Source organism: Diadema setosum, chromosome 3 (assembly GCF_964275005.1).
Source record: "Diadema setosum chromosome 3, eeDiaSeto1, whole genome shotgun sequence".
In the NCBI taxonomy this organism is placed as follows: Eukaryota; Metazoa; Echinodermata; class Echinoidea; order Diadematoida; family Diadematidae; genus Diadema; species Diadema setosum.
The window spans coordinates 21,452,458-21,524,546 of NC_092687.1; the positions used below are offsets into that span (position 1 = coordinate 21,452,458).

At 37.5% G+C, this 72,089-nt stretch overlaps 2 protein-coding genes across 2 annotated transcripts; both read right to left on the reverse strand.

Annotated features, from left to right (window-relative positions):
* Positions 1–3,418: 3,418 nt before the first annotated feature.
* LOC140226262 (serine/threonine-protein kinase greatwall-like) lies at positions 3,419–22,133 on the reverse strand. Its single transcript, XM_072306752.1, has 13 exons — positions 21,913–22,133; positions 16,899–16,963; positions 15,452–15,641; positions 14,634–14,773; positions 14,023–14,111; positions 12,624–12,736; positions 10,563–12,326; positions 9,712–9,829; positions 9,260–9,418; positions 8,671–8,784; positions 7,843–7,944; positions 6,855–6,965; positions 3,419–4,619 (listed from the first exon to the last, which is right to left on the reverse strand). Exons 1-13 carry the CDS (start codon positions 22,027–22,029, stop codon positions 4,567–4,569), a joined length of 3,135 nt encoding a protein of 1,044 aa, XP_072162853.1. The 5' UTR covers positions 22,030–22,133; the 3' UTR covers positions 3,419–4,566.
* A 1,668-nt stretch (positions 22,134–23,801) lies between these two features.
* On the reverse strand, positions 23,802–47,773 carry LOC140226553 (RUN domain-containing protein 1-like). Its single transcript, XM_072307003.1, has 14 exons — positions 47,617–47,773; positions 46,432–46,576; positions 41,792–41,884; positions 39,913–40,020; positions 38,932–39,084; positions 37,241–37,396; positions 35,873–35,995; positions 35,302–35,444; positions 34,690–34,798; positions 31,852–31,947; positions 31,107–31,220; positions 30,451–30,641; positions 27,971–28,065; positions 23,802–27,067 (listed from the first exon to the last, which is right to left on the reverse strand). Exons 1-14 carry the CDS (start codon positions 47,736–47,738, stop codon positions 26,961–26,963), a joined length of 1,755 nt encoding a protein of 584 aa, XP_072163104.1. The 5' UTR covers positions 47,739–47,773; the 3' UTR covers positions 23,802–26,960.
* Positions 47,774–72,089: the final 24,316 nt, after the last annotated feature.

Here is a 72,089-nt window from a genome sequence, read left to right on the forward strand (position 1 = left end):
GCTACAGCTATACCTATATCAAAAAAGTTTAATAAAACCATGAAAACATTCAAAACAGTGCAGAATCAGCAGAAGTTGAGGGGTGGACCAGACTGAAACATAGAATCTGTTCAAGCTAAGTACAAATTCCAGTTGTTTATTGAGAACTACTGAACCAATTAAATTTTGCAAAAATGTCATTCAAACATTGCCATAACAATTCATTCTGACCTACATAGTCTCAATCACTGTAGCAAACATTATAATAAAAGACACTTCATTTAGCTGTAATCACAGCAAACTCTTTGGGACCAGCAGCATCACTTCATCGTTTCGAAATCTTGACAGATCACATTGTCAAATGCCATTATATATTAGTGTTCTGGAAAACAAATGTCGACTATCAATACACCTGCCTTGAAACAGAAATGTTTGTACATTGTCTGTATATATAACATACTGTTACTATCAAACAGCATTTTTAACATTTGTGCATGAGGACTTAGTCTAGCAAATCAAGCAAATGGTTAAACATCAAAGTTTTGCAGTGACACAGAATGTAGCATCAAATCATGGAAGCAGCCACATGGTCTGTGTCATAATGAAAAGTTCTTCACTCAAACTGGATGGTGATAGTAGCAGGTGGGCTGGAGAAATACCATAAATCAGCCAGTATACATTTAATACTGATACAGTGGATCCTCGGAACCAGCAATTTTCTTTCATACTATCGAGAATTTGTTATAACCACACAAACAAAGCAACAACAAATATAGAGTGGATAATGTCGTGGTCTGAATTTCTACTTTGTTGTATGCAGAATTTTGTTATAACTGTGTTTGTTATAATGGGAATGCACTGTATAACTACAGGGACATTCTATTACCTGGTATATATATCACATATGTCTTGTGCATAGGCAATAACTTGTGTAAAATACACATAAATATATAAAGTTTGCTGAAAGTTTGAGCTTAATTTCTAAGTTCACACAACATTGTTACCAACAGAGGGTAGCAGTAATCACCGATCATTGCAAATATACCTTAGATTCAAATATGACTTCATTAACCACAATCAAGAAGGATAATGTCTACACAATGAATGGTCTCCTACCATAGTCTTATGTGTACTGCTAATACGTATTTATCATATGATCTTACCACACTTTAGTCCAAGAGAGAGATTTTGGTAATAACTATAAGTATATCTATACCACATATACAGTATATGTACATGTATGTCCATGTAAAATGGGGGAAAACAATCACACCATTGAACCAAGTGAAACAATTTTTTGATGCAGTATGCCCATTCTTGATATGTCATAGCAATTGGTGAATCTGCAAACTCTGTGATACTTCAAAAGGTTGAATAAAGTTTATACATGTATTCCACCACCTATGTCAAATTATGGTACAGCAGTATTCCTGATTTAATATCATTCCAAACAAGGAATTACAGTGATATTACACTTTAGAGGTAAAGGGACATGAAACATACACCATCTGACATAAGTCTCAAGTACTTAGTGAAAAAGGGGGCTATATCTAATAACCACATCTAACTTCAATATTACATTTTCTTTTGACAGGATCCTTATTTTAAAGGCAAAAATATCAATCTGAGTATACAAGAAGTGGCCATGATAATGACATATGAAAAGTGACAAAATTACTAATACCCACCCCCATCATTAACATCATATCCCATGAGATGAACATATACCAGTTATCCCATGTGAATGTAAAACACTATACAGCTATGTATACTCTTACAATATTTTTCCCTTTCAGTCTTGTTGAGATTTTGCAAACACTAAATCACCACCGCTATGTACCATTTTGGATGTAGAATACAAAACACATACTTTGCCCACCATCCTTCTTTTTTTTTTTTTTTTTTTGGGGGGGGGGGATGGATTATGAGCACTCTCATATTATCCTTCTTCTGGGAATGCTTGCATTTATCACCCAGTAAATCTCATAGAATTATGTGTAAATTGTACACACTTGATCACAGCATGATGCACCATTACTATTTGGGTTAGATTTTTTTTTTTCAAACACCAGCAGCTCAAATATGGCTTGGATGAAATTCCAAAGGGATAATTCTGCAGTAGTCTCAGTCTCAGACTTTGCATACTATATCAGTTTATCACACTTTATACATGGTACACACATGCATTCATACTTCTTTTGCTTGCGAATAACCAAGATATATACTCATACACTAAGGTTATGATAGATGTTCCCTCCTGCAAAGTACCCCCTCTCCCCCCCCCCCCCCCCGCCAGAAAAAAAAAAATCATAAAAGAGTGGAGCAGTCTGCAAGTAGTTGAGTTTGTATCTCTAATCTCAAGCCAGCCAAGAGCTGCTATAGAGTTCTTTCTGTGTACACAAGGCCCCATTAATTTGGCATTGTTCCAGCTGCCCTGCCAAGGAAGACAACTAGTACTGAACACTTGAACAATTTGTCAAGAAAATCTTCAATTAGAAGTTCTGCCAACATAGAGCCAGGAGAATTTTTGTTGTAATTCTTTAAACTAGGCATCCACACATCAGTTACATTCAAAATGAGCACAGGCTAGGTAGCCAGAGCTGTTTTTTTTTTTTGTTTTTTTTTTTAATTGGAATAAAAAGATGAAATGCAACTTGGATGTACAGTTGATTTTTTTTCTTGCATCATATTTGGTGTAGTCGGCAGGATATTCCTCACAACCCACATCCTGGCTGCAGGTGAGCTATGTGTGACCCCTAACTTCTCCCTATGAGTCAGCTCTCAACAGGCACTCGTATCCCTATGCATCACAGCAGAGTCAACCTATATTTTGCAAAATTCACAACTCGCAAAAAAAAAAAAAAAAAAAAAAAGTAGTGCCTCCTGTCACACAAATACATTGAAAATTGTCTCTACGATGGAAACCCTATTCTTTTTTTGTCAATAATTGATAACACTTCTTTTTCATTCTGTCTGCCAAGTTTTCAATCACAGATTCAGCCACTCACAAGATTGTTGTACAAGTCCTAATTTGCAAACTATCACACTTGAAAAATATACAGCAAATACAGTCAATATCATAGTCTATTATATTAAATCTATGTAAAGGTACACATTAACACTATTGCACTCCCAGTAACCTTAGTTAGATTATGACAATGATGTAGGTGTAAAACCCAATTCCAATAACATTTGTCATCGTAACGCACAACATCTCACAACTTCATACGATTAATGCCCTAGTTCTTTTCATCTAACATCATAAATTAGTAGCATACTCTCCTATTTCATGAAACAGGAAGATTCTTAATTTCTGAATGTCTGCCAAGCAGCAGGTATTTCTCCAAGCAAATTGCATGTAAGCACACAATGTGCATGTAGCAAGACACACTTGTTACATCGCATTCACACTTTTACACACACACACACACACACACACACACACACACACACACATATGATCTTTGTATTTTCAGTTTGTTGAGCAAAAATTAGAGTTGTACACACTGTTCAGCCATTGCAGTACTAGAGAGAATCGATGAACAAGGATGATTAGCTGACATGACAGCCATGACTGGCCTCAGTAGAAGAATGCAATGCATTCAGACACAAAGGAGAGTACTTGCAGTGAGAAGATCTAGGAGCTAAAGTGAGTTACACTACACTTCCACTACAGGGGAACCTCATTATAATGAGGACCCAAAAAAAACCATGGATAACAATTACCTTGTTATATCAGGTTTCTCACTACATATCAAGGGTACAAAAAACAAAGAAATGTAAAGAGTTGGGACCTGTAAAATCACCTCGTTACAAGGTATCATTAAATCCAACCTTTGTATAACAAGGTTGTAATGTACTAATGTACTTCGTGTTCAAGATGGCTTTATAATTTGAAGTATGAAATTTAACAGACAAAACAGTACAAAATTCAATAAAATCAGATATAGAATAACATAGAGTGCTAGAGTTGTGCTTTCACAAAAACAATGATAACAGTTGCAACCATGAATGGAACTCGAGATGATGATCTATGATAACCATCCATTACTTCACAAGTCTACCATTGACCTGTAAACAAGTCTTCACTAAATTTTGCTTTTTTGATGTGAAATCACTGAGAGCAACTGCATTATTAGCATTTAACCATTGCTGTGTTGTAGTAATCAATGATGACTTTTAATAAGGAATGATGACTTGTAAGGAGATAAATGCGGTTGTAGTTGCTTAAATCGTCTTTTTAAAAAATATATGAATATATATGTTTTGGGTTTATTGTTCTTGTACAAACAAATAATAGAACTGAGACGTGATGACCCTACCTTATCTGCTTTTGATGTAATACAGATCATAATAACTTTTCTGTGAAGATTTGCAAATATATATGTAAATAAACAACTTTTGAATGTCTATTTAAGATCATTTACCCATTCTCTTCATTGGATTTGACTCTGTTTACTGAAGTGACAAGCAGCATGGTGTGTAAAATGGCTGCACTTGACATGTTCCATTCCTGGAATTGACCACTTCTGATATTCTCTCTCCCTGGCCTCCAACACCAGCTGTAGCCAGAAGAAATCAGTGTACTCAGGTGGTGAATGACTCTGAGTTCAAATCAAGGTTACAAGCTTGGTTCCGAGCTGCAGGATGTCAAAAGGAAACACAAGAGTTTATAAGCAATTAAACTTGTCACACAGTTATAGACAAGTTCTGAAAATGTGTTACCACAATGAAAGAATTTTTTTTTTCAAGAGTCAGACATCAAAAAAGAAAAATCAAATGTTACCATGGACAACACTGAAAAATATATGTCAGAGCATACCCATCACACATAATATACAAAATATACTACAAGTTTACTGTGTGTATTTGAAATATGTTTCCTGATGTTGTTCTGCCTCACTCATTTTCTTCTGTTCTGTTCATTTGACCACTGGTTATAAAAATAAGATCTATCAAATGTAAACCAACTCCTGACTGTGGAGCCTTTGAGACGAAAATATTTCATATATGACCTTCTAATCTAAATCATAACATTCATGAGTATCAATAAATCTATGGCTCATGGTCAACATCCAACTGCTTACTAAATGGAATCACTAAAAGAACATCATCCCGTATTTTTCTGTGCACAATGAGAAGCTGGAACTTAAGATTTTGTAAATCAGACTAAGTGTTGCCTTGATTGAGATCAACAAGACAAAGACCACAAAAAATAATATGTTCATATGTAGCCAATTCCAATTCCAAGCAGAAATTTTCTTTCTTGAGCAAGTAGAAAGCATTATGGCATGACAAACACTGGGAAGTCTTCTTAAGTTAGGTTTCATTGACATTATAATTAATCCTAGAGCTGGAGTCTCTACCAACATTAGTCTTTACAATTTTATCTGAACAATTTGTTTCAAGATTAAATTAATATCAGTTCTTGGATATCTACTTAATGTTCACTTATATTTTGTTTTTATACAATAAACTGGAATTTCAAAAAGTAAAACAAACATCAATGATAATCAGCTTTGAGAGAAGACAATAAGACAATTACCCCATTCATACTAAACAAAAGTCTATTTCTGAAGCCTCCTTGAGTAACCTTGAGCAGCCTTTTAGCTCAGTATAAACACACAGAATATGGTGAAATATATCTGATCTGATCAGATGCTGAAACCACCTACAGGGGATGGTTTCACAGCCTCCTATCACACACATTTATAGCAGCCTCAAAGAGGCTAACCTGCGGTATAAATGCTCCAGGTTTTGAAAAATCGCTACTTGCTGGCCTGGCAGTTAAAGGGATAGTACAGTATTGGTGGAGATGAGAATCGGGCTTTTAACTCTTTGCGAGATACCAAGAAAACACTTATGAAATACTACAGAGCATACCATTTTAAGAGGAATTCAAAGTTTATTTAATGAAAATCGGGTTTGGAATGACTGGAACATCCAAAAACAAAGTAAAACAAAGCAATCGTAATAAAGTGTGGGTCCCACACTTATTGGAATTGCTCTGTTTTGAATATATCAGCCATTTCAAAACCGATTTTCATCAAATCGAAGCCAGCGTATAGCTATATTTTTACAAACGACTTAAGTAATCTATATTTAATATAAATGCTGTAAGAAAATAATAAAACAAACTTGAATGATATACTGCTTACTCATCAATTATCTAGGGATCCACGTCCTACAAGCTTAGCTTTTTTGTGGATCGCTATTTTCCAAAATTGAAGTTATTTTCTGAAAGCTCGCGAAGTATACATGTATACGCATCGTTCCTTCTGATTATTGTACATATGTTGATGTATATAATTTATTTCGTATATTACATGAACCTTTTGTAAAAGTGTAGACAATATCATTTTATGATATGTATACTTTGCATTACGTTTTGATTTTCTTTGATTGGAAATAAACTATGATTGAACTTGAACTTGAAATAAACGATGAATTCCTCATGGAATTACATGCTCTTTCATATTTCATAAGAGGTTTCTCATTATCTCACAAAAAAAAGTTAGAAACCTGAAATTAGGTCTCAACCAAAACTATACAATCCCTTTAATCACTGCAGATCGCATCTTCCCCCCCCCCCCCAACACCAACCACCACTAATGTAACAAGTCAGCAGCTGTGACTGACCATGAATGAATGCAGCTCACTTTTCCCAGCAAATTTGGTATTCAAAGTGTGTTCCATTTATTGGACGGGAATTTGTTTACCATGAGAAAGGAACCAGTTTGGGCCTGCTGAGGCAAAATCTGAGCAGGCGGCTCAGAAAGTATAAACAAACAATCATTTTCTCACAAGGGCCTTTGAAATGGTTTGAAGAGGCTCCAAATTTGGCTGCAGTATAAATGGGGTAAGAGTCAACTCACCATCAAAGTACGTAGTGTCAGTCTCATCATCCGGGGCAGGGAGAAATGGGGGCTTCATCTCTCGCACCTTGTCCCACTCAATGTCTCCAAAGAAGGCATGAGATTTCACACCTATGCACACAGGGACAGAATAAATCTGTTAACATGACTGATTGTTGCTAATGCTCTCTTCTCTAGAGACTATTGGGATTACAATACAGTGGAGTAACACCACACTACCTTTCATCTCAATGGTTCTCCAATACGATTGTTCAGCAATGAGAGGAGATGTCTTATCAATGTCTGAGTACTCACAGCAATATACCTGTACACTCTTTTTCATCTAAAATGTGGGGTCCCATTTTAATACACTGCAGTTTAATGATTTAAATAAGTTTGCTGTGTAAGGAATGTGGTTGTGTATTCACCTTTTATTTTCAATGTAAAGCATTTAATTTGTAGAGTATTTTGATATCATGAGAATAGAATACAGCTTCTTACTATACACTTGATACTGTGGCAGGCCTCAACTACAATGACATTCAAACGACCTAATAACTACCTTGACATTTTTTGTGTGGTTTGGTAATTACACAAAATAGTTCTTAAGTAATGACTGCAAATAAGTTTCTATGCACAATCTTTTAATATAATTACTTGGTAACTTGCCTCTTCCAGTGGTTGTGAGGTAATGACTATCAGGGCTGGACATTCGCAGTAAACCGATGGCCCCAGGGCCACTAAGAATTAATGTTAGGCCACCAAATTCTTAAAAGGGCTATCTTTTGATGGCTGATCGGGCACGTAAGAATCAAATTTAATTTGTATGTTTCAGTTTATTTTGGGACACTACATTTCCTTTTGGGGGCATGAAAATTTCAGACTAAAGATCATAGTGGCATGAAGGGGCTATCACAGTTGAGTCCTGGATTATGTAATGTTATCTAATGACAGCTCAAGGTTTCTCTTTTGCTGAGCATATGCACTCAGAGAAAGTATTGACTCTGACCTTCTGTTGCAGGCCGCTGATCTGGAGAAAGTGTCAGCAGACGTTCTATCAGGTCCTGTGCAGTGACTGAAATAGCCTCCTCTCCTTCTGGCCAGGATAAGTCTGAAATAGGCACAATCATCATTAGCATGTTAGGCACTGTACACATAGATTTACTGTGCACTTTTTATGACAGTGTAAAAATGAAAGTAAAAATTCCATCAATTTAGTGTCAAGATAAAATACCTCTGAACACCTCCACATTGCAAGATATGACAGGAACTTCAAATTACCATTTGGCACTCAGACACCATATTCCACAAGAATATGGTGCTCAACGATTAATTGAGAACTGATGAAGTACCAAGAACTATTCTTCAAGGTCAAATATCCCTTTTGCAAACTTCACAAAATTTTGCATGGTAAAAGAATAATGTCCCCTAACATAAGTTATGAAATGCTACTATAATACACCTAAGAGCTTTTGAAAAAGAAATGAAAAACTAACCTCATGTTACACAAGAATACACTCTCCTTTTTGACTGAGAACAACAGTTGGCATTTTTTTTTTGGGGGGGGGGGAGGGGATCCAAATGAATTCACTGGAAACCTATAGTATTTATTCCCCCTCTATCTCAAAGAAGTTTCCAATTTTATCATTCTGCGGAAAAGTCTGAAGGAACTACCTCTGCAATATATCAGCTTATGAAAGGAATCTACTTTTCAGAGCTGCAAATGAGACACACAGACTTTAACTCTTTAGCAGCCATCATGACGTAACCCTTTAAAAATCACAGTGCTAATTATTTATGCAAGACCCTGGCAGTGGCAGCCCTGAAACCTACTCACCTCTGCTGAGAATGTTCTGGAAGACAAGATCAGGTGACTGGTCACAGAAGGGAGGGAGACCAATCAGGAATTCGTAGAGACACACACCCAGGGCCCACCAGTCTACTCCTACACCTGCAGGTGAAGACACATACACAGAGGGTGTGTTAGTTCCATCACTATTTCATTGCTCTTTTGGGTACATAAAGGGAAAATTCACTGATTTTTATTAGACAAGAAAAAAATCATACAAATAGAATGGTCACAGTTTAAAAAAAATAAAAATAAAAAATAGACCCATCCAAATCAAGAAAAGTTGTGGGATATGAAAGTTTCACTGGGCTGCCTACATTCATCTATCATGGCTAAAGAATGAGGATTCCTGGAATTTTTGCATCATTCATGTTTGTCGTCAGGAAATCAACTCTTTCAAAATTTCTTAGATGCTAAAACCCTTTAGAAAAGCACTACATGTTTGTGCTGTAGTAATTTCATTGCTTAAGCTTCAAAGATGGTTAGCTAATACTGCAGATTGATGTGCATTTAACTTTTCTTCTTTTCTTTTCTTTTTTAATGAATGGTAAATTTGCTGTGCAGAGGACCTACTGACCATGGTGTTCTTGCAGTAGTAACTCTGGGGCAAGATAGTCAGGAGTTCCCAGAATTCTCTCCACTTCCTGTTCTCCACCTCCTGCCTGGCGAGGGCGCCGTTTACAACTCTTGGGTGTCTTGAGTGGGTTTGGTCTAGGAGTGAACAGACTGTCACGCCCTGGAGTTTGTATAAAGGACAGGTTAATGATAAGCACCGTGATCAAAAGGATGTTAATTGCTCCTCAATATGAGAGAACACATTCTTTGCTTTGACAGAATAATTTGAAAATCACTTGGGCTTCAGATGGTGCACAAATGTCATGGAGTATTATATGATTAAGTCATTAATTACTGGTAGATTTAATCAATTGTGGCAGCGAGTTTTCTAAACAAATTATGTACAAATATTCATCACTTGAAAAGTAAGGTGAAGGTATCACAGCAATATAGAGAATAGTATTTCTAGAATACCTGGAGTCTTGTAACGGACTCTTGCTGGTGTCACATAAGGCAGCTGCCCTGGGGTACGACATGGGATGCGTGGAGGGTTGTGGCGTGTTCCCTGGGGGCCTGGAGTCGACGCATTTCTCTGCAATCACAGCATGATACACAAACCACCACCAAGCAAAAAATGTTGTTTAGGAAGCAAGCAATTGATGCAAATCAATTCTTAAGTCAGGTGAGACTAAATGCATTTTATGCAGATCAAATTAGATTACACTGTAAGTTGGATCAGAAAGAAGCATACATAAAAATGCATTACAGCTTCAGCATTTGATTACTGACAGAACACGTCAATTTAATGCAAAAAGTGGTATCATGGTATATCATACTGTAAGGCCACTTAATATTTAAGGTGACTTTACCCCCCCCCAAAAAAAAAAAAAAAACAAAACAAAACAAAATTAAGAAAGAGGATAGCAGAATTCTCATTACAATAGAATAAGCACAGAAATTGGAAGAGGTAATCTTGGAAACATGCATACATTCAAATTAGAGAAGACAGTAACATGTATGTTATTACAAAACAAGCCAGCAAGGATGAATGACATGAATTATCACAATGTTGCAATTCAGTCAGGTAAGATGAATTTCTTATTTTTCTTGTTCCAAGGAATCATAATATAGAATAGTATTAGACACAACAGCCAAAGAAATACATGTGTAAAAATTTCCACATCACAAAAATGTCCACTTTTACTTTACTCCAGTTAGATAAAAAGCATATAGATAAGATGGTATATATTGCAAGAAATTGAAAGTAGTGCCAAGTTGTGTTATTACAGTAGTATGCAAAGTTTGCATTCTCTATGTTTACTCACAGGTTTGAGTTTAGTCACTGGAGGAAGATCTGTGGAGGAGGCAGGAGACACGTTGGTCAGATCACTAAGCGCTGTTCGCTCCTTCTGATCACATGACATCAGGCTACACTCTGATTGGCTAACTCCAGACCAATCACTCCTGCTACTGAAGCTGACCTCACAGTGACCTTCAGTAGTATCAGTCTGGTGGTGATGGTCACTCTCAGTCTTAGATTCCTCAGCTGCCATGTCAGAGCAGGAGTCCAAGGAGGCTCTCTTCTCTCGCTCGATGCTTACATCCCAGTCAAAGCTGACATTTTTCCTTCTGTCTTTCATATCTAAGATCACAGCTGGGGGAGACTTAAGCACAGATTTGACATCATCTTCTACAACTAGCTCTGAATCAGTCTTGACATTAGTGTGGAGATTTGGTGACAACATAGAGTTTGAGTCTTCTGTAAAACTCATACCAGCTTCATGGCTTAGGCTTTGGTTTTCTTTGCTGCAATCAGTGGCATCTACATCTGTAACATCATGAGGAAGTGCAGTTTTTGGGCATGACTCAAAATGAACAGGATCTGGGAGCATGGAGTCACTGCTTGATTCAGCTCCACAATTACAATGTTGATCAGACCCTCCTGAGGTTTGAATACCTCTTTGGCTGTATACAGCTGCTTTGCTGATACCGGAAGCATCCATTTTGTTGTCTTCTGCATCCACAAATGTGTCGTCGCCAGCTGCCACAAAGAGCTTTAGACTGAGTGCTTTGATTTCAGACGTCAGCCCGCTGTGAAAGCCCGAGTCGTACATGACCAGGCGGCCTTGTCTCCCTGGCAATGATGCTGGGCTCATCTCCACCTCAGAGAGGGCTCGCTTTCGTCCCCTCCTACCCGTGGCTGTGGAGTCCTCAAGCTCAGGGCTAGAGGGAAGACTTGATGTAGACAGACACCTCTGGTGGAGGGAGCGGAATTCACAGCTCAATGGGGAGGAGGCCCTGTCTAGGGAGTGACCCTCCTCAGCAGAGATACCTGCTTCATCATGATCCAGTGACTCCTTTGCATAATGACTCTCATCTCCACATGAAGATGGTTCCTCACAGTTTTCAGAATGTGGGATCCTTACAGGTAAAAGGGAGTTGGAGTCTCTACCAGACGGGGGCAAGGAATCTGTAGTATCATTGCACTCCAAGGGATGTCGTTCCTCTCTGCTCACAGATTCAATGTTGGTCTCCAAGTTGGGTACATGGTGTTGTAAGTTGGACACCCTCCCTTCTCTGCCCCTCTCTGTGTCCAGCTGGTTCCTGCCTGGACAGATGTCCACCTGTCCTGCCTCTGAAGTTCCTTTTTGTTTGTGAATGCTGACCACATCTGACTCTGGAGAGGCACCAAGTCCCTTGGGAGTGTAAGAGAGCTGAATGGCAGGACGAGATATTGGTGCACGTCCAACTGGGGTTTGAAATGTGATGTCCCTTCTTAAATCAAACTGGTTGCTGCTGTCGGCCAGAGAAGTCTTTTTAGGCCTCTGCAAAGCTGGAGTCCCATCAAAACTTTTCAGGTGGGGACCACTAAGGAGTGTGCTTGATTTGACATCAGTGAAAGTCACCTTGACGTGGTCTCTGCCTGGATGAGGGACGCCGTGATCACTTGAGGCATGAGGGTGAGTGTCAGGGGTCAGGGAAGGTTGGTGTGAGTCCCGCCATGACTTGTTACTGGTGGGTAACATTGGAGAGGATTGTGGTGCATGGCTAAAACTCTGCTTTACCTTGGCTAAAGAGTCTGGTGTGTCCTGTATGAACGAAAGAGAAAATAAGGATTGGGGATTGTGTGATGGCAAACTAACACACAGCCACCATCAAAGTAACAACCCTCATTTTATTGATACGTTTTAGTAATTCTACATACATGCTAATGTTTCCTGGATAGTTAACTGCTCACATGTTTAAATTACTAGCACATTCTTATCTGATTGTACAACGTATGTGGCAAAATTTCAAGTTTCATAATTACTTCACAAACTACAACCAGCACAGATTAATGAAATGATATTAAAAATCAAATTATTTACATGGCATGTCATACTTACAAATGTGAGGTTGGTGGTGAGAGACAGAACTTGTCCTGGTGTGCGATAGAAGACGTCACTCTTTGTTGGTCTGCTAATAGAGGGCGTGCTAATGATGTCAGATATGTTGATTTCTACAAGAAATAATGAGACATTGATCTATAAAATGCAAAAACCATCTGCTATGAAAGAGTGGGGAAACAAAATGTTAAATGAACGAAAGAATATTATTCAGAGGGGTGAAGGTTCAGGTGCGAGTTTCTTCACTTTGTTTCCCTCTACAAATTAAATTTGTTAAGATCGCAACTGCTGACCTGTAAGATCATGTAAATTGACAAACATTAACAAACATTTCTGACATGTTTGCTAATTTACAGATCAGCAGTTGCGATCTTAACAAATTTAATTTGTAGAGGGAGACAAAGTGAAGAAACTCGCACCTGAAACAAAATGTTCATTGCAATTTTTCAAAGAATTGAATAAGAGAGTATTGTGAAAACTTTTTGGACAATATCAGTTGACCTTTCACCTCTAACAAAATCTTTCAGGGCAGAAGCAAAAAAAAAAAAAAATCAACGTAAACCATAATAAAACAATGCAAACTATAGACATGATATGATAAAGTAATATGTGCCATGCAGTCACGGGGAAGCTGTTCTTTGCACTATGCAAAATGCTCAATAGCATACCACGCAGATCCATAATTTCAATGGCCTTATTGATGGTACAAAATCTGAGCAACACAGAGAGCATGAAAAGATGTGGCTAGTGATGGAACAAGGATACACCTCAGGGGCGGATCCAGGGAGGACCGCAACCGGTGCACGCCCCCCCTTTATTTTTTTGTTGAAACAAAAGAAATAAAAAGAAAAAAATGGGGGGAGGGGTGCCTGTGCCCCCCCCTTTAATTTTGTAAACACGCCCCCTCTTTACAGAATTCCTGAATCCGCCCCTGCACCTTATAGTTAGCAAGCTTCCTAACAGTGACTTGAAAGAAAAATTCACATGTGGTAAAACTCTCAGTTAAGAAAGAATGACATGACAGATTAAGAAATAAACACTACTCCTTTTCAAGAAGCAGAGTTTGTGATTTTCTAACTTGGCGGGGACATAGAGTACATATGTACCTGGCACTTGTGTTATGAGAGTGAATACTTAAGAACAATGTTGGTTTCTAACACATCAGTCAATACAACAAATCCACCAAAATAGAACCCCTGAACTGAAAGGTGTATACATTGGTCTACTGGATGTTTCGGACGTGATGTATGGCAGAGATTAAAAGGTATAAATGCAATGAGGCACAGAAGTATACTATATAGATGCACTGCCATTACTTTGTAGCATATGGACATGAAGAAACTGGATATTTTAATGGTCGAATTGAGAAACAGAGGTATGGGAGGGAGAGTAGACTTACTATGATCCATGGATATCTTGGAAAGTCCAAAGTCTGTCAGTTTAATGTGGCCTTCATTAGAAATCAGCATATTATCTGGCTTCAGGTCCCTGGGGGAAAAATATGAACAATACATCACATTTAATCAGTATCACGAGGTATAAAATTGCTTGATATCAGCTATATGCGATAGGGAAAATTTGTTTCAGAAGTACATGTGTATTATGCTCATTCTTAAAGTATAATAGTCCTGAATTTACATGTACATGTACTTTGCAATTTTCTCTTCATAGAAATTCAAACATGATTGATGTTTGTTATGTATGTTTATATATCGGTATTCAACTATTTGTTATGCAGCAAGATTTAAAGCACTTACAAACCGTTCTGGTTCTCAACTGACATGTGTTTCCACATAGAATTTATCCAGACTAGAAAAAATGCCATAAAATTGAGACACCGCTTCAGGGCAGCTAGATTCAGCAGACAAAATAACTTGGTATTAAAAACAAAATTTGAAATATATGTATGTACATATTATTTTAAATGAAAATCTTGTATTAGTTAAAACATACAAAGCACACAAAATAGGACAAACTAGATCTACCAAGATTGGCATCTCTGAAGCCTACCTGTGGATAATGCCATGCTTGTGTAGATACTCCAGAGCCAAGACAACTTCTGCTGTGTATATGAGGGCAGTGTTCTCATCAAAGTAGCCACAAACATGGAGCAGTGACTTGACATCCCCTCCTATCAAGTACTCCATCACCTATCATAAATCATTTCATAGACAACGAGCATTAGTCCACATTCACACATACAATACCTGTATTAACATTAACTTTAGTCAAGTATTTTATGCGGAAAATTTGCATACATCAATTCATGATGTAAAAACAAAGAAATCAGTTGCCTCCTGATCATATTTCCATACATTTTCTAAAATATCTAGTCCAAAGTGTTTTGATGAATTAAGCTTTACAACAATAAAATCATTCTTTTCATTGCATTATGAAATAGACAAGACAATTGATCTAGATGTGATTTTACTTTCATTATTATCACTTCTAAACCTCTGCAGAACCTCTGAAAGAGGCAGGAAATGCTTTGTTGCTTATGATGATGATACAAGTTCAAGTCTAGTGACTTGATTTGTTTGCATATATGAAGTAAAAACTTAATTTGAGTAATCAAAGTAATAAATTAATGAATCTCCTTGGAGTAACTTGTGTGTAACATTAGAAAGCCACTGTTACCAAGCAGGGCTTCTTGGGTATTGAAAATAACATACTGGCAAGCCAAGAATGTGACAAAGTCAAATGGTGGACTGACAACAATTCAATTTCTTGTCAGCATGCATGATAAATTAAAGTTGGCTTTGTACATTGTCTATATTACATTACAAGAACTTTGTGCACAATGAGCAAAGATGGTGTTTTTGTCTCACCAGGTAGATATACTGAGCTGTCTGGATGGAGTAGTAGAGATGCACAATGAACGGACTCTTGGAGAGAGCGAGGGCGTCCCGTTCTGTGGTCACCTGGTCAGCCATGTTCTTATTCACCATCTCAGATTTCTTCATGGCTTTGATGGCATACAGCTTGTCTCTCCCTACTCTCTGTGCCAGGTAGACTTTCCTGCAATACACATAGTTATACAGTAGAATACCAAAGTGTGATGTCATGGCCACTTATTGCCACAGAAACTGGTTCAAAACAAACCTCACTTAGTCCAAACATCTGTGAACATTATTGTTGCTAATCATGCTCATACCTGGTTTTAACCCAAGCTATAACATAACACTGTGACATCATCACTTCGGTACTTTATAATACATTGTAGATTTACATGTATTACCAGCCTCCTACATGTACATTGTAATTTTCATCTTCACACCAAGGTACAAGTTGCAATACAGGGGAACTTCATTATAATAAGGTACTTGGGACCACTGTATCTTGTTACAGCAGGGATGAAAACAAAGGCATATAAAAGGAATGTAACTTGCTTAATTATCCTGTTACATTATCAGGTATCTCATAATATTCAACCTTGTCCTGACAAGCTACTCACTGTACATGTACGCATACAATATCTGTTTTCAATTCGTATCTTATTTTTAAATCATTGTTGGTCGTCTCTGTCCAATTCTCCAAGGAGTAAACCGAACCTAACAAAGATATAAACAAAAACACATATAATATAGAACCCATCAATTACTGCTATACAGAAAATGCTGTACAAATCACAAATCATATATATGGCATGTACTGAACACAAATGACAATGTATGAAGAGAAATGTATAGTTGTATGTGAAATGCACGCAGAGCTTGTATCCATTAGCATGTTTGTAGGTTTCCAGTAAAGATGATGTTTTATTTACGGTAATTTTTATGATAAAATGGGTTCAAGAATATAGTCAATTAGCAGCACTGGAATTAATTTAAAGTGTGCACTTAATTTTCTTCGACTACTGGTGACATGCACAGCCGTGCAAAAAGTGTGCAACGAAAAAGCGTATTATACAGCACAGTGTGTTATCTTACAATGTACATGGGACATTAACGAGAAAGCATTCTGCACACTCACTGACGTCACAATGTCTACATACACAGTGTGCACTCAACCCATTTTGTAAATCAAATAATACACAGGTTTAAGTTCGTGACATTAGTGGAGATGTAGCTCGCTCTCGCTCATTCACAACATTATGCAACATGCACTCGGCTCCACCTCACGCATTTTTCACCATTATATGTAGAAATACCCTCAAGTGCACTGCATTTCCACTGAACACACTCTCACCTGTGCATTAGGTATACTACCACCTGTATGATATTAAGAATTACCACACAAAACTAAAAGGCATTAAAAAACCTAAAAGTTACTCACCCAAATGCTCCTCTGCTGATGGGTTTAATCATTGTGAACTCCTCAATTTTGGGGGTCAAATGCACCTATAACATAAGATAGAGTGCAAGAAAGCAATGCACAATTACGTGTTACATGTTACATTGCATGCACATTCTCATACATGGGCTTTTTAATGCCATGGTAAAAAAACAACAATAATAACACCAATTCTAGTGCTGTTTTGATTTTATGCATGCATGTATCAACATTCTGCAATGCTATACATGTACATCCACAAAAGAAATGCTTCATGTGGATCCTGAGATCCACAGATTGGGTTTGTCCCAAAGTTATGGTTGATACAATAGAGAAAATGACAATATATTAAAAATCTTACCCTCTTTTAGGATGACCAGGCAATTTGAAAGCTCGCTCATAACCGAAAAAATTGTTGCTGATGGCAAAAAGTATGAGCAGAAAATGGCTTACAGTAAAGATGATAATTACTTTTAAACAGGGGGGCGTGGAAGTACAGCATTTGTAATGCGCCATCGTTCTAGTGGCCTATAGAGGCGCAGAGAAGGAGAGGAAAGAAGAATCTCTCCTTTGTATCCATGCTCCATGCCACCGAGAAGTTATGTGCACTATTGCAGGTGCTAATAAATTGCTTTGACAAAAGACAGCACTTCTGTTTGAATACTATGCATCATTCCTAAAATACAACATACCTCGCCAGCAGCAGTTTGCTGTCCCCTTCAATATTTTCGACAGCAATCGTTTAGTTTGCAAAGAATATAGGACATGCGAAGAACAGAAGTAAAAAATTGTACTCCTTTTACTGTAAAATGCTACTAAACATGCACAAATATGCATAAAAACTTAGCTAATTAGAATTCGAAAGATTTAACATCAAAGTAAATGAACATGGCGAACAATATTATGCACAAATGTGTGCAAGATGGTTATATTTTAACTTTTTTTATGAGATACTATTATGGGTTCTAACGTTACTCCTTTTTTCAGTCCAGGCATTTTTATAAATAAAAAAGAGATTTGAACAAAAACTTAACTCCACAATAAATAGTTGTACCATAGACCCATCTACAAAGATTATCACCAAGTTCCATAGACACTACAGGATTTCAACATTTTATCTGAAATACAGCTTAAATTTGTTAAAACCAAGAACATCTTTTTTGGGCTCCATGTCGCTCCCCTACAATTGTACACATATCTTTCGAGTTTTGCCCCTACGTTGATACCCCACCCCCCATAATGAAACCGGTTTGATGCCCATGGGGATGATTGTCATTGACTAAATTTTAAAAAAAATCAATAAACCCCACAGAAATAAAGAACTAGACGCCCTATCTACTGTGTACAGTGACAGGGCTGTTCTAACTAGGCGGCAGCGTTTAATGTGTAAGTACTGTAACTGTTCACTAGCGCCCTGGGGCTCTATTCTGAGGGCTTAATTAAGGTGTACATTGTAACTGCACCTAATTTCATGCTGAGAGCTTAATTAAGTAGGGGGTTTATTAATTACCATGACAACAAGCATTTTGACGGGGAAAGTCTTACGCGCATGCACTTCTAAAAGGACTTTATCACAGAGTTAACAAATTGGTATTTTGAGCGTGTAATTAAGTATGAAAGTTAATGTAATCTAAATGTAATAATGGAAAACTTGATAATACCAAAGAGTGTCATTACTAGACCCAGAATGTCTCTAGTTTTCTAGTTCTACTCCGATACATCACGCATTACAGCATTTTTTTCTCGACAACAACCATGCTTACCGTGGCCGTCTACGGTAACCAAGGAGCAGTTGAATGTTGTTGTCATGGTATCCAAAGAATTCAGAGAAAAAAGAAATAGGCGATCTTCGAGGAATTTTGTCATTTTATGTGAGCTTTTCGAGTGCATAGGAAGGGTTGTAATCAAAGACCGAGTGTGCACACGGAGCTCTTTGGTTGTTACAGGGGGTGTGTGGAGGAGCGCACATTGAGGGCATTTGCCCGCGTAGGACCTAGTGTCTAGGGTTGCTAGGCTAATCATCATTTTGCCAGCTAACGTCAATTACGGTATGGTCGCCACTGCGGTAAGGTCGCCAGACATTCACATCGCATGTAACGCGCGCCGCGATCGGAGATCAGGTTGGGCGACGGATTTTCATCACTTTCAAAATACATTCGTAATTCACCGTTTTCCTCCGTAAAAACACAAATAATTTTAATCAAAATATATTTTACCATATGTAACAGGTAATAAAACTATTTTTAATGCGAGGATGTTTTTGATTTAGAATGGATTTCAGGTGGCAGATTAAGGGAGATTTTCAAACGCGGTGACCGACAATGCCTCCTTCATTGAAGCGTATGTATAACACACACGCTAATAATATGTGGCCGGCTAGGGGCGGCGAACTAATTCAGTGCCGATAGTTCGCCAGCCCGGACGTGCACAAGAATTACACACAAGTGGCGACCATACGGTAATTGACGTTAGGCCTACATATTGTAACAACGCGTCTGATTGAATAATAGCAATGAGAGGAACCTATAATTAAAGATGCCAAATTAGCTAGGGTCCTATTAGCCCGACCCAGACGCTGATATTACGCTGTGCGAAAACAGCTAACAGTTACGTATCGGCTATCCTGGGTTTTAGGGGTCTACATGTAAATTATTTTGGGCTGCTAACTTCAGCACAGGCATAGATACGGACTATGGAAAGCCAAAATGGTTTCACCATAACCCTAACCCTAACCTAAACCCTAACCCTAACCCTAAACCCTAACCCCAACCCTAACCCCAACCCTAACCCTAACCCTAAAACCCTAACCCTAACCCTATAAGTATAACCCTAACCCCAATCCTATTTGGCTTTCCATAGTCCGTATCTATGCCTGTGCTGAAGTTAGAAGCCCAAAATAATTTAGACCCCTAAAACGCAGGATAGCCTACGTATCTACGTACAGCGACTGGGCTGTACTATAACCTTAAGCAAAGGTAGGGTCCTATCGTATAGCCTATGCCTAATAACGTGAATAAAACTTGAGCAGAAGTTCTAACAAGTTAACAAGGGGACTTAGTTTATGATCATAGTGCGATACCTTTAATTACGTCCTCTGACTGATTTTGCCCATGATTAAGGGCCTATTTATTTCTCGACTTACAATGTCTATAATTACGAATTTAATTACAAATACGACCTCAGAATACCACCCTTGTTGGCCTTGGTCTATCATGTCTAACATTAGATTCTATGTAGGTACCTAGCCTAACCTTAAGCCGTAGTAGTAGGGCCTATCACATCACTATGACCAACATGCATGACGACTAACAGTAACAATGTTACAAATTACAGTAAGGGCACCGGTTTTCGACACTTTAGCACATTTCCTTGTTTACCATCAATACTGCACCGTTTTACCTCGGAATTTCGATATGAAGTTGAGCTACAAGTGCCAATAATAATATGCCTTAAACGAATTCCCATTTGAATGCACTCGCGTTCAATTTTTAAGCGATTTCCGTCACGCCGTCGCTGGCATCAGATTTCGACACTCAGCATCATTTTTCAACACAATCACAGCGCGCATCACACAGAAATCACATGGCGCGTACAGTACGCGTACACTGCATTGTGGACGCAAACTAGCAATCATACCGGCGCAAGAACTTGTTGTTTCCTCTATAACGTGTCTTGATGTGGGAATGTCGAAATCTGGTGCCACATTCTCAAAGCCAACTCTTTCTACAAGTTTGCTCATTTATCACGAATTCAGCCATGAAATTACTAAAGACGATTATGAAATCAAACATCAAGATTTGGCAAACAAACTGATACTAAAGCAAGATAACCGGCATGGGTGAATTTAATTTTACGGCGATGTATACAAAATGCGTCATATTGTTTTGAACTCCTAAAAATGGCTGCCATTAACATTTCTGCTGACACTGTGTTGCTTTTCTCCTAAATATTCTACCGTCGGATTATGATGACAAGTGACAAACGGTGTTTATATAAGACTAGAAATGTGATTGATAACTTGGTTGATTGCTGAAGTCAGACATTTGTATTGAGTATAAAATTCAATGAGAATTATCTGCTGGGTGTCGAAATCTGGGTCCTGTTGAAAACTGGTGCACTAACGGTATGTATAGTAAGGGTACTAGGTCTCGCGCAGGGACGTAATGATCGCGCATAGCGTAACTGCGTATAGCAAGCATTAATACGCGTAAGACTAAGCGCAAAATTTGCCGATACGCCCATGGAATAAACATACCTGACAACCGCTAAAAATGAGAAGGAAGCAGGTAAGAAATTTAGATTTCAAACAAATTTTTCACTAAATTTCCAATTTTTTGGAACAAATTTTTCACTAAATTTCCAATTTTTTACGTTATAATTTACCTACCTTAGCTTAAAATCTTTTTTTTAAGGATGTTGTAGCCAAGACGTGTCGTCTCGCTTGTCTCGTTCGTATGATCGTAGCCGATAGAATTCGTATTTTGTTCGATCAATCGTTTATAATATTCTACGAAAGCCGAAGCACGTTCACCCGCAGAGAGGGGCAGACACTTTCACGCATGAAACTACATAGGGCAGCTGCGCGATCTTTACATACCCCGAGAAGGTGAACGCATAAAAAAAAGTCCGACATACAAACGGCGACAGCGCACTACTCCGTCATCGTATCATCAGGAGATTCTGGGAGGTGATTTTTCTGCATTTTCGTGATATTCATTGAGAAATTCAGGTACGATTATGGAATATTAAACTTCTATTATAAGAGCATTTCAAATTTTCGTGCGCGATATCTAGACCCCTCAACCATACAATCAATGTAGCCGTAGGCTCTGGATAACATTAGGCATAGACCCTATAACCATGATAACGTTAGAGTTCTAGCACCATTGTAGTTTGTATCACAGCACAGGCACAGGCTAAAAAAAAAAATAATAATCTAAAAAATCTAGGCCTACTGTTAGGCCTAACGTTAACAACATTGATACTGAACTGTGGAGTGTGAGTGATCATTGCTTACCTTCGCTTGCGAACGTCTCCTTCCTGAACGAATTTCATTCTTGTCGTTCGTTCTGTCCATCACGCAAGCAGGTTGCGTTTGTGCACGTAGAATTGGCTCGCTGTCCTTGGCCTCCATTTTTAGTTTCTGGATTTCGGTTGTTTCATTTTAACGTTAGATTTAAATCTATTTAGCCCATTTCGTGGTCATAACATAAACTTCGGTACAATTTGTTACAATTAATCGTAAGACTAAAGCGCTCCGACTGTCGACTGACGTGTAAACAATCTGACCGGATACAAGCGATCCGGATAATCGATGCATCAATGGCATGGGATTCACGCAGGTTGAATTAACCGCGCTACCCGGCTTACCATCGGACCGCGCAGAATCTCCCTGCGTATCGCATATACTCACGAGAGGGCGTGTGATGGGGCTTGGCTACAGTGTAGTTTTATCATTACTGATCGGATCGTAAACTGACGATCGACACCGTCAGTCAGATTTTTCTCTCTCTCTCTTTTCTTAGATATACAGTCTGTAATAGTGGATGAAATTGGGTCTTCCTAGATGGCTAAAATATGTTGAAGGACCAAAATATTGATAAATAATGGCTGTGAATAACCTTGAAATGGTCTTCTAGTATTTTCTTCATTTTCGTGTGATATCAAAGCATCAAAACAATATAGGCCTAACATAAAAAAAGATATATCATAATCGACAGTAAAAATAATTGAGAAAACAGAATTTTTCAATTATTGCCAGTGGTTAATTTTGTATGATTTTAAATCTAAATTTCACACAAGGCTTGCCTTCAGTATCAATAGGCCTATTTGTTTATCATAGGCCCTATTATCAATCTCAAGATTTCCAATATTGTGGAAATATGAAATATAAAATATGAAATATGATACCTGTACATGTACCTATCACTGGCATAAATCCGTACCGAGGAGCGGGTGGATGATCGGCGATAGTCATCACATACGAGCACAAGTACATAAGCCCACGATACGCACATGTGCACTATGTGTACGTACAAAATTTGAGACAAAATGAAATACAGACATGGTAATACACTGTATTGATATCTATTTGTTAAAAGATATTGTAGTACATAGTTCTTCATTTCTACGGGATTTACTAATTTTGTTGAATTTAGTCAATGACGATCATCCCCATGGACGTCAAACCACTTTCATTATGAGGGGTGGGGTGGGGGCAAAAGAGATGTGTGAGGGAGCACAGCGACCGAGCGAGGGGAGGGGGTATCCTCCCACATGAGACAGGTTTTTGCATTTTCACGCTTGTAACTTCAGACATATAGTGCACACTTTGGGTGAAATATTCAACTTTTTGTTTCTGTTACAAAAAGTAAGAAGTATTAAAGGGATTGTATAGTATTGGTTGTGGTGAGGATTCAGCTTTTAACTTTTTGCAAGATACATATATTCAGAGAAACCACTTTATGAAATGCAAAAGAGTATACAATTCTAAGAGGAATTCAAAGTTTACTTCATGGAAATTGGTTTTGAAATCACTGATATATCCAAAAACAAAGTAAAAAAGCTATCCTAATAAAAGGTGGGTCCCACCTTTATATTAGGATCACTTTGTTTTGGATATCTCAGCCATTTCAAAACCAATTTTCATCAAATAAACTTTGAATTCCTCTTAGAATAATATGATCTTCCATATTTGATGAGGTTTCTCATCATCTCAATAAATTGTCATTAAAAAAGTTGGAAACCTGAAGCCCCATCTCACCTGAAACTGTACTACTAGTAATCCTTTGATATTCAGGGTTTTATGTGCAAGCCCTGCCCTACACACACACACACACACAAACAAATTGTATCTATGAACAAGCTGGAAGCACAGAATGCACACAATATTGATACATGCACAGATATTGTTGGAATGATTTGGTTTATATTTTCTCTTCAGAAAATAATACAATGCACAATGACATATGTCTTATCACAGTCCAAAATGCAGAATGTGGCATAGAGTGAGCTATATCTCTCATGCAATCAATATGCATTGTACAGCGTAATATATATGTCTCTCTCTCTCATTAAGGCTGCACTACGTTTTTGACAAATCAGTTTCCAAGTATGTCATGTAAATAAGACATAGTGTAATCACCTGTATGTACACTCTCATTATTTTACATCATTATTACACAGGCATCTGCCTAAATCATTGAGAAAAAAAATAACAAAGACAAAAAATACTCTAATTACAAAGTGATATGACAGGAAAAGAAATATTGTATGATATCTGAGAAACATTTTCTACTTGTCTTTGAGTACCAGCAAGCTATTTGGGCGTGGTTGCTATGGAAACCCTCTGAACAAAAGTCTCAATTATGTGACTAGCATCAAATGAGTAATGATCACAATGAAATTCATCTTAAGTCCCAAAGTGACAACTTTAAAAAAAAAAAGAAGAAGAAAAGGTTCCTTTCAGACTCTTGCTCAATATACAAGGAAACTACTTTGTTGGGGGTTTTTTTTCATACATTTGTGAATGCAGATGAAATGGGATCCTCAAAAAGTAGAAAGCTAAGCAACATCTGTTTATATCCATCATGAATTGTTTTTGTCTCTTTGAGAACATACGACTTTTGAACAGGTGATATCATGATCACATGATCAAAACTACTGTATACGCCGAATATTTCGCGAGGTTTTTATTTTCGCGAATTTCGCGAGCCAGGTGCTGTTCGCGAAATTAAAGACACGCGAAAATATTGACTCTGATCCCGATGTGGATGTGACGTACGCGTGTACATTTCTCCATTCAGTACAATACTCCACGATCGCGAATTTAACCACTCGCGAAATCATCGGGAATTTCCGATTCGCGAAAATTTAGACTCGCGAAATATATGGCGTATACAGTATGCCAAAGATGATGCTGCTGAAGTTCTGACATTGAATGATCACATTAATTGTCTATTTTTCTATCTAACTTTATTAATTCATCACCCACTTTCACTTAACTTTTTTCTCGTTGCAACCTTCTGTATTCACTTTGTTTGTGGTCAATTCCTAAAGAGCAAATCTTATTAGTGACACTGAGTCAGTGAAGAAATGTCACATGATATTTTCATAAAGCTCTATACCTAGAGGGCTTCTTTCCCATTCAGCTCTGCTGGAAAGAGTTTTAGCCTTACTCTCCGGACTTGATAGCATAAGATTTTCATCAGACCAAACACTCCTGTTGTGAATACAATCATTTGTTGATACAATGTACTTTTTTTCTTTTTTCTTTTTGGTACAGTGTACAATTAGTACTTTGTCATGCCACATTTTAATTGTTACATCATAGTTCAGGAGTACTGGAAAGGATCTGCGCATAACACCACACACTCTCTTCAGCTGACCAAACTTCTGGAATTGATGATTTTGAATACATGCAGATATGAATCTCTCAAAATAGCCTACCAGAATAAGCAAGTTATTGCACTATGCTAGAACATACATGTATATACAGTGTACTTCCAAAATATTACACATTTCAAAGGCCTTTCAGAAGAACTAAAGACAATACATATGAACTTTCTTTTAAACAATGACAAGCACAAAAAAAAAAAAAATTGTCTTACTGCTGGCAAAAGGTTTCTTTTCATAAAAGCAAATCAAATATTAATGGTTCTAATTTTTCTAATCATTCTATGCTCTATCACATCATGTGATTGTATTTGGCAAGGGGAGGAAAAATAAAATTGAGACAACATTGGGTGGGTATCAATGCATAACTTAGGAAGCTAGCTAGCAATCTGACATCCTTTCAGATTTTATATAACGCCAGCCAACAAGAGAAAAATTACACTTTTTTAAAGCGCCATATACAAGTACATCTCACATACATATATAGATTCATCTTTAGAGCACAATTCACTCTAAATAAAAACAAAAACAAAACATTGGGATGTCAACAAGTATGAACTAAAATGATGATAATGATAATCAAACATATATAATCCAATACAAGTGCTTTGAGGGCAAATGGATCCTTAAACACAATAGGCAAATCTCTGGGAAAACGTCTGGGATTTCCCTTCAATGCTTCACACATCAAACCATGTGCAATGATTTTCTTTTTCCGTATTGTCAAGATTTGCTGCAATTGCTTAACATCTGCCTAACAATCTCTTACACCCAAAGGTATTGGCCTACCATTTCATCTTCACCTAATTCCCCTATGGAAACATAAGATAATGGCTATTTTCCTGCACCACCCCCATTCCATCCTAACTTTTTCACAATCGACAGTGATAAAATGATAAACCTTCTATATCACTCTACAGTTTCTACCATTGCCCTCTCTAACCAAGAATTCCAATCTCTATAATATCATCTCATGGCAGTAAAAAGAGTATTATGGCATGTTAATATTCCAGTGAGCTATATTCCCAGAGTTCCAGACATATGGCAGTAAATAATAGATTTGTGTCACTTCTACATGTCTGTCTTCTCTCATCTATTAGTTTTACCTTTCTCCCAGAGAAGAAACAACAACGTTATACCATTATGATTCAGTTCTAGAATACAGCAGAGTGTCAAAAGCAAAGGAATTATCAGCTTTAGTTAATCTTTTAACAGTCAAATACATCTTCAAATATATCACTTTGATGGAAGTACCAGTACACAGAGCTAAGTACAATACATATTGCAAAATGCAGGATGTAATAATTTAGGAATATAAATAATATGTTCCCTCTTTTATGTTTTCAAGTACTGCACATATTACACCATGAGACATGGGAATGACACTATGTTTGGTGTAGAACACTGAAAGTAAAGAGCTCTGGACATTGCTTTTTTACACAACCAGGCAACACACCAGGTGTAGTATACACAGAGCAATACACCATTGAGGCATCGCACAAGAATTCTGTTTAGCTCAAGGTGTTAACAAGCATGCATCAATGTGGCTGCTCTGCAACCCTATGGCAGATAAACGGAACACATTTCTTCTTCTATGTCTACATGGGGTGTGAGGGCGCTGTTCTCTGGCACCAAAGCGTCGGGGGCAGAGACGAGCTTGATGAAAGTATCTCAGAAGGCATCCTGGATATTCTGGAACTGTTTGACTGCCAGGTCCACATCCAGATTGAATTTGACGTCACTCAGTTTGTCCAAGATCTGAATGCCTCCATCAAAACCTGAGTAAAACACAGCAAAGACATGTATCAGTGAATGGTTTCTTTTTGAGGAGATACTAAGTGGAACAAATAAGAGATCTGATATCATGCAGTAATTGATATGAAAAAAAAAAGAAAAAATCTCTTTTTTTTGTCATAATTTTGCTACTGATACCAGGATATCAAAATATTTCAGACTACAATCAAAATTTCCCAGAGCTATGAATCTTGTTATACCAAGTTTTTACTTGGAACTGTCAATGTTATGTTGTTATGTGTTTGCATTTATGTGTATATCTTTATTGGGGGGCTCTTTCACAATGTTTTGATATCCTAGTGAATACACAGATGCCAACAAACAACCCCGCCACCAAGAGTTAATTCAGTATAGTGGAAAGATATCTAGTCAAAATCTCATAGACACTCTAAGAAAGTGGCAAGAATGCAGTTTTGTTTTGTCTTGCTTAAAAAAAAAAAAAAAAGCACTACAGCTGTATAAAGAATATTGACAAATATCTGCCTTGTCATAACAAAGCAAATACACTAGTCTTAACATTCAATATTTCTTTGCATTTTACAGTTTTCAACAAACCCATTTTTCTTTACCAAAACAATCTTGGGATAATCAGAGTCTACTTTAGTTGCTACCATCATAATAAAGCCACTGAAGGTATATCAAAACACCATCCTTTCAGTGGCATGTGAAGAATAACATAAGAATACAGTTTACCACTTTTACACATAAAGTAACTAAAATAGAGGCAGCTGATTTTATTGCCAAACTTGTCTTTTGCTTATTTAACACAACAAATCTTAATGTCTTTTCTCCTGTTGGCACAGATCACCATCACTCACTTGCAACAATCAACAGAAATTGTATTTGAAATTAAGAAATACAAAAAGTACTGTAGACTGGTAACTGACCTGATCTCAGCATATAGCTCCATGACTGATAGTAGCTGTCAATCAGAGTATGGGTTCTGCACACCAGTCTGCACCACGAGGCCAATTTTTGTTCACTGCAATACCACATGAAAGCATGTATGAGTCACACAAAACTCAACTGAAAGCTTGTGCATCCAGTTTGCAACCCTGATAGTAAGGTTCCTTTCATAAGCAAGTACTTTGCAGTGGTATGTAATTCAGACCTTTCCTCTGAATAGTAAAACTGAAACTTCTTTAACTCTTTATGTGCCACGTTCGCATATCCGGCTCAGTCGACGGCTTGCCAACTTCGCATATTCTGCTCAACAAACTGAAAGCCAGCAAAACCAAACGATAATTCGCTAATCACTGCTAATCCCGCGGCACAATGAAAGCGTTTTTTCGTGCTTATTTGTTCCTCTCATATACGGCTTACATTCTATGCGGTGATTGACTATCAAGCGGTGTTCCCAATAAGTTTCTGTCACGCTTTTAAGTGCAAAAGTCATGCCTTACAGTAATGTAGCAACTGTTCATTCGAAAGAGAAATTGAAAATAGATTCGTCATACAATTTCTATCGACAAAGTTTGCATTCCTCTTTCAAACTTTGCCTACTATTATGCCCATCCTAACAGAAATTTGTAGAGGTTATACAAATTAGAAAAACAGAATTCTTTCTCAAAGCATGGCAACCTTTGTGTCTCGGAATAACGTGGCACACAGGGGGTTTCCACCATGGCACATAAAGAGTTAACCTGTTGAGGATGAGTCCCGAGTATACTCGGGCAAGCGTCTATGGGAAATGTGTGTTGTAGCAAAATCAAACCATCCTCAATGGGTTAAGATGGAGGGGGAAATAAATAATGATATCCGGTAAATTTATTTGGACCCCTGACAAAATTTAAATCCTTATTCTCAGTATGAAAGGGGAGCATATTCTTAGTGTTGGGGTTTGAGTTTTTCATTTTTATTTCAAAAACTCTTGAGGTCTATTACCCTATGATTTCATACATAAGTTGGGAGATATTATTCTTGTCAAATGACAATGACAAATGCAGAAGTAATAACAACTTCAAACTTTTAATCATAATATCAAAGTGTGGGGTTACCTTTGTGTCATCCAAAGTCACTAAATGACATCATCTTAGATATCTATGGCCTAAATAAGAGGAAAACAAGGTAGTTTGTGGTGGTAGTCTGTTTGTTCAACACGAGGAATCTCTATGCTGTTTGAAATGACAACTCATCCATGATCCAACAGTGACATTTCACGAACATGTGGCTTATCCATGGGGCATTCTTCTGATTGACCTACTGGGGAAATTCCCTCAGCAAAGGCAAAAGAATTGGCTAATGTTCACAACAATACAATATATACCACATAATAAAAAAGAAGAAAAGAAAGAAGAATGGTACACAAGACATATCATTACTGTATACGTGATATATATAATATATGGGCAATTCCGCAGTTAGGTGGACATGACATGGATAAAAGAAATGTGCCTCTTTATCTTACTCTTTAATCTAGGTATCAACTAATACCATGGATGTTCATCAATCATTAAGGTCTTTCAAATTCAGTAGATTTTATTTTTCGTATTTATTGATTTTGCGAGATCTAAAACCATCAGTTAAAATGTACATGTGGGACTGGGGATGCTTAAATTCACTTAAATGTAAATTACACTGGGTTCCTTTGAAATTTTTTCCTCCAAGTTTTGCTAAAGGGTAAAAGATGAATACATTTAAATACTCCAGAAGTCATGTGACATTTTGTCAATTACAAAAGGGTGAAATGACCTGCGGAATTACTACGGACAAATGTAACGTTACTAACCGTAACGTTACTAACCATGCTTTTGGGGGTCTAGCTAAAAAATCATCGGTCGAACTGCTAAAAAGATTTGCATGAACATTTGTCATTATGCAACAATTGAAATTAATGGAACACTTTGCTTGAAGTAACTTGAATTTTTGCACACTTTTTGTTACAAGACATTGATTTTTTTGTCATGTCCTTTTTTCGTAACGTTACTAACCAGCCCTTTAAGTTGCCATAGCAATTCTAATATTTCTTGGATTGTATTCATTCTTTTTTGTATCATAAGCCTGGGAAGGATGAACATGTTTTTGACATAATTTTGACTTGAAATGAACAAATGGTAATTTAGTAGTAAAAACAAATATCTAAATTTGTTCAAATGTAACGTTACTAACCGCGGAATTGCCCATTACATACATATATATATATATATTGCTGGGTTTTTATCTTTACCTTTTCCTTTTTATAATTTTGCAAGTCCACTGATACAAATAAGCACAAGAAATAAACTAAAAGTTGTACAACCTTAAACTTTTGAACCCACTGTCAGAAATTTCTCAAATTGTCAAAGTGTTTCACCAAATCCTCTGCATTCTCATAATTCACACATAATATGCCTTGGGGGAAACTTCCCTCCTTGGGTCTGGGACTCACTTGAGAGCTTGGCAGACAAAAGCCTTGAACTGAGACTCCATGCTCCTCCTCAGCGGCTGGTGAGTGGTCTGTACATGGTCAATGGCTGCTAGCAGTGTCTGTCGTGATGTGATGGCCGTCCCACCGACAATGTCCAGATCGAAGGCCTGGGACAGTCGTCTGGCTGGCGACTCTGCAAATTGACGTCCTCGCTGGTTGTAGGATAAAGTACACACACACGTTTACTTTGATCATCACACTATGTAAAGGTTGACAAATTATCTGTCCAGCCTCCAACCAGTCAAGATATGGCCCTCACTACATGTCATGATTTCACCTTATGAAATGTGTAACACGTAAATACTTTCATTTCGTTATGATGCAAACCACATTTAATTCTAAATCAAATTGTGAGGGGTAAGTTACTCTTTTGGTACTGACACAGCAACAATAACATGCGCATCTATTCCTTGGTTTCATTTCAATGTCGTAATTAAAATGAAAACACAACCCTGAATCATTTTCCATGTCTAAATGAGGACACAGCAGGTAACAGATAAAAAAAATAAAAATAAAAAAAAAGATTATGGGAAAGGAAACTTGTTTGAAATCAAATGGAACAAAAGTATGTATATGGCAGATTCAACTTTGATGTACACATTCACCCAACATTTTACCTTGATTTCAAAGTACTTCTGGAACACTTCCCATATGTGAGCATTGGGGGCAGCAGACTTCCGTGGTACCAGGCAAGCAGCTATTGGTGTAATCAGGGCTTGGCTGGGGCTCATCTATCAAAATTGTCAACATAAAGAACAGGAAATTGTTCAGATCACATTCTCAAAAGAACATCTCTTCCTACCCAATGAATTATAAATCCTCTTCCATTTTATATGTTTATCACTATGAAACCTTGATAGTAAAATCCCTATACTTTCGCTCCAAGTATCATTCTATAGATGACAGAAATTGACCACATTTTATTCTCAATGCTGAATTTAAAATGTGCATAAATATTCGATATCATCATGTGCACTACCAAATCAGGACCAAATTATAACAGCTTCATTCAAAAACAAACTAGCATGGATATGCATTTAAACAAAATCATTAAATCAAGAAAGCATATGAAACTCTGAAATTCCTCCCTTTCTACATTTTTCCAATTTTACAGGAATATGAAATCTTCTAGTTGTTTGACTTCACTCTGATCTTTCAAGTCAATTGAAGCAGGTGATTGTACTTGAAGAGGCTTCAACATTACATATTTTTGTTCTCCTTGAATTATCCGTTATCCAACACCTCATGTTCAGTATTAACAGTACATCCACATGCATCATGTCTGTTAGAGTACATGTCAAGATTTGCCCTATAAACCATCACACACATCTACTTACAGAAGTGGTAATTAATTTGACTTACTCGCACAAGACCATGTTCAAACAGTGCCCTCAATGCTGGTGCTAGCTCTCTCCTCACTGCTATTGTGACATCATCCAGAGGCCTGCTAACAGGGCTCTGTGGGAAGCATTGAGAACCAAAACAAACTTGTTGAATATGATATGAAAATGACTCTAAAAAAAGAATATATATATTGATTAAACATGACTCTGCTCATCACATCAATGTCATGAACATTATATTTCCATGAATCAAGGTAAAGAAAAGAAAAATAGAGATTCTGACATCCCATTATCCCAATATCGAAACTGATCTGTTGCCCTTATTTAGCATATAACTTCATCGTCATGCAGATAGTGTGTATCACCTGAAAAATAAAAATAAAAAAATCATGAAGAAAAATATCACTTTGCAGAAAGTAAGTACAAGGTAAAAAGGTAAATATGCCTAGATGAAATCCCAATTACAACAGATCTTGTAGCAGTGACTGACACATCTTGGGTTACTACTTTGTGTGTATATATATATATATATATATATATATATATACATTTTTTTTGGGGGGGGGGGCTAATTTTAGAAACATTTTCAACATTTTTTTTATTTTATTTTTTAAACAGGTTGCATGGTCTTGCACTGCATGAGACAAACACAAAGTTCTATTCAAGTGGCTGAGACAGCACTGCACTGAGATAAATCAATACAAAGAGATAACACAACACTAAGTACAGGGTGATTTACTTGGCACCTTAAGGGCTTCAGTTCTTCATACATTTTGAATCACAAGAGACATGTAATGAACCACTAAATGTATGCTATGCAAACCAACCAGAGCTTTCATGAAGATGAGACCTTGTGTGAAGTATGGCACAGGTTACAGTCAGCAGTATCAATTCTAAAATGGTGACATGAATTATTGACCAGTCTTCTGAGACAAGAGCAGGTAAGAGGTCTAAATGAAATTATAGAGCCATAAGTGGACACCAGGTGAAAAAAAGATACAATAAATGATTTCTATTCAATATCTATTTACATTCTACTGCAACGAATGGGTTAACAGGGAATAATGCATGAGTTAGGCCAACATTTCAGGAATAGAAGATGAGTGCACTATTGGCCTTAATGAGTGCAATTTAAGCCATCCAATATAATTATCAATATCTATGATCACTATCTTGAAAAGGAAACTAGAAATGTCGCTTTGGCGACTGGTATGCCTCCGCCATAATGCATGATTTTCCCAATAGGTCTAGATAGTACATGTGGACAATGTGTGATTACATTTTCACAAAATTGGCAAAATATTGAAATGACAAGTTTGTCACAAATGTGTTGAATGTTCACCTTCCTTGACCTAGGTTTAATTGGATGAATAGGAGAGCATGTATCTAGGGATTTAAGGACTTTAACTTGACTTTGACCCATTCATACATTTAGGCATTGAGTAATTTTCAAGGTACAGGTGTGGAGAAAAAGTGCAATTTCTGAATTGAATAGTAAATTGTTACCATTTTCATCTGGCCCTTGACCCTAAAATTCATAAGATAATCACTTTCAGGTAGAACATGCATAATATGTACTAAGTTTCAAGATAACTTGAGCCACTTCGAGATATGGAGGAAAAAGTTAGTTCAGCGCTTTCACTTGATCTTTGACCTTTTGACCTTTGAGGCAAAAAAAGAAGAAAAAAAAAACTTTCCAGAGAATTTCTATTAGGTTACACATGCATACACCAAGTGTAAAAAAAATAATAACCCTGCTGGCATTGCATAAATATGAGGGAAATAGTAAAATTTTGAAGTGTTGCACTTGACCTTTGACCCCTGACCTTTGACCCCATGAACCCTACATTCTCTAGATAATCACTTCCAGTCAGTACATGTATAAACTATGTTCCATGAAGATACCTTGAACAATTTTCCAAGACACGGAGAAAAAAAAGAAGTTTTGATATTTTTACTTGACCTTTTGACCTTTGACCTTTGACCTCATGACCCAAACTTTCACCAGAGAATCTTAATTGGGTAATACATGTATACACTAAGTTTCAAGAAAATATCTTCAGGCATTCAATAGATATGGCGAAAATAGTGAAATTTCATGTATTTGACCCTGACCTTTTGACCTTTGACCTTTGACCTCATGACGCAAACTTTCACCAGAGAATCTTAATTGGGTAATACATGTATACACTAAGTTTCAAGAAAATATCTTCAGGCATTCAATAGATATGGTGGAAAAAGTGAAATTTTATGTATTTGACCTTGACCTTTTGACCTTTGACCTTGAGCATGTGCACCCAAAAGTTGACAGGCACAACTTCACCCCCTAATACACATACATGCCAAGTTTCATTAGGATACCTCAACAGGTTTTGATAGTTACCTTGTCCACAAAATTCATTACGGACGGACGGACGGACAACCCGAAAACATAATGCCTCCGGCACCACTTCGTGGCGGAGGCATAAAAACTGTAAAAAAGCAATTAGAATGAAGTAGACTCTGAACTAAGTTGCGACATGCACTTATAGCAAGAGTTTGTGCACTTAGCAAAAGTTCCCATCCATTAGCAAGTATTCATTCAAGAGACCAGACAAACTACAGTGTATTATTGCATAGCCACTCTACTAGAGCAACCTATGGGGAATTGGTACTATAGCGTTGCACTGAATATACTCTGATATTGCACATGAAAATCAAGCATACAAGCCGCTTTAATACCTTACATCGTGAGAGCTGTTGGCAGGCTGAAAATGGCCTTAATTTGGGCAAGTGTTACGGTAAACAGTGTGATTGGTACAGACAAGGAGGAAAGGAGGAATATTGGACCTATAACAAAACATATAATAATAATAACCTCTGACGAGTCACTCGTGTAATCTGCACTTAGCTCCTCTTCCTCAGCTCTCTTCTTGGCAAGCTCAATCACATGCTCCGTCGCCTTATCCAGAGCTTGTAACAAGTCACTAATTACACACACAAATTAAAGCATAGAAATGGAAGAGGTATAAGTGAGGTAAAGAACAGTGATACAAAGGCACAATATATTTGAACATTTGGTTGCATTAAACCGTTGAGGACGGTTTGATTTTGCGACAACACGCATTTCCCATAGACGATCGCCCGAGTATACTCAGAACTCGTTCTCAGCGGGTTAAACCAACAGAACTTCCTTCCTATTAAAGACCATACATGACAACCTGGAAGTCCATTAACCTACACACAGGGAAAAAAAAAATTTGCAATAACAGGTTTTGTCATGGACATCCCATTCCTCACTAATTATTTACTGCCCACATGTCGGGGTATTCATTTGTAATACCAGTATCTAATATCTTGCTGCATTCACACGTGTCCGTCCAGTGGTGGTCTTTTCTGCATATGATCCATGATATCAAAGATGAGGGCATTATGCACTGAAATACCAATTTGCCTTTCCTGCTGAGGGCAAACTTGACCTATCACTCACTAGTAATCTGCACCGATGTCATGGCGACCCTTCCTGGGTCTTTCCTTCATCCTGTCTGACCCACATCCAAGCTGAGAGATGGTGATGTACTGTAGGACGGCCAGGGCTTTCTTTAATGCTGATATGTTGGATTCACGGATTTTCTGTCAGAGGAGGAAGGCAAAACGGGCTTCGACATCATAATCACTGTACAAAAAACTTTATGACTAGTAAGATAAGGAAAGCAGAATACAGACAGGTGTACATGGTGGTTTGACACTTTCATCTAATTAAGAAATGTATTCAGCACACACTGAAAGCATCAGGTTTCTTTCCATGTACCCTTTCATTTTTGAAGGTTCATGCTCAAAGAATTCCTTCTAAAACATTGGTTACTGCACTCACAATGGACTGCAAATTGTGAAGTTGAATAGCTGTCCCTGAAATTCTGATATCATTTGCTTAGCAGATTCTTATTTTTGTCTTTGCAACTCAGTACAGCATACGATCTGTAAAATTGCCCACATCATGGAATGTTCAGTGTGCTCAGTACTAGAAGTCATTGTCAATGACATGCTTTGACACTGCTTACCTTGAGTTCTTCTTTGGTTTTGCCTTTAAATTTCTTCTTTGCACCAGCTCCCCCTGGGTGCGCACAGCACTGTGTGTCTGAGCCACCATCAGACCCAGCATCGGTATCCCTGGAGGGTGGGGCCTGTGTGTCATACAAACATCATTTGGCTATTTCAGGGCCTTCATAACTAGAACACTAGCCTAAACTGTCACATATTCCTGAGACATACACAGTAAGCTAAATTGTCCAGATTTTATACTGCTTAACTACATTTCACTAAAGATTAAGGTGTGATAAGTACACAATAGTCTTAACAGGTAATGGCTACATGATGAAAACAAATAGCTAATTGTTGTTTGTCTCAGCCAAAACAAATTCTTTAATCGTCAAACACAAAGACAACCTATGCAGCCCCTTAATGGGACTGTACACTTCAATGCAATGTCTTGCCACTCAACAATTCAACTTTGTTCAAGTTTCCTAATGTGGTGAAACTACAATGATCTCGTAAGACTCGGAACAAGTGGATATTAGTTGCGCTAACACTTCAATTATGCAATGCCTCTACTTCACTGCACTATGAACTGATGAACGAATGTAAAAATCACCCAGAAATTGAAAACCCCAATAGGATTACTAGAACTCAATCTATTGGATAGACTTCATCTTCATTGTCAAGGGACTTTCCACAGAACTTACTGTACAAACTTTACGTCTGCAAGACTAATCCTATGATGTGACTATTCAGCAAAAAATTTTGTTCTGCATTTGCATGAGACAACTGTTTCCACTGTCTAATAGGGGAGGAGTCGCGTCACTACTATTAGCATTGCATATACAAAGTTCACTAGTATTAAAACTCTGATGTGCCAAGTCTTAGATACTGACAAAGACATCATTATGGTATGTACAAAGGCACATTAGACAACCACCAGGGTATCATAAAGGAATCTACCTAGGGACATACATACAGTATGTGCATACAGGATACCATGAGGTTGATATTGAGTCACAGAAGGAAACAAAGTTCCTCTTATAGATTGAAGACAAAAACAGGATGTCTACCAAGCTCCTGTAGGACAGTTGAGTAAGCTCAGGTTCAATTCCCGGGTCCCACTGAGCAATGTTGTGTATAATCATACCGTCCCCTCTAGCAAGATGCAAAACACTCTGTCCCTCACACAGGATATAAAATGGTGGTCCCGTGTGTGAGAGAGTCACAACTCATGCATCTAAGAGATCGGGATTCATTTAAGGGCAGGGTGTGTAACACGGTGAAGTGGTCCCGCCTTACATCAAACCGAACCCCATAGAAGACCAGCTATTGCAGCTGAATATGGGCTATCCAGCCATCTTCTCATATGGAAAATGAAAAAACAAACTCACCAGAGAATGGACCTCACAGTCACAGGGCTTCTCTGAGGACAGGACCAGCGGAGACTGAGCCTCATCCTGGAGGTAGGTGATGAAGCGCTCGAGGTCCACAATCTGGTTCTTAAGCTGGTGGATCACCTGTTCCTTCACCTTGGCAGGATTAACAATCTGTCACAGCAGAAACCAGGAGAAACAGGTATATAACCCATTATGGTCAGGCAATATCAGCATCTCATCAACACCAAATGCTGTAAGGAAGTAGGGTACAGCCATGACAATTGGCAGCTCCCATCTCCCATTTAAAGGTCCTGTTTACCATTGGGAGCAGTGTTTGAGATATCACATTTGATGCATAAGTGTAGGTCAGTTGTATCAAAAAATATCCTACCATATAAAAAATTGCAATAAAGCCTAAAATATAAGGAGATATCACTATTTTTCCCACTAAACCAGAACTGTAGACAGTTTAGTCTAGAATTTTTTTATTATAACTATTGTCCACATTTTGTATTGGATATCTAACAATACTTAACATTGATTATACTGATTCATATCTTTACATTGGTTGTTTCTATCCCTAACTCACATTTCAGAACTATTTTGAAGCACTAAACCTGGGTTTTTGTTTCATCTGTAAATGGTAAATTATGCCTTTAATGAATTGTAGTAGTGGTGGTGATGATGGTGTGGGGGTAGAAAGAAAGAGAGACAGACAGGTGGGGTGGAGGAGGAGGATGGTAAAGATGATAATAAAATTGCCTATGAATAAAACACAAAATTCTGAAACAATACAGCTGATTGGTAAGGTAAAACGACACTCTGCAAGTATGAACAAACAGGGTTGCAAACTTTGTTTTTCGGAAATATTGACCTGGAAATGACCTGATCACCAGCTTCATTAAATGGGTCATTTTGATATGAAAAGCCCCCCTCCCCATGAAACTAACATTACTCAGACACCATCATAATAGTAGCAAGAGGATTTACAAGTTTAGGAGTATAAATTATTGCATACAACAAACATTTTTTTTTTTTCAGTCAGTGGTAGTGGTATCTCTGTCTCATTCTTTCAATACACCAAGGAACAGAAGAGCCCAACAGTTTGAAAGTGAACATCTACAACCTAAATAATATTTCTATCAAGAAAAATAATTACAAAGTTTATGAATATTAAATTTTGATAAGGTCACAATGCTGGTGTTGATTGTTATGATATACAATTCAGACATGATGATGGCATAACACTGTAACTTTAACACTGGTTTGTAGACAAACAATATCATGAAGTCACTCGTCATGTAAATAATTCAGAAATCTGACCGTTTTTTAACTTACAAGTCGTCACTGTCAAATTATCAAAACCCTCTACCAGGTATAGTCGATAGTGGAGAAAAGTGAAGATTTGTGCGCAAGCAGGCTGGAAAATCTGGTGAGAATATCAACTCACCTACTTTGCATAATAAGTGCATGTGAATGATATCAATGTTCTGGGAAATGATGCAATATTTTCAAATTCCACATCTTTCTAGTCTTCAAGCCAATCTCTACAAACTTCCACTGTTTTGTTTGATTTTAGTGTAGTCACAACGGCCTACATCACTTAAAAACATGGACTGGATTTTCACTCCAACAGTTTCTGCTTCTCGAAAGAAGAATGGGGAATAACACCTCAACCTCTTCCAGCTCTCCACATTAAAACTCACCCGTCCGATTGCATTGTCCACTCGGCCCCGAAGGTCATCAGCTGAGAGGCTCTCAAAGTCTTCCAGGTTGAGGTCTAGTTTGTTCTTCAGCTGTTCAATGATAGCTCCCTGCTTCTCCATCACCATGGTGTGTGGTAGTGAACCACTTCCCTCCTAGAGAAACAAGCCAGAGGGATGGTATTGGGTTCAGGGGTTTCTTTGTCATTTACACCACAGTGTAACATAATTAGTGAGAAAATTATCTCATATTTGATTCCTGAGGTTTATTTCTCACAAACACTACAATACATTCCATCTTGACACAGTATTACTTTTAGAATCAGTTTCAAAGGTTTCATCATAAGCGAGGAAGGGAAATCCTGATTCAGGAGTGTGATTTGCTATTAATTGAAGCAGAGATCTAGAAGGAAGAATGCAACAATTCTTACCCTAGAAAGCTATTATTCGCACAAAAAAAAAAAGTCATAACTGGTTCATAAATACACTGCCAACTATTTACATCCTATGTGGTGTGAAAGAGTGTCTCAATGAATAACGTTATATCAAAACATGTGTATCAAGTATTCCATTGTCGTAATCACATATTTTGACCAGACCTACCTTGCTGGGCAGTCACTCAGATATATATAAAATGTTCTTGGAAATACAAAATATTAGTGAGTACTTCAACAGATTTTCAGTAATGAAAAAGAAGAAATAACCTGTTATTTTTGGTTTTACCTGGAAACCTGCGAAAGAGATTGTCCAGTGTTGATAACGACAATGATGATGATGATGAATAGCGCAATTCATTTGTAGAAAGTTCAAATTCTATCTTCCATAAAATAGTAAGACCCGTTACATGCCACTAAAGAAATCATCAACTCACAAACTGCTATAAATTCACTCATTGCTGAAAATATTTGCATCCAAACATATGGGACTATGCAGTATAACCATGACCCAGCCTAGACAGGTCAAAGGTGACTACAAATGACGAACCTCGTAGGCAAATGTCTCAATGTCCTCCAGCTGAGATTTGAGTTGGTTGATTAGCTCCACCTGTTTCACTCTCTGCTCTGTCAACTTGCTTTCATGTTCACGCTCACTCTGAAAAACCAGTGGTAAGGCAGTGATTAGAGCGAGGGGTACACTGCAGTGGATCACAGATTTATCCTCCAGAGTAAACTATAGCACTATCTCATTGGTTTGGACAATACAGTTGTACATGTATGTTAACACCAGTGAACTTTTTCTCACTAAAGCATGTTGCCCATGATTGGACCGTTTCCATGAATAGACCACTCATACATGTACAAATATAAAGGTACAGTGTAAGTGCATTATCTTTAAGTTCATGAATAAAAAATGGCACAAATCAAGTGCAAAATTCAAACTATACAACTACCTCCACACGTGTTCCAAAGAGTACAACAGTGGGCCACATTGCCAGACCTCCGAAATCATTATGCAACCTCCCAAGGTCAGCTCGCATAAGCAGTTCAAGGTTACAAATGTTACGTTAACAGGTAAGTAAAGTTGCATAGCAACACGTATACTTGTATCATTCCAAGTTTCGAAGTTACTAGACCATTTACCAAATTGTATCTGCATTGAATGTGTACAGCGTGTACACCTACAGCAACGGTGGCAGCAGTCTCTGAGATAACTTTTGCGTTTACACGCTATTCATATTTGCATGCCACCTGTGCCAGGATTTGCGATATTCGCCATGGTTCAGCCGCAACGTATGCGCATTGAATCTGTGTGTATGTGAACATAAATCTCTTGCACAGCGTGGAGTATATCAAGTATCGCGCTCTCATAGTGTGATGTATACAGCTCTCGTCACGCGCGGTAGAATCACGGCACACACGCTTATCCATTCATAGGCGGCGCACGGCCGTACATCGCAAATTCGAAGCATGGGCATATGGGGTCGAACGATGAGCGCAGGCATTCAAACAATGGTCACAATTGCTTCTGCAATTTAGGCAGTCGAAAAATGGGCAACTTGCTTTAATTCTGTCCTGCTCAACTGGCTTCCACTCTATTTGTTGAAGTCACTTTAAATGTGGGGTGTATTTCACTCAAAAGCTGCTAGTGAAAGTACACACACAAAATATTGCATGACACATGAGCAACTTGTTTCAAATTCACTGAGAGACACACAAGTAAAATTTACATTGTATTAACAACACTGATCATGGTACTATATCCCATCAGCATCATTTTTTAAAACATTAAAGAAAAGTGCACATCTCAAAATTAATACTTTATTCTACCATGTGGAATGAAAAAAAAAAATTAACTGTCACAGCCAAAGGCCCGAATTCACGAAGGTGGTACAAATGAAATCATGGTTTAAACCATGGACAAAAACCATCAAGCACCAAGTGTCGCATGGAATATTTCGTTACGAAATCAATCATTTCGTCGATGAAATGATTCTTTTGTAATGCAGGAAATAACAACATTTTGTAACTAAATGAACATTTTGTCCACGAAATGATAATTTTGTTAACGAAACAGTCATTTTGTCGACGAAATGACCAATTTTGTAACGAAATATTCCGTGTGATGCTTGGTGCTCCACGGTTTTTGTCCATGGTTTAAACCATGGTTTCATTTGTACCACCTTCGTGAATTCGGGCCAAAGAGTTTTGCAAAGAGAGAGACGTCTACAGAACTTTAAATCAGACTCCCAAGTATTTTAGGAGCTATTCTTGGACACTGCACAATATTAGCCTGCTGTCCTCACCACATTATGATTAATTGCTATAGAATAGAGCATTTTTCACATCCAATACACACTCCTGTGACCATGATAGATGTATAATAATGATGTGTGTAAATGAGAAAAGCGTGGGATAATACTCACATCTCCTTGCAGCATGTTGGCGTCTTGTGACTTACAGCCTCTCACATCTGGACAGCCCTTGAAGGCAAACTCCTCCAGTTCCTTCAGAAGATCCTGAAAATTGACAGCCGTTTGACATGTAAGTCATCTATTCTTGCTTAATATCAAATTTACTACTACTGTGTAAGTACCAGCACATTCATTGGAATCATTGACAAGTCATACAGGGGAGTGTAATGCACACAGTATAAGACTAGGCTTAACAAGGCTCGAGTGCACTGTGGCTATACAAGCTACCCCCCGTACATTGTAGGTCTTCAACCTTTCTTTTGCCACATTCATGCACACATGTCAAGCACATAGCGGAGCGGATGACAAGACATTCTTCAAAGTATGCATAAAATCTGACATGTGCATGAGATAGTCAGGTGACAAAATATCCTTCAAGAATCCATGAACTTTTGGCAATGTGATCAAGGTCTAACAAGAGCAAAGCTGCAGCTGCATAAAAACTGTACCCTCAGACTTCTATTGATGCTTGCAAGATGCAATTCAAAAATTTTCAAGATCTGCATCACAAAACATGTTGCACAGGAAACAAAAACCTCAACACATGCTTGGTTTTCAACAATCTCATCAATACACCAGTTCATGTAATTCCATCTTGTGCATAAGCAGAAAAGATCATTTGTACCATGGACCTACAAACAAATGGACATTCAACGAATCCAACTACTTTGAAGTACAAGATCTGCCACCAACTGACTATGCGCATCTCAATGAGTACATACAGGTGTCTTGAAAATGATACATACTTGCATAATCATGCATCTTCACAAACAACAAAGGAACTATTTCCCTAATTCTAGTCTTATTTAGCTGATGCAGCTTTTCAGGTGGAAACATTTTTGAATAAACACCAATGATGAGAATCATACACTTTTTGTACATCCGCTTCCCCTACTGTCTCTTTTTCACTCTAGAAAAATGTGCAAAAAAGATGGAAACTGAGATTACAAATCATAATCAATTAGCGAAAGAATTAGCTTCCTCTTTAACAGCATCATGCATTTCACTAATGAAGATATCTGAGCGGTGATATTCTCATACATGCCACAAGTGCACATGCATTTTCCTTGATTTCAGACAGTATCATCTTCTGTGCATTTGGTTTATAGAGTTTTAAAAGCTGCGTTGTGTTTTGCTCTGACTTGCTGGTGGTGGAGATCATAAGATCAAAGCAGGAAAGAATGTTTACAATGTTTTTGTGACACTTTTGATGTAGACAAAGGCATGCATTAATTAAGAAAATTATGAATGTCCATGCGTAGTGTTGTAGGTCCACGTTTGTACCAACCAGGGAGGTGTTAGAAAAGGAGAGACAACTCTTCGTAATTCATGCAAACACATGTTTTGGTTCAAAGCGTTACAATGGGATGTCTAGCATTCCACTATACGCTTTGAAGTCATGCGCTGCACCGCTCTAGTTGCAAGGCGAAGTTCGGAGACGAAGAACGCATTTCATCTTTCGTTGAATTACAAGCTTTATTTCCCCGTAAAATTTTGAATGAAATACTCGAATTGATTAAGAGTAGTTTAGGAAAGAATTCAATATTATAAACATGCATTTCTAGTTTCTTCGTAATGCGCAAATTGAAATGAAATGAAAATTAGGCCATCTTAAAAACCTAATATTTTTCTATAATCCGCACATTTCCGCTTGTTAGTTTTCTATCCTTTGATCTGGGATATTTTGATCTTTCAAATAAAGTACTCCGCTAAAGCGTGCACCAGCGTGCTTTTAAACTATTTGCTGTTAAAATTGTTAGTTTTACACTGCATTTTGATTCGCTGCTCCAATTCAAGGTACACAAATTCATTATTGCCATCACATTGAAAGAGAGAGAGCGAAATGCAGTAGGGGCAAGTATTTCTAGATGTGAGAGTGCTAGTCCCGATTATTGATGCTCTCTTTTGTCAAAGCACCTGATTTCCACCTGTAGTTAAGCGCATAACTTCTCGGTGGTGCCGCGCATGACTTCAAAGGAGAGCAGGAGTTGTCTCTCCTTCTCTAACACCTCCCTGTACCAACTTTACTTTCTAGATAAGCATCTATGGTTGGTGACTGTTTGTGTACAAATTTGCTTGCCAGCACATCGACAGTAAAGTGTTTATGTACAATGCATCTTAGTAAACTAACAAATGCATACAGCAAAGGGAAGAAAAGATTACTGGTACTTCCTTGCCTATAGCGTATTTATCTAATAAGCTAGTTCATAATTATCTCGTGTGTGCATGTGAGTACACATGATCTTTCTTTTTTTTTCTCAGTTGGTTAGGCCAAGGAGGTTTTATACATGGAGTTCCAACTGGCTGTAATTATTCAAACAGTTGTCAGATTTCTATTGATGTACAAAAGAATTCCACAGGTGCACTTGTGCCTTTGATGATCGATGTTCCAAGCCGCCGTCTTGCTGAGCAATCTGAAGATTCATTTTGAACATTATCATGATGTTGGCCATATTTTGCTTATTTATAAGTTTATTAAATGAAATGAAATTTCAATTAATGACAAAGCATGTAAAACAAAAGTCAATTCCGTCCAGAAATTTGCGCAAAAGTGTAAATCAGAGCTTGTATCATGTGAAAATGTTTAAAACTATACCATCCTTGAAAGCTGGTTTTATCACTTTTCCGCTTAATTTCCACAAGTGAAAATTATGTGGAATAATCTTCAAGTACAATTCTTTATTGATAGATATATCAGATTAGTGCCCGGGTATGCACAGTCGAGTAATTTTCATCTTTATTTCAGCATTTTTTGCTCGATTTCTATTCGCGCATCCTCGTGTCTGTACTACCTACCTTTTATGAGAAGGGATAGCGAAAAGTAATTACCATCACAAAGACATATCTTCCTTTGAAAGTGGCTGGTGATTATGCAATGAGACACGAGTCAATTGTCTTCGTATCTGCGCGGCAGATCCTGTTTGGCACATGCTTCAAATATTTTTGAGCGGCGGCTTCGAACATCGAGCAAAGGGAATAAGACGGTTGTGACTCCATTCTCTAGAACCTCCTTGGTTAGGCGCTTCACTTGTTTTTCAACTACAGAGTACACATGGAAGATTTTACAGTGTACACATTTCCCTATAAAATTGATCTGTTATTCCAGTTCAGATTAAAAACCCCTCAACATATGATATCCATGCATTGCAACTACACACTCATATACATGTATACACATTGCATGTTGCATGTATATCATGTACCACTACCAGTATGTTTCCCTAAAAGGTCTTCAACATTCTTTCTGCGAAAGAAATTTACACCTCCTAGCCTATAATTCGTCATCATGGACAACTTTTACATCAGGGTGTTTAACAATGTCTTCATCATGGACATTTCTTTCGGACATTTTGACAATTTGCAATTCCTTTCTTCCTACTTTGCAGCTGTTGAAGATATACTGTAACCTTAGTGTGAACCGATTCGCATCAATAGTTGTAAGACATGAATGCGATGTAACATGCATACATTTCTCTAGCTACGTTCAGACGGTGATCCTTAACCTTGAGGATAGCTACCTTCAAGGATGAGCTCATACCTAAGCACTGTGCACTTGAAGACTTTAAATTAACTCGAAGATAACTATCCACAAGATATCTCAGAGTTAGCGCTCTATCAACAAGCCGCAGAGAGTCCCCACCCGTAGTTAAGAATCGTGTGGACACGATAATCATCAAACATGACCTCTCCATGAACTTAGCCCCCCATCTAACACATTTTCCTCTGCTCCCAGGTCAACGTAAACACACTAAAGGTGCATGCATGGATCATGGACCTCCATGTATGGATGGAGTCAAAATATACTGTAAAAGTGGTTTCTTTCGCGGTTTCCATCGGTGCCAACTTTGTCATGTGTGTTTAAATTCGCGGTCGGCAGAAACTTTTATTTTGCACATCAAAACCCAAACTATAATCCAATTATTCTCTTATTTATTAAATAGAAATTAAAATTAAATGCAGGCTTACCTGAAATCCCGTTTCTCGAGTACTTAATAACATGCTTGACCTACATTGTGCAGTATCGCTGTGTGTGTGTTGACCATCAATACACTCAATGCACCAAATCTTGTGTGTGCATGTGCGCAATAGCATTGTAACAAGCGGCGAGTTCAAAACATTTTCGCGTGATGTTAATTTCGCAGTTCAACCTCAAAGCGCAAAAAGCGTGAAAATAAAACCACCGCGAAAGAAACCACTTTTACAGTATAACACCCTCATTAATTCTTGGGTCACCGCGAAACTTCCGGTTCTGTGGTTTTATCATCAAGTAGGACTTGCTCATAAGTTACGGGGCCAAGAGCTTATCCTTGAGGGTAGCTACCTTTGGGGATAAGTTTTGTCTTGTGAATGCGTGTCATAGTTACAGGGCAAGAGCTTACATGTATCCTCACAGACAGCTTTCATTGAGGTTAATGATCACCATGTGAACATAACTTCTGTCAATTACTGTACTCCACAACCGTGAATTTAACCACTCAAGAAATTGCTGGGAAGTCCGGATTCTTGAAAAATTAGACTCACTAAATACAGTACATGGTGTACACAGTATAAAAGACCAGAGAGAGAGAGAGTGAGAGAGGCAGGTTACATACCTCCTTGTCCTGAGTGGGGGCGCTGACAACCTGTCTGAGTCTAAACTGAACCTGGGCAAAGTGGGAGGTGAGAGCCAGGAGGGATGAGTTCAGCTGGGCCTGTTCCTCCTCCAGCTGACGAAGCTGCTCCTCCACGTTCACATGACTGACCGTTTCCATGGAAACAGGGATAGGGGAGATTGGTATCAAGTATGGCTGGTTTTTGCATGCTTACAGTACAGCTTACTATACCATCTTCACCTTAATAGGAACTGCTTGATGAAACTTGAAGCAAATTCAAGATAAATGCTGTTAAAAGCAAATCTGTAGTTTCGAAGAATTACAAAGAGAGTTACAATGTATTTTCGACACTTGTCTGTAATATGGTTTTGGCTATCACATACCAGTACAACTACCAGACTATCTTGAGCATGCTTAACCATAGATTCATACATTAAATTTTGTAAGAAAACACGGCATGTACAATTGTATGATACACAATGTAAAAGATAATTTTTCAGCACAGGATTGAACAACTTACTTATCATTATCATGAAACAAACCTGAGACTCCTTCCATCAAGAAATTTCGAATCTTTAGACTTTAAGCCAAAGGGATGGGAACCCCCCCCCCCCCCCCAATCAGATAAAAATGTGCAAATTACTACAAATGTTATTTTCCTACATGTTCCTGCATCGACTCACTCAAACACTAATGTAACCACAGATTAATATGTTTAATTATGAAAGTCAGATTAATAGTCTGTATAAGTTCATATGATTGCTTCGTTTTTAGTCAAGTGAGGTACATAAGGAATGATATGAATTTCAGTGATTTTGGGAGGGTAACATAGGCAATGATCCAAATCTTGTCAACATGGAACTGGGATGGATGACACAAAGACATCTACTGACTGAAGCTGCCTTTATCTGACAAGGAAGTGAGAAAAAAGACCTGGGATTATAAAAGGGGGTGGGTATTCCTCCTCCTCCCTTTTAATATAAAGAAATGCACATTATTAAGAAGTTTATTTCCTTGAATGTACACGTATGTATATTTCATTTCCTGTGTTTGCTCACTCATTTGCAACTACATTGTACTTTCTCTCAATTTTTTTTTTTTCCTGGTGTTGATCTACACAATTGAGTTTGGTCTGATAATGCATTTTGTTGGCACACCACATGTGAGCAGGGTAAGGTAACTAACCTGTCCTCTGCCATGATGGTAGGAGGGGAGGGGGCCACCGCCCCCAGTGGGGGCCAACGCTCTTTGGGCCGCTCCCCATCAAAGATATCCATAGAGTCATCTGTGAGTACAGCATCATCCATGGTGACTGGTGTGCAGGGGTCAGAGTTCAAACCGTAATGAGATCAAAATCACTGCCAGGGTCAAAGGTGAGGCTTCACAGACCTGTCACAATAGCAACAAAACAAATTATTCAATAGCCACATTACTGAGAACCTATTAAACATAATGAAAGTGATGTCAGCTGAGGTTGACTTCTCCTGATTTTCCAAAAAACTTCACACTGCACTAGCAGACACTTGGTACTCAGTACCGGTATATCTGTATTTTTCTGTACTGGTACACCATTTGCTCTTTCCAGGACCTACAATTATGTACCGGTAGTGGAAATTTACATACACTGCATGTAATAACTACAAGCTCTCTGCAACCAAGTCATACCTTATTCAGAATAATGAAATAATGGTTTTGTATGGCTATACAGTTTCTGCAGAGTACAGTACAGTACTGTACATTGTTGTTTAAGACATGGAATATATGCAACATATCATAAAACTATGAGCTTAACAAAGGTATGATTATGAAAATATGACAGTGGCAGACTGTGGTCCCCCGTACATGGACACATGTATACCAGACATGAAGAAGAAGAAGAAAGAATGCACACAATCTTAAGTTTTCAATTTGGGTACTTCCAAAATTCTCGCATTTCCAGCTTTCAATGAAATCTGTCCAGGAAAACCGGGGCTCCTGCTCATACACTGAGGTACATGTACTCTACCTGGTAGTCTTACTAGTCTATCTAGGATACTGTGTATGCATGCTGTTATTTTTGCATACATTACATGTAACGTTAGCAGAGACTCCAACCCCAAGCACCTTCTGATCTGGAGATTCTCCGCCCGAAACCCCTAACAAACGGGAGACTCCAAGTTGATGTGTGCGAAGCGCGAAGTTCCTAGGGTTTTAGATGTTCTGTGGTGCTATCTAAGGCTTATTTTTTCAACATACGATAGCAATAAGTAAGAAATCCTTTCCACCGGGAGACACAGAGCCAGGGCGGGAGAAATCAAATCTCAAACAGGAGAACGGGAGATTTTGCAAAAATGGGCTTTCGGCGGGAGATCTCCCGTCGAAAACGGGAGGGTTGGAGTCTCTGCGTTAGGCCTACAGATATTTTCACGAATGAGGTCATGGAGTCGATGGACATTTTTGCGAAATGTTGTTTTCACAAATTGACACAGAGGCCTTTACAAGCGCACTATTACCTGAGCGCATAGTGACATTTTCATGTGTTGTTAAATTCACAGTCTTAATATCTCTGTAATTCGCGAAGTTCACAAAAATTAAACCCCCGAGATTGAACAGCTTTGTAGTTCAAATCGAATCTTAATAATTATATAAAATGGCAATGACAGAGCCAAACAGTAAAGGCAAGCACAGTGGATATTGGTGATTATAAGGTGGTCCCACCTTGAATAGGATCTCAGTCATTTCAAAACCAATTTTCATCAAATAATTGTAATAGTCCATATTATTTCATATTAGTTCGGGAAGTGCAATACCCATTACAAGGACACTGTTCACCTCTACTACTGTAAAAAAGGCGATGGGGTACCACTCACCGTGCGAAAACTGCTGCAAAACGCCACCTACAGCCGTGTCTGAAGCGTCTACCATAAGACTGGTAGGTAGACCAGATGAAGGATACGGTCGTCTACCCTTCCAGCAGGAAGGGTAGACGACCGTATGACACCTAGTGTAGTGTAGAAAGCACCAGGGCACCAGTAGAGGTGAACAGTGTCCTTGTAATGGGCGCTACCATGTTAACACATCCTTCATCTGGTCTACCTACCAGTCTTATGGTAGACGCTTCAGACACGGCTGTAGGTGGCGTTTTGCAGCAGTTTTCGCACGGTGAGTGGTACCCCATCGCCTTTTTTACAGCAGTAGAGGTAAACAGTGTCCTTGTAATGGGTATTGCACTTCCCGAACTAATATGAAATAATATGGACTAACTCCGAATGCACTTTGGGTGTCCGAAGACGACAGTGTCCCATAGAAATATGTACAAAGTATCCAGCGGCAGCGTGGAGTATCCTCCGGGTGCCGCGGCTAGCACAAGCGAGGGTAGAGTCCACCGCTGGGGCGCTGGATAGATGAAACTGCGAGGTCCCTGGTAGAGTCTGCACACCACGAACAGGACGCTAGCAGGACCGATGCAGTGCAATGTGATGGAGCGCAGGTAGATTGTGTTGAATTAAGCGATGTAACGAGGCGCTGATCGCGTTGAGTGTAGCGATTGTAAAAATCCCCAGGTTGGAGTGTAGAGTCTGAAGAAAGGGCGAATCGCAGTATAAAATGCAGCGAAAGTCGCGAAGTATAAAATCCGGGAAGGTGTGATATTCCGAATTGAGTATAATCCGTAAGTAAGGGTGATATGCGGACGTGACTTCGACGATTAGGTCGTGCTCTCTGGATGAAAGCTAATCGTGAAGTGAGGAAGCGTGGAAAATGAAACAGCGCAGTCGGAGAAAACATGTCACGGACAGGAGCTTTGAGAGTGGTAATTGGCTGATGAAAATGCGCAGCTCGTCACTAATTGGTAGCTTGTTTCCGTGACAGCAAAACAAGAGGTGTGTTTATGAAAATCCGACTACTGTTGGAATGTGAAATACGCGTACCTCGGCACGATGACAAAAGCGAAGAATGTAGTGTGCACCTGTCATGTGTCGGCGCACAAAGAAAGCTCGCGTGGATGTTGACAAAATACTGTGGCCGCTAGACAGCGTAATTTACAACAGCCAGAGTGCCAGACAATATGATACATAGATATAGAAAACCGCTACAAATTTAAACATTGAATTCCTCTAGGAATTACACACTTTTTCATATTTCAAAAGAGGTTTCTCATAATCTCACCAAAAATAACAGAAAGCCAAAGTTAGGTCTCAAGCAAAACTAGATTCTATACGATCCCTTTATGTTTAAGTAAATTTATAGACAGAATTAGGTAAATGTAGGTAGAACATTATAGGGTGTCGATGTATTACTAGTTTACAGAGCAGAGTAGACATCCAACCTAACCCCGGGGCGCTCGCTCCTTGTACACAGTTATAGTCTGTGGGAACATTCGGGGCTGGTTGCAGTTACACCCAACCTAGCCTGACCAGACACTGTACAGCGGCTGCGTGTAGTTACACCCAACCATACCATTTAGTGTAATACTGTGTTAGTGTTACTAAATTTATAACAGTTAGGTTAGAAATTAGAGAAACCATCGTCATCGAATACAGTTGACAGTAGGCCTAGGACAGTAATAAAAAATGGTCTTTTTGTACACACTCATCATGCTCATCACAGCATATTCCACATATGATATATATAGTAAGGGTACTAGGTCTCGCGCAGGGACCTAATGATCGCGCATAGCGTAACTGCGTATAGCAAGCGATATTACGCATAGGACTAGGCGCAAAATTTGCCGATACGCCCATGGAATAAACATGCCTGACAACCGCTCAACATGAGAAGGAAGCAGATAAGAAATTTTGATTTCCAACAAATTTTCCACTAAATTTTCAATTTTTTACCTTGTAATTTACCTACCTTACCTTAAAATCTGTTCTAAGGATGTTGTAAGCCTAGACGTGTCGTCTCGCTTGTCTCGTTCGTAGTCGATAGAATTCGTAATTTGTTCGATCGATCGTTTACCACGTGACGTCATCATACACAAGAACAATGTATGCTGCCAGCTACGCTGAAATACTGTTAATAAATGTTGTTTTAAGTCAAATTTTAACACAACGATTATAATATTACAAAGGAATAAATATTTCAGTCTATCTAAGTTGAAGTGTGATTTCAATTTGAATTTGCTTGTGATTTCTTGCGCTAACTTGTGATATATTTGTGACAGGGGAGGGCCATAATGATACTAAAGAAAAATTAGATGAGAGTGTGACAAATGGGTGACGAAAATGAGAGGGTGACAAATGGGTAAGCACACACACAAACACACACACACACACACACACACAAAATATATGTTCATATTTTATTTTTTTCCATTTTATATTACGTGTATATTATTGGTTAGAGTGATTAGAAATATTGTAAGAAAACTTTATAAATGAAGATCATTAATGATTATGAAAATAAACTTTATAAATGAAAATCATTAACGATTATGAAAATATCAATGATAAAAATAATAATAAGATAATAAGAATGATAAAATGATGATGGTGGTGGAAGTGATAATAATAATGAAAATGATAATGATGATGATGATGATTATGATGATCGATGATGGTGTCGGTGATAATAGTAATAATGATAATAATAATAATAACAATAATAATAATAATAACACATATAATAGTAATAACAATAATATACACAAGTTAGGTAAAACTGCTGTTGCTTAACAGGGACAAATTTAATATCAAGTGAATTTACTTAAAAAATATTCTACGAAAGCCGGAGCACTTTACAGCCGCAGAGGGGCAGACACTTTCACGCATGAAACTACAGAGGGCAGCTGCGCGATCTTTACATACCCCGAGAAATTGAACGCATAAAAAAAAGTCCGACATACAAACGGCGACAGCGCACTACTCCGTCATCGTATCATGAGAAGATTCTGGGAGGTGATTTTTCTGCATTTTCGTGATATTCATTGAGAAATTCAGGTACGATTATGGAATAACTTCTATTATAAGAGCATTTCAAATTTTCGTGCGCGATATCTAGACCCCTCAACCATACCACACGACCTGCATTTTGCATTTTGCCGTTTCACAAATATTAACACACACGCGAGTTCTCACATTTGACATTTAGATTTCCTGGCTTTCATTTTTAGCTATAGACTTCTACTATTTATTCTACTCTTTCAGAAGCCGTACACAAGCGTAGGCCTACACTCGGAAACAGCTTGCGGTGTTTGTTTGTACACATCGCATGCATGCTGGAGAGTACTTGGGTATACACAGCCGAAGGATTGTGAATTCGACGTACATGTAGCCGTACTAGGCGTATGTTCTAACAAGATGAGGTGGTTTCTTTACAATACTACAAGCGCATAGCATATAAAAAAAGCATATAACGGTATTCCCACATACCATACATCATGATATTTGTAATTTGACCTCCCTTGTCTGCAGACGGCGTCTGAGGACTGACCAAAGAGAAGAAATATGGTCACTTGTCCACGCAGTAGCGGTCAACTTCCACGAAATTCCAAGTGCGACTCGTGCTCATCATACATGCTCCTGTGCTTGCAGCGCTAGTACGGTGTTCTTGGTGCTGGTATGGTGTGTACACATGATTGTTCTCTGCTGCATGCTGTATCAAAACAACAGCTGGCGCTGTATGCCGGAACGCGACGCGACAGCTGCAGGTAGACCGGTGGTTGTGGGACGTCAAATCTTTGGACGTCACATTTTACTGTACATTGTATCTAACTAGCGTGTGCTGTGTTGATCATGGCAAATAGATTCAAAGAAATTATTAGCTGGTACAATGTACTCTGTCCTGAGTAGGCCTACTCTTTCGGTGTTGTACACTGTCTAGTAGTTATCCCCTACAGTAAAATCGCCTGATGGCGCCTTCTAAAATGCTTGTAATACTCCTTCTTTTGTTTGTTTATTGTTTATCTATGGATGAAGATTTAAGCCATAAAAATCAAAGAAAAGGGGAAGATTCCCAAATAACATGACTTTGACTTTTTGTGGACTGAGTGAAGGCAACAATGGGTGACTAGTAATGAATTTAATTGAATAACTGAAACTGCACTGGTCTTGCACTCGAGACACAGTGAACAGTTCCAGCACGTTAATTTTCATATTTCACTTGACATCAAAATACATCAAAAAAAAAAAAAAAAAAAGAATACAAACCAAGCAAAATACACAATATTTATAAGTCGGGTCATGAACAGAAAGTGTGTCAGCATACATAATGTACATAAGACAATTCTCTATAACTTGTGAAATATGATGGAACCGCAAAAGCAAAGCTTGTAAACGCAGGTTCCATGAAAAAAATACCGGTGTAAATTTACTATGCAATCAATGGAGATAGGACACAAAGTAATAATGACGAAACTTATGAAAGCTAAAATATCAAGGTACAAAGGGAAAAAGAAATAAAAGAGAAGAAAAAGAAAAAGAAAAAGAAAAAGTGAAAAAAAAAAGAATCCAAAGAATAAGAACTGAGTGGAAATATGGGATATAGATACACAAGTATATGCGTGCACATTATCTATAATCAACTTCATAATGAGTTCGAAATGTTAATACAGGTACGGATGCAGTGATTATATAATGGAAGCATTTACCAGAAATATACATTAGACAAGGATACTGCGCATATAACACATTAAAAAAGTTCTAATCAGGCTGGTTACATTCATTTATTAACATTAATTTCAATTTTTCCTTAAATGTAAACATACTAGAACAATTCATTAAAACGGCGGGAAGATCATTCCAAAATTTAGGTCCGGTAAAAACAGTTGTTTTTTGAGCAAGGAGTGTGCGAGTACGTGGAAGGTGAAATGAGGCTCTTTGTCCTGTGGGGAAAGCATGGACGGCATAGTTTTTTCTGAAACATGTGAGTAAATACATCAGGCAAGCCGTTGGCTGATAATTGAAACATAAATGTTCCTAAGTTGTATAAAAACAAATCAGCAACCTTAAGGAGTCTGTTTTCAAAGAAGAAATAATTCGTGTGACAATGATAGTCGGCTTGATTAACTGAACGGATAGCCCGTTTTTGTAATTTGAAAATTTTATCAATATATGATTTGGCACAGTTTCCCCAGGCAAGTATTCCGTAACAGAGATAAGGTAAGATAAGCGTTGAATATAAATTTTTCAAAATATGCTTTTAGCTTATTTAAAATCCCAGTATTTCTCAAAAGCATCTTAGATAAATAATCTATATGATATTTCCATGTTAATTCATGGTCAATATAAAGACCTAAAAATTTAAACGATTCAACTTGAATCAAACAATCATTGTTCATCTTTATATCGCCAAGCAGTGGCGTATCTGGGGGGTGGGGCAAGGGGGGCACGTGCCCCGGGCGCCACTCCTTGGGGGCGCAAAAAAAACGAGAAAAAAAAACGAAGAAGAAGAAAAAAAAGAAGAAGAAGAAGAAGAAGAGGAAGAAGAAGAAGAAAAAAACCCTCGCCCGGAAGGGGGGAGGGAGAATTGTGGGGGGGGGGGGGCAGAAAACCAAATCAAACAAGATAAAAACAAAACATGATGATGACGCTGACAAAATGACAATGTTTATTGTGTTCACACAAAAATTCCATGTTCTGTGGGCTGAAATACAAAAATTTTCGGCTCGCTCGCTGCGCTCGGTCGCCAAAATTTATAAAAAAAGAAGGTAAGAATAAAACGTGATGATGACAAAATGACAGTGTCTATTGTGTTCACACATTTATTTTTATAGCGGGCAAAATGTTTCACGGAGCAGCGGCTGCAATTTCTTTCGTTCTGAAGCGGTCGCCAATTAGATCAAAAGAAGGCGCCAACGGTTTCGAACATACGGGGGGGGGGGCGCAAAAAACCCCGAATCAAACAAGATAATAACAAAACGTGATGATGACGAGGAAATATACAAATTTCCGCTCTTTCGCTCGTACTAATTTAGAGTATTTTTTCAAGTCCTCAGTTTTTGGTATAAATCGTTATCTATAAAGCCGTCACTATATATTGACTAGAAAGATTTAATAAGCAAAAAATGACAAGAGTTTCATGATTTGTAAGCTGAAATACAAAAATTTTCGGCTCGCTCGCTGCGCTCGCTCCCCAAATGTGTTTGTATAAAAAAGAGAGAAGAAGATAAGAACAAAACGTGACGATGACGCGGACAAAATGATAATGTCTATTGTGTTCACTCATGTCATTTTATATTTAGCAGGAAAAATGTTACACGGAGCAGCGGCTGCAATTTCATTCGTTCTGAAGCGATCGCCGATATGATCAAAAGAGGACGCCAACGGTGTCGAACATACGGGGGAGGGGGCGCAAAAAAAAAAATCAAAAAAGATAAGAAAAAAAAAACGTAATGATGACGCAGAAATATACAAATTTCGGCTCATTCGCTAATACTAATTTAGAGTATTTTTTCAAGTCCTCAGTTTGTTGGTATAAATCATTATCTATAAGGTTGTCACTATATCTATTGTGAGATTTAATAAGCAAAAAATGACAAGAATTCCATGTTTTGAAAGCTGAAATACAAAAATTTTCGGCTCGCTCGCTGCGCTCGCTGAAGGAGACAATATTGCGGATATGATATTTTTCAGTATTTGTATTGTATTTATTTTCCGTCATTAAAAAGATATACAAACAAAGATATATTACATCAAATTGACCTTCAACGGAGGGATGACCCTACTCAGCACTGTTATCGTAACAGCGCTGTTTTACAGAGGGGTCCCTTACATGAGAAATATAAGCAAACAATTACACGCACATAGGAAGAAAATACAAATATTCAGAGAAATATATCAGCTGTAAAATAAATACAATTATAAACTTCGAAGATAAAAATATAAACACAAAAACAGACATCTACGTGGTTACATAAGAATAAAATACAAAAATTCAGAGAAGTATTTCAGTTGTGAATTATATACAATTATAAACTTCGATGATAGAGTATAAACACTCACAAAAAATCACAAATATGATTTTCTAATCCCTTTAAAAATATATCTGGACTTGAGGTCAATTTCAAGGTATGAGGCAGTGCATTGTATTGCATCGATCCCCTATAATGTGTTGTTCTTTTACAATAATCAGTACGAGGCTTTGGGAGAAGAATGTTACCTGCGTTACGAAGAGAATATGAGTAACGGGAAGGCTGGAATATATCATTCATAGATGAGGATAACATATTATGAGTTGATTTAAACACAAACATATTCAAATGCTTCCTACGTCTAGATTCAAGAGAAGACCAGTTTAAAACAGAATGGATTTGTAAATTAGACACATGTTCATAAGGATTTGTTTTCATTATAATCCGCCCAGCGCGATTTTGAAGGATTTGCACCTGCTTGATATACTTTTTATGACTTGAATCAAATATAATATCAGCGTAATCAAAAAGTGGCAAGATAATGGACTGATAAATCAACTTCAGATTAGATTCATTGATAAAATGACGAAGTCTGCCTAAATACTTCACTAATTTTCCTGCTTTTTTACATAAATTCTCGATATGAACATCCCATTTCAATTTGTTATCAACAATAAAACCGAGGTATTTAACATGATCTACTTGTTGTATTGGTCTACCGTTCATATAAACATCTAATCTGTTACATTTATTCAACATGTGCCTTGATCCAATGAGTAAAGATAAAGTCTTTTCAAAATTGATAGTCAGTTTATTTGCACACATCCATTTATAAACACAAACCAGATCATTATTAAGGTTCATATGTACACTATCAATATTACTATCAGAAAAATATACGACAGTATCATCGGCATATAATTGGATTGAGCAGTTAGGTGTATATCTGCACAAATCATTAATAAAAACGATAAACAAAAGGGGACCAAGAATCGATCCCTGTGGGACTCCATAAGATATGGGTAACGGGGTTGAAAGATGTGAATGGAGTGACGTACAAATGGATCGCCCCTTCAGGTAATCAATGAACCATGGCAGACACTCATCTGATACCCCAATATTGCGTAATTTGGTTAAAAGCAACTCATGATTAACACAATCAAACGTTTTTTAAGTCTATGAATACGGCCCCAGTATATTTCCCTTCATCTATTGCTTTCATCCATTCATCTGTCACCTTGACTAAGGATGTGATTATGGAATGCTTTCGCCTAAATCCAAATTGTTTGGGAGATAATATGTTATTTTCTTCAAGGTAAGCCATTAATTGTCTTTGTACAAATCTTTCGAGCAGTTTAGAAACAGTGGGTAGTATTGAAATAGGACGAAAATTGTTTGGAGAATTAACGGTACCAGATTTATGAATGGGAATAACCTTTGACATTTTCCACTTTTTGGGGAACTTATTTTCACACAAAGATCTATTAATAACATACGTTAAACAAGGAACAATAATGGGTGCGCTTATTTTCAAAATCTTGGAAGAAATCTCATCCAGACCTACTGAAATGCTATCTCTCAAATTTTTCAGTTCCTTATGTACATCATCCTCAGAAACTACATGAAATCTAAATTGTACATCATCATCAATATAAATATCATTTTCATAGTACGACTCAGTGGGCTGTTCTTCAATATCAGAAGCAAGCTTTTCTCCAATAGAAGAAAAATATTGATTGAACTCATTTCTCTTCGATTCACAGTCTGATACATTACCTTGGGGATTACAACTTTGCGAATTAGGCGTGACAGATTTCAAAATCTTCCAAATATCATCGGATCTTCCCTCAGCTGAAGAAAGTCTATCCACATAGTACTTTCTTTTTGCTTTCCTTATTTCAGAAGTGACTTTATTTCTCAGTTTCCTGTACATATTCATAGTATCAATTTCCTTCGTTTTCTTTGATTTCCTTTTAATTTTATCTCGTTGTTTGATTAGATTCATAATTTCCGAAGTCATCCAAGGAGAACATTTACTTTTAACTTTCCTGGTTTTTACAGGCATAAATAGATTAACAGTTTCCATGAGATAATCTTCCCATAATTTGACAGCCTCATCAATATCTTTTGCGAAGAGAACGTCTTCCCAAGGTTGGTTTTGTATATGATCACAAAAAGCTGTTATATCAACATTTTTAAAATTTCTGTAGCTTAATACACGGGGTTGATGTGGAGAATGAGTACACGGAGATCCCCAGACAATGAAATTCATGGAATGGTCGCTTAATCCAATGTGAATGACACCCGAGGATTTCACAAATTCAATTCTATTGGTTAGCATCAAATCAATCAAAGAAGATGACGTATCAGTGACACGAGTACTTTCTGTGGTGTTTACAGTTTGCATGGAATAAATATCATGAATCTGCATCACACGTTTTGTGTCACCTTGATAGGGTTTCTTTAAAATGTCACAGTTGATATCGCCCATGATCACGGTACTGTGATTGAAACTATCGATGAATGACAAAAAGGATTCGTAGTGATCAAGTAGCTCGGAATTCCCACTCGGGGGGCGATACCATGTTACAAAAATTAATGGCTGTGAAGATTTCTTACGAACAAGGATAGCTAAGGCTTCCAAGTTCTGTAGAGATGCATGATCTAAAATTTCAATATCATAGTTTTCACGAACATATAAAATGACGCCACCACCATGTCGGTTTCTATCTTTTCGAATGATCTTGTAGTGATCAACATTGATTTCTTTATCCGTAACTGTATCGTCTAACCAAGTTTCATTAAAAGCACAAATATCTATTGCATTATCAGACATGATAGCTCCCAGTTCATCTATGTTTCGCAATAAACTTCTCACATTCAACTGTATCATTTTTAGACCTTTGCTTTGCAATTGACTGAATTGTAACGATTGTTGGTCAGCAGAGAAATCTCTTTTATTTATCATAGATTCGACTGAAGAGAGACTTATATTAGTATCTCGAGTTTCATGGTGTGATATATTGAATGGCAGCTCGAGAAAGATACACTGATTACAAATCCAATCTTTGGAGGAATGAAAAAAATCAAGATCCAAAGAAGAACAAGAGAGATGTGTCCAGATATTACAAATAACACATTTTATGGCATTTTGATTACTTTTCACAGATCTAGCACAGAAAAAACAAGGATATTTCAAAGTCATAATGCGCTTCGTGTGCTATGAGATTAAACAGTAAAAAAAAAAAAAAAAAAAAAAAAAAAAAACCGTATTTAGCTTACAGTTTAGAGTCAATGTCCGCGAGGCTGAAGATGGAGACCTTTTTGCCATCTGCGTTGAGAGCAGTGATCCTTCCGTCAAGCGTCCAGACTTTCTTGACTTTCGCATGAGAACGAAGCTTGTTGACAATCGCTTGTCTCTTGGTAGTGAGATCCTCGTGAATGAAGATATCCGTCCCCTTGAGTTTGGATCTGGCAGAGTAGATTTCATGTCGTGTGTTGTACCTGCAGAATTTGATGATGATTGGTCGCGGATTCTTTGATTCACGGTTCCAGTACCTCGGAGTGACACGGTGACTACGGTCAATGTGCCCAGGGTCAAGAGTAATTCCAAGATGGCGGCGAGCGGTGCCGATGACCAGTTGATCGGTATTTTCGTTTTGTTCCTCCGGGATTCCATGAAAACGAAGACATTGTCTTCGCGTGTATTGCTCCTGGTCCTCGCACAGACGATGCATTTCCTTCAGCTGTCGTGTGAGATCTTGAACAGATGATTCGAGCGTTGCGATTTTTTCCTTCTGCTCATGAATGTCCAGCTGAATGGCCTCGTAAACTCGTTGAGTCACCTCCTCTTTCACAGCATCAACAATAGCTTGAACGAGCCTGGAATGAGTCTCCTCATTGATCGCATTGTTCACATGTGTTCGGATGCTATTGATGAGATGCGAGTCATTCAACTGGTCCTCGGTTGGTTGACCAGCTGGAGTAAGGGGAGGACTCCCGAAGGAGGCTTGCCGGTCTGCTCCCGGTTCATGTAGCTCCTGGCTCCGTACCTCAGGCTCCTTCTTTGGGGAGGTATCCTTGGCTTCAGAGTCCTTCCTCTCATTTCTCGTTTGAGCCCGTCTCCTCATCTTTGAAACAAACACTGACTTGTTAAAACACAGAGAGGTGCTATTGCTGGATTCTTATCCACATGACAGAGTGTGACGTTAATAAAAAACAGCAATTCAATCCAGATTTTGAAGAGGTGTGCAGATGCACGTCCACTCGCGTCCACTCGCGTCCACTCGCGTCCACTCCTTCCGCGTTTGTGTTCCAAGCAGACAGGGAAATCGATGTCGAATCTAGCTGACGTAACGACTACGTTGACCAACTTGATTGGGATTCACGCTTGAAATGGTGTTTGCGAGTGTGGTTTGAAGTAAAAAATTTGTAATACCATCATGTCCAGCACTCTTTTTTGCTTTCAACTTAAGAACTACATCCCTCACCTCGTATTCTTGGATGGGAGTAAAAAACACAGATTGAGGATTTGGATCAGTTAGAAAATAATCAAATTCTTTATCTGTTACTGGGATATTACTAGCAAGTCTGGGGCCTAAATCTATAAAAAAAAAAAAAAAAAAAAAAAAAAACATTAAACGCATTAGCAACATGTACCGGATTTTGGATCGAGATACCATGCTGAAATATTTCCTTCACTTGTTCCGATTTATCTTTAACTCTGAGAACTTCATTAATCACCTTCCACGTACTCTTGATATCATTTTTGTAAAGGTCAAACTGCCTCGTGAAATAACTCCTCTTAGCAAGTCTCAAAGTTGTTGTAAGAATGTTACGATAACGAGCATTTACCTTTCGTATTTTCATTCGGATTCCTCTTGTTTTTAAAAAATAAATTATTCTTATGATTGATAGAATCAAGGAGGGATTTGTTGATCCAAGGCATTCTTGGTGCTTTTTTATAGGTAGAACGGTGGATTGTCGTAATGGAATAATTTCATCATAAAACCTAGAAAATTTATCCAAAAAAAATATGAAATGCAGTTTCTACATCGTTATCAATACCAAAAACTTCTTCCCAATTAGCAGCCAACAATCTCTCCCTGAGTCTATCGATGTTGCTATCAGAAAAATCACGAAAAGTAAATCTTTGAGTCTTAAAACAACAGCTTTTCGCAAGAGGAACCTTGGCGTATATCGGGAAATGATCAGATATATCAGATACTATGACACCAGATGATACAAACGAAATATCGTTAGAAAAAATATTGTCTATCAACGTGGATGATGTATCAGTAACACGGGTAGGTTTTCTAATTAACGGTATGAGGAACATGCATGTCACTGAAGTTTGAGGAAAATCGGATTCAGTCTGTTCGAAAGTGGTGAATTGTTAAAATATTTTGATGCCACCATCGCTAAGTGAATAAAGACTGTATTTCGTGATAATCGACGTTACTGCAGAGCGATCATAAAGAAAAATAAAGAGCACTAAAAATAATTATTTCTATGAAAAACGCGCATTCCTTTGACTTGTTACAAACCGTGCGTAGTAATGTAGCATGTAAGCCTACTCCCCTGTTTTCTGAAAAAGGTACTTGTAGTCAATTTCTCTTTCATAATGCTAGAATAATGATAATGCTGAGGAATTCTCTCTATAGGCTATACAGGCCCCCTATATATTACTGCCTACCATCGTTGTTCTGCCATGACATCAAAAGCAGTTGTAGCTTTCTTAGGGCCTATCGAAACTTTAAAAACTCTTCAACGAATTGTCAGATTTTATATACCTAATACTGAAGCATTCACTCAATGCACTTGATATAGACCCACATTAAAGGAAGCTTCGCTATCAAAGGTTTTTACTTAGCTCAGATGGACTATAATAATAATTACAGACTCGCTCGCTATTGCTCACATACAACCTTGCATAATATTGAGACATGCATATCCGCTTCCCTTACTGTTTCTTTTTACTCTAGAAAAAATGTGTAAAAAAGATGAATACTGATATTACAAATCATAATCAATTAACTAAAAAATTAGCTTTCTCTTTAAAAGCATCATGCATTGGTGATCTGAGTGGTGATGCCACAACTGCACATGCATTTTTCTTGATTTCAAACAGTTATTACCTTCTGTGTATTTGGTTTATAGACATATACATGTTGTGTTTTGCCCCGGCTTGCCGGCGGCGGAGTACCAAGATCAAAGCAGGGAAGAATGTTCAAAATGCTTTTGTGACACTTTTGACATAGACAGAGGCATGCATTAATTAAGGATAATTATGATGAATGTCCATGTGTAGTAGGTCCATGGACGGACTACTGCAACACCAGTGCACGTAAGCCGTTTACTAGATCAGCAGCACAAAACGGCATAAAATATCAGATTTTGCCATTGGTAAATACTATTGTTGATAGCGATGTCATTTCTAAAAGTCGACAATTTAGCTACTAAATGTTATTCCAAGAGTACAATGACTATTGGTGCAATGGACATATTGTTTTTTGACATAGCGAAACTTTGCAGTTTACTGGGAGATTTGTTGATGACGTCATTACCCTGCCAATTTCAGTTTTTTTGGCAGCCGTTTTTTGGCAGCGACACCGATTTGATAACCTCTGTCATTCTGTTCTCCGATTTACTGTCGGGTTTTTGGTGGGTTTTTTTAACAACCTCGAACATGGCTTGGAATGGCATGTAAGATGAAACTTCTGTCTTCACGTTATTTTATTGTTCCGATTTTTTTTTTTCTGTGCACACGTCATTACTCGCTCCCTTTTAAAAAGTCACCGTCGCTAAATCGGTATCTACGGAACACTTCATTTACTAAAGCCGTTATGATCATAAAAACAAGTGGAAATCAATCTGAATGATGTGAATGGTTGTGAGGTTATCGCTCCTATCCTATAAGATGTACAATATTTTTGATCGTATGAATAATGACAATGTGAACGCGGTACTATACGTTAAACTGATTTGGGAAAACAAGACGGCAATTTGAACATGCGACTCTTTATCTGATAATCTTTGTCACAGAAATTCGATTCCTGTACAAATAGTATGATTATAGGAGAATACGTCTGTCCACAGCGTACATCCACAATAACATTTTCTTGGATCTAGAAAGACTATAGCTTGCTCAATTTTCGTTGTTTTGTCTTTTGCTTCCCAGTGTATAGTGCTGTGATGGAACGATAACGAACCTTATTTCATTTTCGAATTAACGAACCTTCGGGATAACGAACTGTAACCTATGGCACTCTTTTATGCACCGGTACACAAACAAGCCATGTTATGTCTTACTTGCCAGTTGAAGAGTTGTGTTTAGGACACTATAGTTTTGAGGGGAATGCATATGCAAGCATGCTTTTTAGCTTCCCCTCCATTTTCAACATTATTTATTGTAAATATCATGAATCTTGGCTTTACAACCTGTTGTGTGATTATGCTATATTTTGATATATTAAAAATATGAATAAAGATCTTTTATCGCACATATATTCTTTGCTTCTAATGAAAACAAAGAAGTATAGAAGAAATTGACGAGAATACATGGACTTTGAATGTTTGACAGGATTCTGCCTAAATTGAAGGACCTAAGCCCCGTCACGTTTCCTCTGATTCTCATAGCCTGGCTGTTTTGATTGGAGAAGGGATTCTCTCCCCATCTGTCAACTGTCATGGTTTTAGCTTTGTTTATCTAAGAAGACTTGGAAGAGAGGTAAGCTTTCTAGGAAAGCAGAAGTTGTCCGAAGACCTCGTGTTATACTCCATCCTGTCCGTCAGACGTCTTTCTCGATACACTACAGTCTACTCATATTTTCATCTCCTTGGAGTGATAGCTTGAAGGACACAATGTCATTTCTCTTGCATGTTGGTCATTCAATATTGAGGATGAGAAACATCGCACTGCTGAAGAGATGAAGAGTTGTGTCCGCCGTTTCATGAGAAAGTTTGTGACAAATATATTCCGCATTTAACGTTTATAAGATTTTATTTACTGTTTACTGTGTAAAAATAATGAGAGTCACCATGCTTACACGGCTTCCCGTAGAATTACAGGCCTTTGAAACAAGGGAAAACTTAATTTTTGACTCGAAGTTGTCTAAGTTGTGTTTTAAAAACGTAATTTGTGTAAAAGAGTAAAAAGGAAATATTTATAACTATTATTTGATTTGATTTGATTTATTGGTTTCTGTATCATCATTGTACATACACACATTCATGTACAAACATAAAGTATTTTCTTGTTTATTGCCTGTGTACAATGTACAGCAAAAGTACAACAAAACATACAACAATGAATAATACAGAGGGGCTACAGCATAAGCGTAGCTTGATTTGCGTGCAGCCCCCGTGGCATAACATGATATTATAATATACATCGGAAGGAGAATAGGAGGGAGGGATGACTTGCATAGAGATAGGATAGTTGAAAGGAGAAAGGGAAAGGAGATGTTTGTCTGCTTTCACTGAAGGTTTATGCAAAGTAAAGTCACCTGTATCATTGATTAGCAAGACATGACAAAATATTTCCTCACCGAGGTATGCAAGTGGACAGTTGATACAGGTCATGGTCGGTTACATAATCATTATTACATAATAGATTAATTGCGTCGATATTTCTACGAAAAGAATTCCATGTATAATACATTAACAATGACGATGGAATTACTGATATTCAGATAACAACATTGTTTTTACAGCCTTCCTAAAAGAATACATGGACTTTAAACTTCGAATTTCAGAAGGAAGAGAATTCCAAACATCGGGTCCAGAGTGTCTGACAGATTTCAGAGCCATCACTGTTTTGGGATTATACAAGTGAAACTTATCAGATTGTCTTGTTGGATAAGAATGTTTCCCTGTTTAATTGAAAAAGTGAGTAAAAAGAAGATGGCAACTGACCATTATGTAAGCGAAACATAAAAAGTGAGTTTTGCAAAAAATTAATGTCATTTACCTTAAGTGTTCTTAATTCTGCGAATAAAGGATCTGAATGGTCTCGATAACCTGAGTTGGTGCATATACGTATAGCTTTCTTTTGCAAAAGTAATATACTATCAATGTGGCTATTTGAAGTCGCCCATACAATGTTGCAATAAGAAATGTGCGATAATATCAACGAATTATATAACGTAAATAAAATATTCTGAGGGACATAATACTTTAACTTCTGAAGTATACCAACATTACGAGATACTTTATCAGAGATTATATTGTACATGAGCGTTCCATTTCATATTTTCATTTATTCCGAGGAATTTAATACTCTCTTTTCGTTCCAATAATACTCCATCCACCATGATATTTAAATGTTGCATTTCATTGTTGTGCTTCTTGTTATAGAAATACATAAAATTTGTCTTTTTCATATTAAGTGATAATCTATACTCTTAAACCACATAGATAATTTCGGTAATTCAGTATTGAGAGTTCTTAGGAGCGAATGAAAATCAGAATTGGAACAAAATACATTAGTGTCATCAGCAAACATGATATATTGCAGTGACTTAGATGAGTTTGAAATATCATTTACATAGTATACACTAGAAATAATAGCGGTCCCAATATGGATCCTTGTGGGACTCCACATTGTATAGGTAATACTTCAGAGTTAACAGATTCATAGTACACATATTGCTTTCTATTTGACAAGTAATCTTTAAACCATTCAAGTGGAATGCCACGAACACCATAGGACTGCAATTTACGTATGAGGATAGTGTGGTCAAGAGTGTCGAATGCCTTGCTTAGGTCTATGAAAACACCGATGACATGTTTTTGTTCTGCTAAGGCAGTCGACACTCTTTCGTATAATTGGGCTAGTGCCATATCTGTTGAATGAAATTTCCTGAAACCATACTGGTCTTGGTTAGATATATCATATTGTGTCAAGAAATCATACAATCTGTTATATACAAGCCTTTCTATTTCCTTAGAAATACTAGGAAGAATAGAAATAGAACGGTAATTTGATACAAGAGAAGAGTCATCTTTTCTATATATTGGAATAACTTTAGCAATTTTACATGCATTCGGAAATATACCAGTTGAGAGTGACAAATTACAAATGTACACTAAGGGTGTCAGTATACTACCAATAATCTGTTTTTAAAAATACGTGCTCATTTCATCATGACCAGTTGCATAACTTTATTTTAATGAGTGAACAATGTCAAGAATCTCGCCATAATCTGTTGGTTTAAAAAATAATGAATTATCATTTGACGCACCTAAACACTGCGAAAAATCAATTTGTGTGGGATCTATTTTTGAAGCTTGACTAGGACCTATATCAACAAAATACTCATTGAAACAACATGCTACATCCCTATAGGGTTAGAGAGTGTTTGACCGTCACGCATAATTTGAAATGTTGACATATTCTTTTGCTTACCAATAACATCATTAATAACTTTTCAAGTGGCTGACATATTTCCAGTAGCATTTTGAAAGGCTTCTGTATAAAACATCCTACGGGAAAGCCTTATAATTTGTGTCAATTTATTTCTATATAATTTATATCGATTAACGTTATCATTATTAGGATACCGTAGACTATATTTATATAACATATTTCTTTTCTTTATTGATCGGAAAATACCTTTTGTTATCCATGGATTTTTAATCTTTCTATCACTTTTCCTTTTAATTGCGGGGATATGTTTGTTAAAATAAGAAAAAAATATATTCCAAAACGTATCATAAGCAATATTTGGGTCTGCGCCAAGTAATACATCATCCCATGTTTCAGAGATTAAATCGTCGTTGAGTAATGCTATATTTTCTGATGTGAATTTGCGCATCTTCTTACTTTCTGTTTGCTTGACATGGGAATTATATTCAATTTGTCGTTAACCACAGGTGTTGTACCAGATGCATTTAAGATAGCCAAAGTAATCCCAATTTATAAGAAAGGCGACAAACAAGCATTAGAAAATTACCGTCCTATTTCTCTTTTACCTGCATTTTCCAAAATCCTGGAGCGCATTATTTATAATATATAGATTGTATGATCATTTATTTTGCTCCAGAGCAAAATACTACAGCCAAAGAACAGTTTGGATTTCGACCTTTTTACTCAACTAAATTAGCTCTTTTACATACCCTCGAACAAATCCTCACTTCACTTGACAACAAAGAAACCGTAATTGCCTTGTACGTCGATTTAAGCTGCACAAACTGGAACACTCTGGTGTTAGAGGTGTACCCCTCAGTTGGTTCAGGGATTATCTTACAGATCGTAAACAGTTCACATGTGTCAATGGCACAAACTCTTACCTTTAACGTGTGGGGTGCCTCAAGGCAGTATTTTGGGCCCTTTTCTTTTCTTGGTATACGTTAATGATATAATAATTACATCAAAACTGTTACGATTCATTCTGTCTATGCAGACGATACAAATATATTGTTTTCACATAGAGTTGTAAATACTCTGTACTGTTAACACTGAAATGATGTACGTATGTGACTGGCTCCGAGCCAATAAGCTACAGATAAATGTTGATAAGACAAAGTTTATGATATTCCGTTCTAACAGAAGTTTTCGGCAAGATGTTTCGTTGACTTCGTATTCAGAAACTAAGATAGATAATCGAATTGTTGGTCAAGTTGATAATATTAATTATTTAGGAGTTATTATAGATGATAAATTGACTTGGATTAGACATGTGAATTATATTCATGGGAAGATTAGTATCTCTATCCGTATAATGCATAAGCTCCGTTCAATACTGCCGTTACATACTCTTTTTATGTTGTATAATGCCTTTATCTTGCCTCATTTTGATTACTGTAGTCTTGTATGGTCTGGAACCAGCTTAACTAATTCGCGTCGTTTACTTGTTTTACAGAAAAAAGCAATTCGTATTTGTTCAAACGCCAACCCTCTTGACCACACCGCTTCATTTTTTTTTATTACTCTCACACTATCTGACATTGTCTCAGTCAAACTTGGTCTTTTTATATGTATAAATATTCGAATGCAATTTTACCTGATATTTTTTATGGTTGTTTTACACTGAATCGTAAATTACACAACATTGAAACTCGAAATAAGGATAATAACGTGTTGCCATTTTGTCGCTTGAGTATAAAACAAAGAAATTCTATTTTATATAAAGGTGCTAAGTTCTGGAATGATATAGATTCAGTTTTTAAGAATGTATCCACTCAAAGTGCTTTTAAGTCTAGATATAAAAGATATCTTTTAAATGCCTATTGAATTATATCAGTTCATCTTTGTTAGTTTTGTTCTGTCTGTTTGTTTTATTTGTGTAATGTAGTAGCATATGTCTTTTATTTCATTTTATGTGTCTATGTAATCTGTAACTGTCATTAAGTACTCTGAATGTATCTGAATCTGCATTTGTATATTCTTATGTATCCAACTCTATAAAGGGGATCACTTGTCTCAAGCCTTTGGCTTTCTTTGTGAACTCCCCGACACACTTTACACTGTATATATTTTTATTCTTATGATTATCAATAAAGTGAATTGAACTGAATAACTATGAATAGCGTTGTTTTGTTCCCTTTCCTGTAATGAGTGTGGGTTCTATACTCTACAGTGAAGATCTCTTCAAGTTGATATAGGGAATAGACATTATGTTCATTGTAGTGTCTTAATGCGCATTTTTTTCCTGATATAATGCATATATAGTTAAAGGCAGATGCTTGTTTGTAGAGAGTGTTGTGAAAGTGGTGCTAGTGCATATTATAACCATCATAATGATAACCAACTCTTTACCACACTGGGATTTTAAAAAACATTCCTTTTCTTCTTGAAAAATGGTAGGCGGAAACACAACCATGGGCAAACTATTTTAAGTTCTAGTGGAATTTAAAAAAAAAAAAATCAGTTGAAATACCACATTCAGATACAATACAATTAAAATCACCACATGGGTAAAATATGTATAGGGTAAAATAACTTACGAGCTGGTATTTTTTCTCTTCGGTTGTATCGGTTGCATGCAACTAGTTGAGATTACTAGTAGATGAGGAGATAATGCTTCGGTGTATACAGAAAATACAGTTATGTTTTTGGTCGACGTAATTCAGGGATCGGTCATCATTGCTGAGTTTTATACACCCCTCACTCATGAGCTGGAAACCGTTCTGTTGTAATATGACCCTTTCAGCCTGTGCTGCTACTTCAGCCTTTGTATCAATGGTAAACGTACAACGGAGCTCTGTATACTAGTTTATAGCAGGGAGGTGGTACATCCCTGTGTAGTATAGTCATATTGTCATTGAATCGTGCACGGTCACTCAATGCGATTAACGCATGCATAATATTACGAGTGCACTATGCTGGTTGTGGCCAGCTTTCTAGAGTTATGCTGAAATAATTGGTCGGTTGAAAACAAGACCCGAATCGCCTGAAAAAACAACAACAAACAAACAAACAGACAAAAAGAAGAAGAATTTAGATGTTAGAAACACAGTGAGAGAGACAGAAACAGGAGACCGTGTAACATTCGGTTCACCAGTAGGCTAATCAGTGCTCTCTTCCTCTGCGCAGTTCCGGTACAACTCCGAGGCCGCCTCTCATAATGCCATAATGGGAAAGTGAATGTCGTGTCAAGGGCGTTTCAGAAGTCCTCGGTAGCGCTATGTAGCTATATACTTGGTATACTCTCACTACTTCCTTTGTCTATATGACATGTATGTCATATATCATGACAGTAGGCCCTATACGTCACTGCATGTTTTTCCAAGTCGGTCTGTCGGTCAAACATCGATGGAATAAAAACCTGAAAGCTATATACTCCTTGTTCAGAACCCACTTGAATAAACACACAGTACGAAATAAATTAACAAAACAAAAGAATTTGATTGAAATAAAGAAGATCAATGGAAATGTTAAGATTAACTTGTTTTTGTTAAAGAAAGTATTGTCACAGAAATCATCTGGGAAAATCAGATTTTGCTGTCATCACCCCATAACCCTATCAATAGCTGTAATTATACGAGTTTTACCTCAAGATATTGTAAAGAAATATGCCATTGGAGAAAATTATTGAGCAACAGGAAAGTTCTCACTTCAAAGTCATTACTGCTCATAGATACAAACATGTCCAAATTTCTACTGTATCCTTTAAAGCAAGATAATTTCTTTACATTATTTACATATACGTCTATGCGACTATGACGAATATGACCGTGTCGTGAAAACACGTGCATTATCCATTATTATGCATGAAAACTTTCACTTTCATTTGCGGGTAGTTGTTTGTGTTTTGTTTGTGTTTTTCTTTGCTTTCTATCTATCTTTTTATCTTTCTTTTATTTTATGATGCCACGTTTACCATTTTTCGGGGGGGGGGAGGGTATCGTCTAATTCGATCTATTTGAACATTCAACTTAAAAACATATTATAGGCCTATAACTTTTCACGTTACTGAAAATAGAATTGAACAACACTCATTTTATTATGAACAGATTACTTTTTGAGTATTTTCAACATGTTTGTCCATAAACATCTCAAGTTCTATTTATACGCTCACCCAAACATCGAATATACACGAATGCATGCGGGACGTTATATCCGTGTTGACCAGTTCGAGGGGGAGGGGTCTCTAATAATTACAGATGATATAGATGACAATAACGTTAAAGCCATGTTGCACTTCAGCATGTGCGATGGGGCTTTCACTATTCCGAAGATTCGATCGTCCGAAAATGAAATAATGTTCGCTTGTCCGAAATTAATGAAAAAAACAACAACAACAGCAGCAAACAAACACACATGATATCAACATTAGAGTAGCAGAGCTTAGGAATTACGAACCGGATATTACCTTTTCGGATTAAGGACCCTTCGAAAATAGCGAACTTTTTCATTTTCGATTTTACGAACATTCGGAATAATGGACCTTATTTGATTCTTAGATTAACGAACCTTCGAAATAAAGTACCTAATTTCATTTTTCGAATTACGAACCTTCGGAATAACGAACCTATGATAACCAGCGTGGTGGTGGAGGAGGCGCTGGAGAACGGAAACTTGTGAGAAACGAGGGAAAAAGCCAATTCTGACAGTCATAATCATTGTAGCTATATTCATTTGAAAGTTTTGATAGTTCATTACAATTCGCTATCCCAGAGTACGATGGGTGAAACGAATGATGACAACAATCATTCTGAACAGTATTTCCATCACCACCACTAGTAGACACCATTGCAAATTTTTGGCTGAAAGAATGTTAAAGTAGATAAACCGGGTCAAGAGATTATGTTACAAGATTTATTGCACAGATGACCTACGAGGGTTACAAAAACATGAACTCCATTACCGTTTATATTGATTCGGGCTTGTCTTGATCGATCTTGTACTTGTAGTGTTGACAGACTTCCTTGCTGAAAACAATCTCAATATAATATAGGCAGTTTGAATATCAACATGTTGTGCTAGTTAATGTCAATGATGGTTCAGGATCGTACGGTAGGCCTACTTTGATTTCAGTTTCAGTTTGTCTGGTTGATGATTTTTTTTTTTGGCTCCTCAAATTCGTACGATGTAATCTTTATAAATATTTTGTCATTGACGATAAAACAACAACACTGACATGTTGATTTGCGTTTACTGTCAGGATATAGGATTGCGGCCGACATCCTGCAGGGTTCAAGCGGGCTTTACCCAAGGGGGGCAGGAAAATCCAATATCCTGGAATTCCGTGGACATCGCAACTCACTTTGAAGCCAAACAACACACGATTATTCTTTATACTACATAAACTTTGTATGTTCATCAAATGTCAGTTTTATTCAGAATGTTGAATGTGCGTTGCATATTTCAGATTCATAGATAAAA

Excerpts from the sequence above, each read along its gene's own strand:
- LOC140226262 (XM_072306752.1), bottom strand. The coding sequence starts at position 22,029 with ATGGAGGCCAAGGACAGCGAGCCAATTCTACGTGCACAAACGCAACCT. Across the intron at positions 9,419-9,711 it reads AGTCCGTTACAAGACTCCAG|GGCGTGACAGTCTGTTCACT; the intron begins GTATTCTAGAAA and ends TACAAACTCCAG. Across the intron at positions 8,785-9,259 it reads ACTACTGCAAGAACACCATG|GTGTAGGAGTAGACTGGTGG; the intron begins GTCAGTAGGTCC and ends CTTCACCTGCAG.
- LOC140226553 (XM_072307003.1), bottom strand. The coding sequence starts at position 47,738 with ATGGATGATGCTGTACTCACAGATGACTCTATGGATATCTTTGATGGG. Across the intron at positions 30,642-31,106 it reads AGAAGTACTTTGAAATCAAG|CGAGGACGTCAATTTGCAGA; the intron begins GTAAAATGTTGG and ends TCCTACAACCAG. Across the intron at positions 28,066-30,450 it reads TTTGTCTGCCAAGCTCTCAA|TGAACAAAAATTGGCCTCGT; the intron begins GTGAGTCCCAGA and ends GTGGTATTGCAG.